The sequence below is a fragment of the Platalea leucorodia genome, assembly GCF_965183815.1.
Source record: "Platalea leucorodia genome assembly, chromosome: 9".
Classification (NCBI taxonomy): domain Eukaryota; kingdom Metazoa; phylum Chordata; class Aves; order Pelecaniformes; family Threskiornithidae; genus Platalea; species Platalea leucorodia.
The window spans coordinates 40,158,634-40,228,404 of record NC_138831.1 but is presented as its reverse complement, the minus strand read 5'-3'; the positions used below and the strand labels follow the sequence as shown (position 1 = coordinate 40,228,404).

Genomic DNA, 69,771 nt, shown 5'->3' with positions numbered 1-69,771 from the left:
TTTATTAAGAAACTGACAAGCTAGCAGAGACAAAAGCACTATGCTGCAGTACTGACGGGCTGATAGAACTATTAATGCCGTTCAATTATTAATGAAGTATTAACATTAGAACTCTCGAGATACAGCTATTTCACACCATGTTAGAAGCTAGACAAGATAATCTTTGCCCTTTCTGAGTGAGGTACTGAAAGACACCCCACACAAATTGCTAGTGAGAAGAAGTGGCTGCAATTCACTGAGGAACTGCTGTATGCAGGTTAAGCACTGGTGACAGCTTAGCATTATATAGCTTTCCGAAACCTTCAGTTCTATGCATTATTCAGATACTCGCCCAGTAGATAGCTCATGAAACTTAAACACATAGGAAGCCTGACGCTTCCATGTGAAGTTGTCTTTTGTTTCCACTAAGCTTGCTTTAACAGCCTGGCTAAGGCTCCTCCTGATGCCGAGACAGTGTGCCACAAGGAGCAAGCATAGCCACTTCTTAGACTAGCAGAAAGACAAATGGCAACAGGTATTAAGTACTTAAAGTAACAAGAATTACTTAATTCCAGCCAGCGTTATTTTAGTGCACCACGTGAAGTTATGAATCAGGCTGAGAACAGTTGTATCTGTAGCTCACCAGAAGCAGGTTAAGAGGTTCTTTCCTTATGGATTCTGAATTCTACAAGTTTCTCCAGTATTAAATATATGCTAAAGATATACGTACGATTCATTTAGCTTCATTTATTATACATAATAATAGAAAAAGCAACTCAGTCACTTTAATTTAATAATCCTGAGTCACATTCCTCTCGTGTGGTTTTTATTTGTTTTAAAGATAATATGAACCCCTTAGAACAAGCCTTCCTTCCAACTGTGGGAAGAAGCACTGGCAGAGAGAGCAACATACTTACTTTCCTCCAGTAGGCCTCTGATAAATACATGATCTTCTGAGGAGCCCCTGCACACTTCACTGGAGTGTTTGGAAAAGTGAAGATAGCATTTCCTTCCTTGAAATCTTGTAAAGCTTTCCATGTTTTCTCTACCGTATGAACTGAATAATTGGAACCTATTTTAGGGTGCTGAAAACCCTCAGGCAAGCCTTTGATCTAAGAAAATGAAATTAAAGTTTAAAGTACAGATGGCAAAAATTTTGTCATCATCATCAAGTATTAAATGCAGACTTGAGAAATAGCTATTTAAGAAGCCTCCAGCAAAAAGAAAACCCATACATACTTGCTAGTTGGCATTTTTGAAAATAAGCCTAGCAATCAAACAGATATTTCCATTAGATGATTTAGCAGATGATTTAGCAGATGTAACATTTACTGAAATGACTCTGGTCTGCAACATTTGTGGTGTAAGTGTTCAGTGCAGACCCAGACCCAAGTTTTTGTAGACTACTGCATGAAATTCAGAGTAAGAATATATAAAGTCACTGCCATATCATCATAAGTAAAAATCACGTTAAAAAAAAAAGGGGGGCATTATGAAAATTTAAGGCGAATGAAACTTTTCTGTAGTCAGCTGCAGATATCTGTATTTCCTAGGGTTATTTTAACTCAGCTGTCTCCAATAATTATTTCCCTGCTGCTACTACTATGCCTGAGCATCTACTTGTGAGAAAGGGAGTTGCCCCCATTTCAAAATAACGGATTGCAGAAATTCTGAGAAAAAAATGAGTCATGTTACATGCACTGCAATGTGTTTGGGACGTTACAGTCTACACCAGGAAGTATGCTGTTGGTGAAGACAAATAAGAGAAACCACCCCTATTTTTAAACTGGCCACTTTCGTTTTAAAGCCATATAAATCTGTTGCTACGAATTTCATTCACTACAGACTAATAGCAATTAACTGTATTACGCGGCTTCTACTGCTGAATACTGAATTTAGTTTTCTCAGGTTGTACCGCAGACATATGAAGACTGAGAGGGTCACTGAACACAATGCAATTCCTCATTCCACTGACCTAGTCACCAGAATTTATCTGGTGTGACTATAGTTAACTAAGACTAGCTCTTGCTTTATGTATGCCTTGAGTATCTCTTCGAATAGCTCCCAAATACATTATCAGGTACTACGTCATATTCAGGTCAAGTTAAAACCACTGGAGCCAAATCGCTCAAACATCTTGCCTTTGTGTTTTCCTCCTCCTACATATCGCTACGGTCATTCTTGCGCCATACAACGGTATTAACACTTTCCTCTGAGTGCCACTGTATAAAGTGTACAGGAAACTTAATAGATGAGAAGGGGCCCGGGGCCTATTTAAACACAAGCGTGGTAACTCAGCTGGTTCCTTTTAAAGTGCATCCTTTAAGAAAGGTGAGGATGGGTCAAATTTATTCTGCAGGACAGATTTTACTGATTGCTGTGTTTTCCTCACTTCTGTTTACATTAGAGATGCTCCAGACTACAGTCAACATACCTTATTATCTCATTATTACAGACTGCCTTGAAGTTCTAGATTTAACTTGCTGCCCTATCTGCCGATATTGCCAGAGAGATGCAAAAAAACTGTCTTAAAAGACCCTCCCAAGGGTAATTTGGGTTATTACATAGAGATCTGTGGAAGGAGTAAAGTCATTAGGCTGTCTTCTGTCTCTTTAATTCATATTAGCATTCAATATCTTGCAGTAAAAAAAAAAAGGTGTACTGAAAAGCCATTTACTTTAGTGAATCATAAGGGTGCGTGATGCCATTAAAACTAGTAAAAACACGATTACTGTAAAACAAATACCTTTTCGTAATGCAGACTAATCCCAAGGGCAATTATCAGATACTTGTAAGATATCTGTTGTGTAAGGGGGGGGAAAAAAAAAAAAAAAAAAGTATTTTAGACAAAACCCAAAACATTACCGCAAAGCAAATTTAAGTTATCTGACAGCAACAGAGTCGTAAGGGAAGGAGATATAGGGAGCATTAGCAAAGTAAATGTTAAACTATAAGAATAATTTATAGTTAAAACGCTAACTGCATTACAAGTTATACACACAGCCTTTGCTATACACACAGCCAAGTGTTTGGAGTAAAATATTCTATCTTTTGTGTTCACTTCACTATAAACAGAGAAAAGACTTATGATAATGATATTTTAAGTTGATGTTATTCTAACTTAGTTATCTACAACAATTTTTATTAGGAACAGATTTTAGGATCAAGTACTTCTCATAAGACTAAGTAGAATTTCCTGGCCTCCTAGATGCTGGAGGAAGGTCTCGCTCAACAGGCAGTTCCAAGGGGATCTGCAGGAGGTGGAGAGACAACTCATGACATTGAATAAGAGACTAAGAATAACTTTTTTTTTTTTTTTTTAACATTATTACCTTGATATCATTCTCCAGCCAGACGCAGTTCTTATCTGGATCCAATGCTGTAACTCGAGATTTGATCCACTCAACACCTTTAGGCATTACGCTTCCTGTTGGACGTGCAGAAGTTGCCAGCTGCTTTGCACCACCGCCAACCAGGGTCCACAGTGGCTGATAGTAATGAGTCTGAAAGAAGTGTTCAAATGGACATTTAAGAAGTGTTTAAAGGGACTTTAAGATGAAGGCACATCACCCCAAATAGGAAACAATGTGCTCTTAACATTGTATTATTCTTAACAAAAGAAGCTGTACAAATAACCACGAGTTTTGCATGACAAAGCTGGAGGGATGCGTGCATCTCTATCATCGAGCAAAAAATTTCACGCAAAGCCTTCTACAAGATGGTTAGTTGGCTTCCTCTCCACAGTTAAAAACGTATGAGGTTGAAGGAGGATGAGAATCGGACCAATCTGGTCATATATGTAAAACACTTATCTTTTCGATGCTTTTCATCCGAGGAAGACTTACCTTACTTGGCTCAACAACAGCCACATTTCCTGCCCCGACTTTCCTCTTCATCCGAGCACTCATGGTGATTCCACCAGTGCCTCCGCCCAACACAAGTACTTCATAATAATCCTTGGCAGCACACCTGGCTGCTGTATGTAAGCCGAAGGAGCTCATCTTCTGCATTCCTGGTTTCAGCAGCCATACACCAGGACGCAGGCAGGAACAGGAGGACACCACTCCAATTGCTGACATCTTTCAGTAAGTGGGAAGCTACAAGATAAGGAGAGGCACCAGTAACAATTACAGAAGGTAGAATTTTTATTTATTTATATGCCTGGATGAGCCTTCAAGGCAAGAATTATAACACTAAGCCTTTGTTGCAGCTAAACCACTAATTTGCAAATGGATTGTAATCAATTTGGGGGAGGGGGGGGGAAAGGTCAATCATGTCCTCTGCCAGGAAATTGAAATTTTATACGAGCAAATGAATTCTAACAAAGCATAAGAACATTTTCTGGTTATCGTGGCAGGAAAGTATATCTGATCCTACAGCACAGGTGATGCATATGCTGTAACTCCAGCTGTAATATTATAATCCTGAAAAGACGAGAGCCACAAAAAGGAACAAGAATGTGCTAGGTGTTGTAGAGCACTGAAATATTGAACAGGGTAGTTGTGTGAACATACTGAGTGCATTCCACTAACTGTAATACGTCAGCCAAACACATCATTACATTTGTATTTTAATGTTAGGATGTACCAGCGTACGCACACATCGGACATATCCCTTCTCGCTGCCTCTCGGGGGTGCGAGCCATTAGGGTAAGCACGCCAGGTTCTATGGTGTTTTGAGCAAGGGCATGTGTACTAGTCTATTCTTGCAGGAGAAGTAGTGAGCCCTAAGCTTGATAGGAAAACAAAGTTCAATGAAACAATAGTTTGCATCTTCCTAGATCTGGGACCTTTGAATATACCCAAAATACTTAGTTCCCTATCCACGGTCACCTCTTAGCTTTCACATCACCAAAGTGGCTGGAAACAAAGGTCAGAAACCCATACTTATCTTTGCTACAGCTGCACCCTGTCACCTGACAGGCGAGAGCCAGAACCCTAAAGCATGATATATCTTGTAGCACTGGATATGCAGCTGTGTTACCGAGAAGGCAGTCAAGGTTAACCCAGGGTTCCCTCCCTCTGCTAGAGTGAACAAGAGCTTTTCCTGTTCTAAATCCATTGTTTGCACACGCTGAATATCAGTTTTTAGCTTTTCAGTGATAAAACAGGTATAAACTCATTTTAATTAAGTTCCTTATTGTCACATTGTCAATAAAGAATGAGTAAGCATTATAGCCTGAAAAGCAACTTCTGACAAGACTCCCCTGCGTTCTATACCGGCTCCCCTTTGTTTAATTCCTTGAGTCATCAGGCAAGAATTCCAGCTTTTTCACTTATGAAAAGGGTAGAACTCATTTATGGTCCTTACGGACAGGAGTTTGAAAACTAAACTAGAAACCTCAAATATTTTAAAGAAAATCTTCCAACGTCAGCTTCGAAAATTCTCCACTATGCTAGATGGAGTTGAGCAATTCATTCTGCACCTTCATGTACTATCTTACCATCCCTCATCTCCACGTACCCTGAATTCTTTATGAAGTCCCATCATTAACCCCTACAGTACAATTAATTCGGGACACAGAGGGAAAATCTCAGACATTTCCACTGTAAAAACAATTATAATCATTTTGTTTTACAGAAAGTTTCCAAGATGCGGATATATTCTTCCCGTCCCTCTCCTCATTCAAAATAAATAAAAAACCCCAACTCTAGAATAAGTTAGTTTCACTTTAGAAGGCTGTTTATCATGTATCTAGTGCAGGCAGTTATTTAAAGATGTGGACAGACTGCTCAAGCAAGGGGAAGAAGTCGTTCTAGCCCTAGAAATAGAAGTTACCTGATGGAGGTGTATGCTGCTTTCTCGAAGTCAGAGAGAGAGGAAGAGTGAGTTTTGCAACTCCTGTTTGCGAGACAGTTTTAAGAGGGACATCCTGTTTCCGGAAGCTCACGAACAACAGATTGTGCTTTAAGTTTCATGGAACACACAGAAAAGGCACAGTGGCCTGCTGGCTGACAATACACGGCACTCATGTTTGTAATGCTAACTAAGGATTAATTATCCTCCCTGACCAAACAGATTTTGAAGTAAGCATGCTTATAAGCACACACAAGACGTACCTTAACTAACAGCAGTCTAATTGATGAGAATGCAGTATTACGTTGCTGTTAAGCTGTTTCAGAGTATACAGAAAGAAAGAATCTGAAGTGTCATTCGTAGACAGCTGTTTTAAAAAGAACCGCAAAATCCTTCATATTAAACTCCCAAGTTAGATGGCAGCTGTACAATTGAGTCAGTCAACAACACATCAGCCCTCTACTTTAGACACCGGAGATAAAAGAACAAGGGAATTACAGACTAAAACTGAAGGCAAAGGGGAAAATTCATAGTTAGCCTACTGAACTGAGCTGAAATTTTCAGCCTTTACAAGACCATTTTAAGACACAGCACACTTATCCCTCATCCTTTAAACTATGCACAACAAAACATGACCGTTGATATTCGCCTTATATAGCAAGAAATCACATTCCTAATGAAGATCCGTACACAAGTCTTAGAGCGCTGCCTAGAAAGGTAAAGCCTACAATACACTTCCCCACCTTAGCAGGGGCTCTGCTTAGCCCGAGGCAGTTCTGCTGTTTAAGATCAGTTCTGCCACCAGGAGAGGCAAGTCTGTTCTACAAATGCTTTCAAGACACGATGGTTTGTTACAGCGTTGGCAGCTTGCGTAACGCTCCTGCAGCACAACTCACCTAGCACCACGTAAGAATCAGGGCAATGTGACTCACAGTAAGTCCACAAAGCATGTCATTTCTACCAGGAGAGCTAGCATTTCAAAGGTTTGGGTTTTCTTCTTCCTTTTTTAAAAACAGACTTTTTTGTTTTAAACAGACAGCTTGAAGATAGCCAGTGACTGTCACACCTCCATCCATAAATCTCTTTTCCCTTTTACTGTAAGGCTATTTTTTTTCATGCTTTTAGAATAAGTCTGTTTAATTAATACTGAAAAAAAGCACTTTAAAAAAAATCACAGTTAAGACTGATCAGGAGAGCTCAGTATTATTTAGTGTTTGAATGCCATTAAGCAGCTTAAGGTAGTACAAGCATAAAAATAGTGACTTTTCAGTTAAAAGAAAAAAAAAAGGAAATAGAAAACACTTTTCCAGAGTTAGTGGCTTATATCCCTTTAAGTGATTGAGAAAACAAACCATAAGGAACTATCTTCATTAAGCTGTTCTTAAAAAACAAATGAATGACACTTCTACAAGCATCACGGAGGAAATAGTTACCAACTTTTTTTAAACTTTTCTTTAAAGAAGAACCTTGCTGAAAATAGGCTTATTGGGTGAATTACAATTTAATATTTTTGTGTATTTTAACCAATTCCAGTCTCTATGCAAGAAAATACCAGATTCAACAGAACAGGATAAGTGTTCCTCAGCCAGTTCTGTGCAGAACCCAAACCAGAGCAGCTAAAATCCACCTAACTGCATTCATTACACCTTTTGCCTACCATCCAGCCTATAAACAAGCTCAAAGTGCAGAAGTTATCTTTGGCTACAGCTCTCCATGTATTAATGGCCACAAGTAAACAAAATCAACCTCTATGCAATAAAGACATGGACAACAAGTCAGAAATGCAATGCTGGCAAATCACAAGAGAAGTGGTTAATTACAAGCAACCAAATTCAATCTCTTCTTGCACGCACTTATTGGGTCCGCTAGCTGATCTGACACGGAAGGCACTTTGTCACAATTAATTCTGCAGTATTACCTACGTAGAGGCGGTATCATAGAACGGGTACAACCTCAGGCCCCAGGGACATACGCAGAACACCAAGTGTTACAAGCCATTCTCTTGCCAGGTCTATAGATTCATATCCAGTAAATAAGCCTTGAGAGACACAACCAGCGCCTAGAACAAACATTTAACTGAAGCACGGCGCTGCATGCAGAGGCACTGAGGACAACTACAGTTTTTTCCTCTCTGGAGTCTCTCTTGTATGCTTAGCTCCCAAGACTGACTGCTTCACTGAGCCAGTTCACGAACCACCTATTGCAGGCACTCAGAACAAACCACGGTAGAAAAGTCTCACCAGCAAGAGTAAAGATCGTTGCAACTATCCCCTAAGCAGCTGGCCACAGATTAACGGTTTAAGTATGCCGCCGCCGCACAACCGCCCAGCAGCGCGGAGAGCTGCCCCGGCAGGCAGCGGTTCCCCCGGGCACAGCCCGGGGCCCGACACCTCGGGCTCCCGACGGGGGAGCTGCCGCCCGCCGGGCCCCGGCGCGCAGCTCCTGCGCTGCGGCCGCTGCCAAGCCGGGCGTCCCGAGGTACCGCGGGAGCAACCGGAGCCCTGGCAGGTGCCGCCTTTCGGTAGCTCCGGCTCCACACCCACCCGCGGGGAGCCGCGGCGCGGCGCCCGCGGCTACCGGGCCCGCAACGGTTCTGCGCGGCAACGGCGCTGGGGGCCGCGGAGGGCGCGCCAGGCCCCCGCCGCACCCCGCTTCTCCTCACCCATCCCCGGGCCAGGGACACCCGCTCCCGCAGGCGGCCCCAGGGCGGCCCCGAAGCAGGGCTGCTGCCGCGGCCGCCCTCACCGAGCCCCACCGCTGCCGGCGCGCAGCCCGAGGCCCGCAGGCTGCCCCGCCGGGCCCGGCCCGGCCCGCCCGCCCCCGGGCCGAGGGCCGCCTCCCTCTGCGGCCCGCCCGCCTCGGGGCCCCTCGCCAGGGCGAACGCGGGACCCCCGCTCCCGCGGGCAGGGCTGACCCCCTCGGCCCCGCTCGCCAGGCCGCCTCCCCGTCCTCCCGCCTCGGGCCAGGGCGGGCCGGGCGCCCCGAGCTGCGGCGCCCCGCACTTGCCTGCCTGTTGCGCCGACAGCGGAGCGCTGAGGAGAAGGGCGGGGGCAAGGACCGCGCCGCCGCCCCGCGCGCGGAGCGGGCCGGGTCCCGTCAGCGGGAGCGGCGGGGCGGAGCTGGGCGGCGCCGGGTGCCGCCGGGCCGGCGGGCAAAGGCCGGGCTCCGGCCGGGAGGGCAGGCGGGCCCGGCCCGGGGTGCGCAGCAGCGGCCGGTGGGCGCGGGCCCTGCTGGGCGCTGCGCCTCCGCCAAGGGCCGCGCCGGCCGGGCGGCTGAATTCGCCAGGTATCACTCAAAGTCTCTGTCTCACTTGAAGGTCCAAACCCGTTGCCGTAGCTGCCAGCGCTCGGGAGAAAGCGGAACAGACTTCAGCATCACAGCAGCTGTGCCTGGGGGTTTGTGTTAAACGTTTTTTCCTACGTGTCCTTCCGTCTTCAACCCAATTGCTTTTCCAGCTTGCCATCTCAAAAATCAGACTTAAGCCTGGAATCTCACCGTGTTAAGAAAATACATGAAATATTAGGAAACAAAAATAAACTATTGGAGTCCCAAGCTGAAGTCAGGGTGTAACTCACCTGGATGCACAGAGAAAGGGAATCCTTCCAGCTGAAGTACAAGCAGAGAGCAGGGCCGCCCGTCTCTTGTTTCTGTTCAGCTAACTGCAGCCCACTGCTGAGCCAAGCTTTGAAATGTTTTCCCCTAAAACTTTATAGGGCCCTCGATTTATGGCATGGAGACAGCATGAAGTAATAACAGCTGTTAATCCACTAAGTCATGTTTGTCAAGCCAAAAAAAAGTCAAGTGAAGATAAGGGCTGAGAGTATCATACAAAGTTACTTATGCCAACTCATACGCATCAAGCGACCAGTCGATCCAAGCCACGCGTCAGGCCATCTCCTTCTCAGGCTCAACCTTCCACTCTTGGCACAGAGTTCTGCACAGGTAAAATGGCTCAGCTGATACACAGTCAGTTGTGGAAAGCTATAAAGAATGGGGGAAATGCATTAAATGGGAAGATACCACAAGGCCGTTCCACCATCTGCATGTAATTCAGAAGCAGACAGGAATGAGGCATTCTGCAGGGCGTCAATTTGAAAAGCAGCACGTGTGTCAGTCCCCTGGGGCATCCAGGCGCACACGCTGCTATCGCATCCCGTGCTTCCGAACAAGAACAGTGTCTCTGTCCCAGCTCCACAGTCGTCATTCGTTCAGCACAAGTGCATTGCCAGTCCTCACGGCCAGCCAGGGGCAAACTGGCTAGTTCTCTTCGCTTGCTTGTGCCACTTGTCTTATGCTTTGTGTTACTTTGAGCTTATATGTGTAGAAAAGAAGCTTCAGCTGCTTTTCTCAACTCATGACTGAAGGCAAATAATCATAAAGTCAAGCCTGACAATTTACCTCTGTTCTCACAGACGTTCCCTGACGGGTACAAAGGTTCTTGGAGGCGAGGCCACAGCACTTAAGATCCAAATTAGAATGACTCATTTTGCCTGCTTGTAAAAACCCACACTATCATTCCCAGTCAGTGGCTGTTCTCACAAGAATACACCAAATAAGTCCAAGAAGCAGGTTTAGCCAAAAGATATCATGAACTTTGACAGGATACAAGTTACCCTTTCAAAGGAACTTCTCAGTATTGAGTAGCTCCATACACGTATGCAAGGTTTCTGTAACACTTTCCACAGCTATGTAGAACCAGCTACACCAGACTAAAATTTGTAAACATAATAAAAGTAAGAAAGCCCAAAGTTAAAAGGCTGCTGAAACAAACACATTTTTTCTCCCGTTGCTTGCATAAGACTTGGCACATCTAATACTAGCTCCACAGAAGATCGGCACAACATTATTCTACACAAAAGGACTGTCACATAAATAAACCCTCCCTCCCAATTTTAGTCTAATGCCTTCCCTTTTCTCACTTCTGAGCGCATCTGAAAACAAAGCCCTAATACATGTGCTTCTGTAAGTTTTGAAACAAACTTTAACTCCAATCCTAAATCTGGACCCCTGCCAGACTCCGATCTAAGCCCAGCTGCATATTTGGCTGGCACCAGCCTTGTAGTCCCACCTAGATCCACTTAGCATAGGTCACTCACTTCAGGCCAAAACCAAAATCACGACCGCTAGAGTAGCTGTAACCTAGTGACCACCCATACTTTGATATCTGAACTTCATCAGGTTACCTGTAAGCAGCAACCCTAAACCTTAATCTAGTGGTCCTTTTCTATAGACAGAAAAATAGCAAAACAATTAGATTTGAATTAAAAAAAAACCAAAACACTTACTAGATCAATAATTAATAATAAATAAATGGCCTCTGATGACAGTGCATTCCCATGTAAAGGCAAAGGCTCCTTCAAAGCTGCTGAACACCTACACTTTCATGGATTTTACTGGACAGAAAATGTACTGGAAGAAGACACAGAATCTTTAAAAATATGACACTGAGATTAGACGTCTTTGTTAATACATCAATACAAGAGACTTCTCTAAAGAGAAAAAAACCCCATGGTTTACAGTCAGATCTTTTAAAACACCCAAACTCCCCATTTTTCTAATTTCTAAGAACTTCTTGACTTCCTGTTCCCAGCTGCCCTGGTATAGTCACAGTACAGCCTTTTTTCACATTTTTTTTTTCTAAGAGGTTGATGCTCATTTCTGTCCACAAGAAAAGAAAGTTGGTTTGTTTTTTGGGTTTTTTTTAAGCATATATATTTAGGATTGTCTTTAAATATTAAAATATCTTGTTTATGCTCCCATGCATATTTCCCCACAGCCTTCTTATAGAGACGGTCTGCAATTTTAATAAAGAAATTACTTAAATGAATACCTTAACTTAGAACACATAAACCAAACGCGAAGAAACTACTCACCTGTAGCAGAGAGCCCTCCGGCAGCTGCAGGGAGTGCTGCCTAACTCTCCTGCAACAGCAAAGTCCAGGCAGGATGAGAGGGTGGAAGCTGCTGTGCGAGGGCTGGGTGCACACCGCCTGGCTGCACCCTTCCTCAGGACCCCTGGCGCCCCAGGGTGGCTGCGGGAGCGATGGGTCACCGGGCAACTGGGCTTTCCTGGAAGCCCTATTGCTTATACTGAGCCCTCCACAGGACAACACCTACACATCTGTCTAGGGTTAGACTGCAAGTTCTCCAGGATGGGGATTATTCTTCTGTGGAAAGTGCCCACCTGATAGTGAGCACAGTCTCAAATGAATTCTAGTAACACTGGGGGAGGTAGAAGAAAAGCAGTAATTTCCTCACATCATCTTTGATATTTTTTCTTGGAGATTTCTTCTTCTGGCATAGCTCTAAACCATAGCATCTGTAAGGCTAACAAAAAAGAAGCAGTAGTAAAAGCAAAACAAAGTAGAAGCAGAAGCAAAACAAAGTAAGAAATACAGTCTCATACATAGTTTACCAACATGACTTTTACCCAATTTTAAAGACTGGAAAACTTGCAACTTCGGTTGAGCACTAAAGGGCTGAAACATTGGTTTCAGGTAGTGGGGTGGCAAAAAGTTCATATTAACTGTTCTATGATTACTCTTGCAGGCTGTACTTACACAGGAGGATATTACATGAGTCCCAGGTGACAGAAGAAAAAAACTCCTGCTCATCAAGGCAATAAACTATATTGCTAATTTACAGGTACAGTGTTTGGCTGACCAGTACATGTACAGATGGTCTTGCTTTCACAGCGGTGCCGGGATGTATTTTCATTGCAACATATGAAACAAAATAGATCAGCCTTCTCTTTTGTGTTGCATCTCAGTGTGAATGACAGTGCAAAATGAATTACTTCTGTAAATCACTGTTTTAGAGACTATTGCCTTTGCATGTGTACAAATTTTGAAATTATTCTTTATCAAGCTTTAAATTATTTGCTTCATTAAGTTGCAAGTTTGTAAAAGCTGAATACATTTGTTGCAACTTTTCCATTTGCCAAGCAGGGTGTTTTATTTCCTTTCTTAAACCCCACGGCTTGACATCGTGGAGATAAACGGACAGATAGGAGCAAAACCAAGAAGGAAATACTGAGTTATCAGGTATTGCCAACATCTGTGCTTTAAAGCTACATGACATTTCACGAACAACACTTATATTATGGACTTGAGTTAGTCATAACCTCCCAGATCCACGGCTGCCAACAGTTACTGCCTGGAGGAAAAGCGTTAAAATTCTCCATGCCAGCACTGTTGTGACACTGTCAGGTACCAAAAATAGAGCTGTTCTTTCCATCAGTTTTAGCTCGATCATCTACATAGAGAATATTTGAGAAAACTAAATTTGTCACAGCATAAGAGTTCTTGGCTGTGCTGGTATCACAAGGGACTGGTTTGAAGACATACAACGGTGGTGGTGGGGATGTGACTGTCCAGTTTTGGTGCCTGTTTTTCTGCAAATCACTTTGCCAAGGACTGAGAAAAGTAAAGTAAGTACAAGCGTACTTCAGATTACTGGAAAGCAGTGATATTCATGCCAGACTCAACTGTTTACTTCAACTTAAGCTTATGCTTTGATTTAAAAATAAATAAATGAATTAATAAATAAAATAAAATAATCTTTGCCACCTTCACATACTGCTTTACTAAGAAACTTAGCGCATATTGTCTATTTTGCCTAGCATGAATAGCCATATTATTTAAGCTGCCATAATTTGTATTCTTACAGATTTACCTCACTAAGTGCAAGTCCTGCAAAATTTTTAGCAGTAATTTTAGTTACACGACTAATCCAAAGAACCAGTTAGATTTAATGAGGTTAAAAAAAAAAAAATTGATCCCTGCAAGGTGAGGCATTAAAGCATCAAGCTCAGACTTAAAGAACAGCCAGCAGTGTTGCAAAGCAAGCAGTAGGTGGCAGAAAGTGTCTACTGAAGCATAATTCAGAATAAATCAGCCAGAGAACTCTCTCAGATGCTGGAATCCCAACAGAACAGCTACAGAAACAACCTTTGCATTACTATTTATGCTATTATCACTTAGGTCACAGCATACAGAATAAAACCAGATAAATTATTCTGTAGCCATTTTCCAAGAAGAAACAAATATTTGTCTTCTGAACAGGGCAAAGCTACCGCCACCAGTGGAAAAGCCAGATTTCGCTGAATTAAAAATTGGCTCATGTAAAGCTGTACAGCTATAGGTGGGGGAACACAAATTAAGCATCCAGGTTAACAATAGCAAAGATAAAAGCATGGGAAACCAAGATTCCCCAGTTAGCAATGGTAATTCCTAAATTTGGAGCATCTTACAAAATAAAAATTCAAAGTGTTACTGCACAGTTGAGTGTCTTACTTCTGCTGCTATGACTTGCTAGTTTAAAAACAAGTACACTGAGTATAAAACAAACAGTACAAAAAAAACTTCTAAAGCTGTCATTTTATCTGGTTCTAAAAAAGATGCAGCTAGATCCGCCCCCACATATGGATGGAATAGAAAGTCAGTAAGAAAATGTCTAACACTACCACATTTATATACTTGATAAGTCATTTTTTATAAAATCAAGCAAGACTAAACGTATACAGTAATAGAATTACTCTACCTGTGCACATTAATGCAAGCGTACAAGTTTAGATGCCAGTATCGTTAAATTAATCCAATGTGGCATTTACTTTTTATGCAGTAAGACACAAGAGAAGCATTGAGAAGAACAATATCCTATGGAGATACAGAATTGTAGTTTTCACTGAAATAATTTAAGAGCTCATTAATTTAAAAAAAAAAAAAGTTACATAAACTGACAAAACTTCCCCCTATATATGTTAATTCATTCCCTCCCCCTTTATTACAGAAAGGTCATTAATTAAAATTAGTTCCCTATTCATACAAAAAACATGTTTTACTACAATTTTATGGGAAAAGTTATCCATTACATTTTTACATATGTGCACGCGATTCCTCAGGCAAGCACTGCAAGCTTTTATTCCTTTGATCAGAAATTATTCCAAAGAAACACTAAAATATGCAATTGCAAAAGCATCAATTTCTATGCTTAGAATTCTCTATTTTCAGTAGAAGTAGCCATGATTTTTGAAACAAAACAAAAAAACTCCCACAGTTCTTTGGGGGAAAAAAAAAAAATCTACAGTTCTTCACAGAAAGAGACCACAACTCGAAACACTAAACTGGATTCTAGATGAAGGAACACAAATCAAGAAATACCGCAGGAATTTAATCCCAATTTGGATACTGAGGCATCTAGTTTCATGTTATGCTTTAATAAGCACTGTTAAATTCCCAGAATCTAATTTTGAAATTACATTACAAAATAAAGTATTTAAACAATATTTAGTTATGTACATTCTGCTCCAAAAATGGACTGTGGAAATTCTTTACATTTCTCTTAGAAATACATACAAACCACAGCACAGGTCAACAATCCACTGGCAATTAACAGACACAAGTCACTTAAAGGAAAAACACCTGTGGAAACTTTTACTCCATTCCTGCTTCAGTGACAGCATTTCAGTGTCTCTTCAGACTGCTTTAGGTAGCTGGTTCTCCTAGCCCCAAAACATTATCCCAGTTTACCTTGCATGTTGGATGATTACTCATTAGAGTATGTCTTTCACAGAAAAAGATGACAAATATTAAGAACAGGAAATTAGGAGTTCAGAAGATTATAATACAGGAGAGTCCAGGCAGGTGTACCCTGTGTAAGTCATCTAAAATGGAAGAAAAAGTAAAATTGACTGTGCCCCTCTGATACCTTACCATACATATTTTATGGAAAACTTTACACAGCTTACCCTTCATCTTACTTCAAAACACGCCACTTACATTACTACTTAAAAAATAACACAGATATAAAATAACTAGTTTGTTAGGCTGTAGGAACAAATAGTTTAAAGCTCTTTTAGCAGTCCAGACAACATACACCAAGTGCTGCAAGAAAGCAATTACATTCAGAGAAATGGGTATCAACCTCTATTCCACATTTATCATCAGTATACACTAATAATCATCAATTTGGGTGAGGACAGCGTAACAAAAATTCTCCTACATAGCCCCAAAGTGCAAATGAATAATTTGTTAGAGAAAAAAAATTAAATGCAGTATTTTTTTCCTACAAGTAACTGAATTTCACAGGAAGTGGAAATTGTTTAGTTTTGGTTATGTTTTATTTTGTTACACAAAATGAAGAAACTACAACTTCTAATCCCACAGAAATCTGCTTAGACCACACAGTCTTCCTGTTGAACCATTACAGAAGCAACAGTTCCCTGGTTTGACTGAAATGCTTGTGGAAGCACAAGTTCATAAATCTTTGCATTGTGCACTCATCAACTTTGAGAATCTTTAGTGTTCTGCTTCCTCCTCCCCACCAATTCAGCCGGGAAATTATTCAGAAGTTACTTTAAAGCTGTTTTTAAAGTTACTTCATGACAAAAAAAAAAAAAAAAAAAAAAAAAGACTGCTGCAATAAAGTGAGCTTTCAGGCAAATACACTGGAAGTTTCTTCAGCTCGTTAGGGACGGACCAAACTAAGGCTGCACAAAAAGCCAGTATTTATGAACCAGGGCATCAAAAAGTGATCCCAACTGCCTGAACCAAAGCAGTTTCAGTGAAACAGGCGGCCACCGAAGTCTGGGGATGAGAACTGAACTTTAACTAGTATTCTGTATTTTGTCTGAAAAACAGGTATGCCAGTCACCAAATATCTATCAGAATTCTAAACACCAGAAGAACAGATGAACAAAAATTGATAGGTATTTAAAACTGTGACACCTAAGTTCTCCTATATACATATATAAATATTAAAAAAAAAAAATTTAACTTACGTTATAATAATATCAAACTGCATAGCATTACGAAAGAAGGCAACCTGAATGGCCGAAACGAAAAAATTTGAATGTTACCAATCCTATTATTACCATTCTGGAATTCATAATATCATAGAGTAGACTGTTGCTCGCAACAGCTATAGCCCAGTTTAAGCAAAGTCTGCCTTAGTTCCACAGAATGCAGACATGATTAATTTGGACAAGTTGTTGCATGCTCTGCTTTCATGTCCTCCTGGCAGGTTTTGCTGTTAACTGCTTCTCTCTTTCAAGTTCCTTCTCACGTTGCTGTTCTCGTTCTAGTTCTTCTTTCTGCCTCTTTTGTTGCAGCTTAAGTGCTCTTTTCTAAACAGAAAAGACAAGAAAATAATTGTAAGTTTTATAGATGTATTTAAGTTGGAGATACAAACAAAATCCCTCCCGTTCTCTTAACGTTATCTTCTCCAATCCACCCTGCTTATGATTGAGTGTTGCATAAACTGTTCGTTTTTTCTTCCTCCCTCCCACTTCCATCTTACTGTTCAGAAACGGTACGTCTGTGATCTACACAGGGAAAATACAAACTGGATTCCCTTCAGTCTCACTAAAAGTCACGCTTCGTGTATACCAGACAAGGTGCATACTGTGCAATTTATTGCCTCCAAGACAAAATCCCTTTTGTTGAACATACTGAAGGACTAATCTTACCAGAACGTAACCAGAGACTGCCGATATAGCATGAAGTCCATGAACTTATGCCACTGTTAATATTACATTAAATAGAAGGAGAAATTCTTACATTTATGACAATCTAGTTCTCATTAAAAAGGCACAGAAACTGAAACAGCAAAGAGAGCTAGTTGGAAGGGACTAGGTGAAGCAACAGAACAAAGCATGATTCTTATACCACCTAAAAACGATGATGACACTGAGATTTACTAGTAGTTCAGATGCATAAGTTGCTTGAGCACAAGTAGTGAAAGTTTAAAAACATACATGGTTTGGCACTACTGAAAACATCCATTCAAGAAAAGGACTGAAGATTCTATTTTAATCAGAATTTTCAGCATGCATCCAAAATAAGAGGTAGATATTTAATTACGTATTATTGACTTGTATGTTGGAAAGTAAAAACATTTATCCCACTCACTTTTAACTTTGATGTCTTCTCATGGAGCATCATCATTTCATTTCTAATATTCACTAACTTGTTGTGATAGTGTTTAGCTTCTGAAAACTTAAAAAACATAACAGTTAAAGCAGTGACTGTCAAGTTGGACTAGATGTTTTACAAAGCTACACAGCAAAACAGCACTCAAAAACATAGTGGTTACCTGAACAGTTTGGTAATGGATTAAATATCTTCAAGTTCACATATAAAGTTTACGTATTACATGTATTAATATATAAAATTACCATATCTCAACAGGTAACCCCAGTAATCTACTGAATTAAGATTCATTAAACAGAATAAAAATTTATGGTGCATTTTATGCACCATATATCAGTGTTTCATGCACCCTTCCTGCTAGTCTGGGGAGGTGCACAGAGCTCATGTACGACCCTGAGTCCTACCGAAAAATGGCACACGTTTGCTTTGGCTACTGGTTTTGAACAACTAGACTTACTACCACTGGCTGACTAAGCCTGCTCTTTCTTCCCAGTGCCCTTCCTATTTAAGGGAAATAGGCTGCTTCCACACCCCTTCCAGCAACAATTTGTCCCGAATATCTGAACTGGTTGGTTCTCTTCCTGTAGGCCATTGAGAACAAGGAAAATGTGCAAGATGCTACTAGTGCTTCAGCAAGAAAATCTATGCTTGTAGAGATTTAAGAAAGCATTAATAGTACTTACCAAAGCATTGATATCAAGAATGGAGTTACACTCTTTGAATTTTGAAATTTCTTGTTCTAGTGTTTCTAGTAATACCACTTGGTTCTGTCTGAAACAAAAAAAGATGCATAAAACCAAAGTAAAGCAGTGCATATGCTTTTCAACCAGCCCTTTAAATAAATACTACTTTTGATCATAACAATACAAACACATGCTTCCCAATATCAGATTCCTCTTATGCATTGCTAGGTGATTTCCATAAAGACATGAGTAAATGGTTTTAGAAAAATCCCAGCTGAGTACACATTTAGCTGGCATCATACAGCATGATAAGATACCCAGAATGAATATCTGAAAACCCTGAACAGGCAGGTTGCAGTGAGCAAACACCCCAGGTTGAACGAAGGGAAAAACAATTAGCTCTTGACTTTCCACTCAGTTGCCTCTGCGTCATGCTGCAGGACTAAGTTATTTCTGTATAGAACTTGTGTGGATCCTTGGTGCTTATTAAGGATCTTCCATCCCACACACATCAGCTAAAGTCTTTCCAGACACAGGCTGTCCTTGGCAGCAGCATAACCATATCATGCTTCACGAAGCCCAAACCAACGTACCCTGCAAAACCCGAGATGGCTCTCTGCAAAGCCCTTTCCCATATCTTTGCACCCACAGCAGATCCAGTCTGCACTTGAATATAAACTATTCCCAGTTATCAGTGAGATGCCAATGTGCAAAGAATTCCTATCTGTTTAGCTCCTTAATTATGTTTTCCAAGTGTATCTTTTGCAACACAGCTTAGAGACTGGACAACAAACAATATACCACACTACAAGCTGCCCTAAGTATGAACTGCATCTCTGCAAACAAAACAAATCTAGCTTCCAGCAGACTTTCCACTACAAAAGTGAACAAGTATTTAAGAAATCTGCATGTCTTCTGCTCTACCTGGCTTCGGGTATTTTAGTGTTCCAGCACTAGACATTCTTCAGTCAAAGTTCTGACAGGCTACACTGCAGCTTATACACCCCCCAGTACTCCCGCAAACCCCTTAACTATTCAGGGTGCTATAGTCAGAACACAGAAATGCTACAATAAACTATATTCCAGTTAAGGGTATCTAGAACATTGTATCAAAAAAAGTGGCAAAGTATGCACATACAAGAAGTCGGTTTTAAAAATTTGCTTACGTAAGTTCCTGCAGTGCTGATTTTGATCGCTGAAGATCAGGCAGATAATGAGAAATCAATCCTTCTGTTAGCTGCTCCACAGCTTTCTCATCTATTAAAGGCAGATCTTCTACTACTCCTTCATCTGGAGATGCATCACTAGGACCTACACCAAAGAACAGCAAGGTTGAATGTGACAGGTCAGCACGCACTTCAAGTTTCACCTAGAGCAACTCTATTTTCCTGTTTAAAAATTAAAAGCATTTCAACAGTGAAGTTATAATTCTTTGCACTTTATCAACCAAACCGTGCTTCCTTTTTCCTCTCCCTCTTTATCTTTCTCTTCTGCCCAGTCCTATATCATGAGCTTCCTGGTGAACAGTTTTATCTGAACACCAGCAGAACAGAAAGAGAGAAATAGAGTATTCCAAAGACATCTTCTAAAAACACCTCCAAGCACTCCAGTCTACTGAGGAAAAAGAGGGGCAGTATCAGTTGTTGTGGCTATGAATCAATAATACCTACACATTAACACACGCCCACCCTTCGCTTTCAAAGCTAGGGAATAAACCTAGGTCTACCAAATAAAGGTCTTAGCCTTTCACCCAAAACATATTAAGAGTTCATTAAAACACAACAGGCTGAACTTCAGAAGTTTGCAAGAGCTCGTTAACGGTTACTGCGAATTTCGCCGGGGCAGGCTATGATTCACCGGGTGCAGAGCTCTTGGAAGATAAAAATCTTTGATCTACGGGCCACACCGCATGGGAGAAAAGGACGACAGCGGCCGGCAGCCCGCTCCCGAGCGAGCCGAGCCGCAGGCCCTCTGACCGCCCGGCCCCGTCCCAGGGCGGCGCGGGCCGCCGCCGGGCAGGGAGCGCTGCCGCGGGCGCTCGGCTCTGACCGCGGCCGGGGGCAGCCGCCTTCGGGCGCGCCTCCGAGCCGGGCTGCCCCGGCCGCCGCCTCCGACGCCCCGCACCCGCCTCCCGCCCGGCCCGGGGCCCTCACCTACCCCGCGAGCGCCCGGGGCGGGCCGCCGCCGCCGCCCCCTCCTCAGGCCGCTGCGCGACGCTCATCGCTGCCGCTCCCCGCGGCGCCCCTCTCGCAGGGCAGGAGGCCGCCGGGGCCGCGGCCGGGGCTGCGGGGGGAGCAGGCGGGGGCGCAGGGCCCGGCCGGGCGGCGGGGGTCCGGCTGCCCTCACCGAGCGGGGCGGGGCGGCCCCACCGGCCCCGCGCCCCGCCGCCTCACCATAGAGTCTCCGCGGCGCGCTCCTGGCCAGAAGGGCCGCCGCAACGGATGCGGAGATGACGTAGCGATGACGTTAAGAGCCCGGCCGCTCGGCGGGGCGGCGGCGGCGGCGGCCTCGGGGTGCTGCTGCCCTCGTCTCCCCTCGGCGGGCTCGGGGCGGCCCAAAGAGGCGTGCGGGGGTGCCGGGGGAGCGGGGCTCACCCGCGGAAGCAAAGTTAAATTTGGCGTCACGTCGCCCTCGGGGCTGCCCGTGCCGCCGCAGCGACGCTGCTGTCGTCTCTGTGCGCGCTGCGCGGGCCCAAGGCGGGCAGCGCCCCCGCTGCGGGGCCGGGGGCCGGCGGGCGGCGCGGCGGGGCCGAGGGCTGCGGCGCCCCGGGGCGGGGGAGGCGGGGCGGAGCGGGCAGCGGTGGCTGGCGGCGCCCGGGCCGCGGCGGAGCGGTGGGGTGACGGAGGCAACGCTGGCAAGGAGCGATGCGGTCAGCAGTGACCGCAGCGTTCCCGTTCCCGGGGCAGAGCTGCTCGCAGGCAGGAGTACGCACGGACAATTCAGTGGGCTCTGCTTCCAACTAAAACCACTGCGGGGTGGTCTGTCTTAGGGACATACCTTCTCCTGTACCTAATAAATCTGTATTTTATTTTCCAGACATCATGCAGGTTATTCACTACTTTTAGCTTTTGCTCCTCAGGAAATAGAATTCTGACAGCTAGTTTTTGTGTCTATGTCTGTCTCTGTAACTCCCCCAACAGTCTGTAAGAGTAACAATAACTTGCAAGTATATGGGTTTTTTTTATGAAAAAAACACTTACATGGTATGCTAGGATTTATATTTTTGTTCTCTTCTATCTGTAAAGGTCTTTTCAGGAAAGGCAGACATAACTATGGAAAGAAACCGATGAAGGAACCAGTCAGAAAGTGTTTGAATGCAGTATTTCCACAAAATCCCAAAACTTCCAAGAAAAGCAGGTAGTCCCGCTAATGCTTTTCAGAAACACACCGAGGCAAAAAATGGACTTTGGAGATGATCTGTCATCCTTAAAATTGACATTTTTAACAACAAGATTGTTGCAACTTCATTTATATTTTTCTTCATATGTATATTCTAATTAACTGTTGATCGCAATTATGTCACTATTCTGTCATCAGATTAAAAACTTACCTGTTTTTCTTTCTTTTTCTGCCTTTGCTTTAAAAAAGAGGCATCAAAGGCCTGGTATGAAGCCAGATTGCAACTGCAGGAACTTGTCCATTCACTTCAACAGACTCAAATCAAAATCTCAGTTACAACTGGTTACCAATTTTACTTAAAGTTTCTTTCAGTGGGGAAAAAAAAGAAACTTCTTTTGAAAGTTTCACTGGGAAAGACTTCTCAGCTTCCAGATGGAATTTCTAGTACGAACAAGTGAGATAATCACTCTGAAATAGTCTCACTTGAGATGTGGGTGTTTTGGATTTGTGCTCCTGCTTTGCTTGTTCAGGCCCTCCCACGTCTTGCAGAAATAGACTAAGGATTGGAATATAAAATTGGTGCTTGTTTTTCTAGATAAGTTAAAATATTTATCAACCCAAATGCTCCAGAAAAGGGGACTGATAGAAAGCCTCTCTTGTTCCTTTTCCTCTACAAAATGTTCTCTGTTTCACAGTAACTATTTCCCAAGTGCATTACCAAGTTCATTATTCTGTGAAGTATTAGGTAAGGTTTTTTTGGAAGAGAAAAAGATGTTTGAAAAGGAAGTTAAGTGAACCCTATAATAAGGAACATAAACATTTGGTTAAACTAACAAAAAGCACAGTTACCTGCTGGTGTAAATATTTAATTTCAAGGAGTTGTGCAAAATCAGTACTAACAGTACCATTGCTATCTAAAAATAAGATACTACACAACAACAAACTCCATAACCCATGGAGCCATACAATGAATCAGCTTTAATTAATCAGAAAGAAAATCATGCTGAGGACACCTCTTTATAATTAGCTGAATTGGATTTATAGTCCCTACACAGCAACAGAGCTACCCAAAGGAGACTGTGAAGAACCTAGACTCTTTAGCTGATGGCTCTTCTACCCATCCATGGGCAACAACGTTTGTGAATCTGCGTTTAATATCCTCTCATGCTTCCTTTCTTTCTCTCCTGGTCTCCTACAGTCCTCTGTTGTTTTCCTGCACTTATTTGCTCCTCCTAATCCTACAGAAATTCAACACTACTCTCTCTCTCCAGATGCTTGTCCAAAGTTTGTACACAACTTTCTAGCTTTCTTGCTGAGGTCTTGCCCTCCCAGCAAGATTGCAGGCTCATACACTGGAAAGCTGTTAAATTTCAAACTACTGGCAAGACAAATGCCAGTAAGTAAACAAGACTACAAAGGGAGTACGGCCTCGGCTGTCATAATAAAGACGTGGAGTGTAACAGGCTGTTGCAAAAGGCTGTGTTCAACAGAGGTTCATCTTGGCAACGTATGACTTGGTTCTTGACTTGACAAAACTTCGGAAAATCTGGTAAAAAGCAAACCAGCAAGCCTTGGTGCACTGGTTTAGGGTGTTAAGTCGCCCCAGCTACTACCCCTCCTCAGTGCTAGAAGTCTGTCCCTGTAGGAGGAGCAGCAGAATGGAGCATGAGCCTGTTCTTCAATCCCCCAATGCAAAGCCCAACATTTTAAGACGGAGTTTTACAAGCAGTTGTTTTAGCAGCTCCTACCTGGCCAGTCCTTCATGCCTGTGTGCCCTGGCTCACTTGTGCTGGTACAAGTGGTGAAACACAAAGTGAGTGAAATCACCCAGAGGAGAACAAAACCATAGGAGCGGCTGAACTGGAACACAGCTGGGAGTGGTTCCCTAGGCAGCAAGGCTGGCTTAACAGGTTCCCAGCCTTGACTGCTCATTCCGACTCCCACACTGTTTGCTGCCCCCTCAGTTGTCATATGGGTGTCTATGCAAGTGGTGATCACAGCTGCAGTCTCAGTTACACGTACAAACATATTCCAGCCCCCTCCAATATGTATTTTTTGATTCTGGCCCATTTCAGGGACCCAGTTCATTGGCCCCAAAACAAGTGTGCTGATAATCCTGCTGGGGGAATTACAAGGTGGGTGTAAGGGCCGGGGACAGCACCTCTTTAGCCACCTGAGGAAGAATGACTTAAGATTACATGCTCAGGACAATGGCCACATTGTAAAGTGGCAAGGGAGCTCAGACGAAGCATAATACTGTTTATTTTTGGACATCATTACGGAGAACAACAATAAGCAATCTCCACCCAAGGCCAGTTTACCACGCAGGACTCCCCTCCCGCAGGGCCTGTTCCCAGAAGGGGCTCGCTCCGCGCCCCGCGGCGCCGCCCCGATGCCTGCCAGAATCTGCTATCAGCCCTTGGCCAGAAAGGGAGTGCCCCTCTCCAAAATCTAGCGGTTCTATACAACTCCCCGGTCTTTACTTGGTAACTTCCTTCGACCAGGTCAAACCCCAGGATGTGCACTTTCCCTCAGGCCGGCGTGTTTTTCCAGAAATATTTATGATTTAGGAAACTGACTGACGCAGTAACAAGGCTGGAAATTAGAAGAACATTTCTAGTAATCAGACCAGCGAGGAGGGGGAATAACCTCTCACAGAATTAATAAAGGCAAAAATCTAATGACTGTTAAGTTAGGGCATGGTTATGAAAGGAATTTTACGACAGCAGGGCCTCTGAGGTTTGTTTCTCCCTACATCCTTTAAGGAATGTTCAGAAAGGCGCTTGTGATTCCCTACAGCACGACGCTGCCCTGATGGGAGCTCCTGGAAACGGTGTGAAGAACTGCGCCTTTGGCAGGGAAAGAAAGGAAAAAAAGCTACACGATAGAAAACTTGTGGCTTTTTAAAATTTGAAGCCAGAGCATGGAACTATGCAGTTCAGGCTTCCAGTGTACGTGCAAGCAGCTGCTTGATCACATTTGATCAGCATCAACAGATCATATTTGGGTTTTACGGCTTTCACGGGTGGAAGCCTCTCCCCGGCACGCCGTTTATCCGCCGAACGCGAACGCGCGTGGGGACGGGGACGGCCCGTGGGGCTACCGGGAGGCAAGCGCGGCTGCCGCAAGGCCGGGCGACCCCGCCGCCCTGCGAGCTCCGCGCCGGGCCCCGCCGCCGCCGCGGTCAGTGCCGGGCGCGGCCAGGCGGCGGGAGCGGGGCTCGAACCCGCGGCCGCCCGGCGCAGGCGCAGTGGCGGCGGGGGCCGCGGCCGTCCGCGGGCGCGCAGGGGAGGCCGGCTCCCGTCCGCCGGCCCGGCCGCGCCGCGCCCGCTGCCGCCGCCCTCCGCGGGGCCGGCCCAGGGGCAGCGCCGGGCGCGGGAGCGCGCAGGGATTCGGGCCGAGGCGCGGCGGCGTCCGGAGCGCGGCGCTGATGGCTGTGACGCGCGGGGCGGCGGCGGCGGCGGCGGCGCCGCTCCCCCTGCGCCGGCGGGGAGGCGGCCCTGCGCCCGTGACGGCGGGCTGAGCGCGGCGGGAAGGCAGGCGCGGGGCTGCGGGGCGACGGCGCCCGCGGCGCCTCACGGCTCGGTGCCGGGCGCGGCGGCGGGGGCGCTGCGAGCGCCGGGGGGCGGCGGCGCGGCTCGGTGGCGCCGGGGCGCTCCGCGGCTGAGCCCCGCGCCGCGTTCCGGCCGGCCTGCGCAGGGCCCGGCGGGGCGATGTAGGGGCCATGCCCTGACGGGACGGCGAGCGGACGGGCGCCGCCTGCGAGGGGGCAGCTGCGGATCGGCCGCGGCCGGCGGGGTCCCCGGGCGCCGCCGCTATGGCTGGGCCCGGCCTCTGGGCGAGCATCAAGTCCCTGCTGCGGAGGAGCGAGGACCCCCTGTTCCTGAACGACTCCAGTGCCTTTGACTTCTCGGACGAGGCGGGGGACGAGGACTTCCCCCGGTTCAACAAGCTCCGCGTGGTGGTGTCGGACGACGCCTCGGAGGCGGCCCCGGAGCCGCCGGTGAACGGGGCGCCGCTGGGCCTGCCCGCCGACGACGACTCCCTGCTGGAGCGGGACCTCGCCCTGCGCGGCGGCCGGGCCGGGCGGCCGGACCCCTGCAGCGGCTGCAGCAGCCGGCGGGAGCGCTCCAAGCAGAGGAGGGTGAAGAAGCGGCTGACGCTCGCTGCCCTCCTCTACCTCCTCTTCATGACGGGGGAGCTCATAGGTGAGTCGGGGGCAGCTTTTTGCCCTCTCCCCGGCCCGGGCGCCTCGCAGGCTGCTACGGCGCTCCGGCCGTGGCTGTAAATATTTGCTAAGAGAAACCGTCTGTCATTTAGAGAGATCAGAGAGATCAGCTGCCAGTTCAGAGAGTGAGAAGGAGCAAAGTCCACCTGTATTTTCCATGCAAGAAAGAAAGAGGAATTTGCAGCTTCCCTTACCCGAATCTCATCAGTCCCCCCAAATGGCATAAAATACACACTTTTTTGGTATGTCTAATGGCTTTTTATTTCTCCTGTTTTGTAAGTTTGTAAGGTGTTTTTAGCAAGGGAGAAATTGCATTTTATTGCATACATAAACACAATAGGATGGATAATTTTATCCTCAGTATTTTTTAATTCCTGCCACAAGATCTCGCTGTGTTTGCAACAAGAGAAGAAGAGGGAAATACAGTTTTTAAGTGTGACATCTACCATAATAATAACAAAACTAGTCTTGGGGGGTATTTGTCCCTGTTCACCAGATACAGCAATACGCTCTGTTACTTACAACTGAAAAGACAAATCCTGAGCTATCAGTAACAATCCAGTGAAGAAGCCACTCTCTTGACGGCTTCCTGATGTCCTACTGTGCTCTGGACTAGCAGGTGCAAAATAATAGGTATTTCGATGCTTCCATTACAACACTTAAGAATACAAAGTAGTTTGATTAAATTCTTTGTGCTTTTTGTTTGTTAGTACTTGGCAGAAGTAAGTATGGTGGGTTTTTACCTGGAAGTTTGTTCCTACATAAGCATCTGATTGATTGTTTTTGGTTAGAAGAATGGATCTGGTGCCCAAGTTCAGCTTTGATTACTCCCTCATAGAGGCATGCTATCATTTGCTGTTCAGGTTGAAGAGACCCTGTGCATTACACAGCCGTCTCTACAAGTCAGTGTCAGTGCTTTATTTAATAGGCTGTAGTGGCATAGGCTTGAAATAAAATTAAATTTGAAGGTTCCTTGGATGCATAGATAAACTATTAAATGTTATGCCTCTGCCATTATCTAATAATTTTTGCAAAGCATAGTATTTATCTTTTAATCTCTGTTCACTTATCAATTTAATATCAGTGTCCTGTTACCATCTGTCTTTGGGATATGTCCATGCCATTTGGGGCAAATGTCTGCCTGGTGCTGCTCAGCCTCCTGAAGAATGCTTAAACTCTCTCATCCACTTTCCCCTGGTCTGAAGTAGTGGGGAGCGTTACGCAGTGCCAGGACGCTGATGTGTACGTTGAGCCAGGTCTCTCTAGCAGCTATTACAATTAGTTGCTTTTAAATTGCTTTCATTTTAACATACAAGTCTAAATCAGAGCTAATCAGATGAATTATTGGCCATAATTCACCAGGAAAAAAAAAAAATCAAGTCACAGAAGCTTTCTGGAAGTACAGAACAGAGATGCCTCAGGTCTGGTAACATGGGACCTACGTCTTCCTCCTCACCTATGCAAATTTGGTCAGCAACAACTGAAGATCTGATGTGTGCTTGTGTGAAGTGAGCTCGTGCTCTTGGATCGCTTGTCCTAGGACAGCTGTGACTTGTATCTTTAAGACAGAAACTTCTACAAGATGGATAGGGAGCAAAATCATTGCTTGAGTATAAATAATACAGTTTGTCCCATGTACATAGAAAAAAATGGCTAGGAGAAATGGTCCGTTTTTCAGAGAGAGACCAGAGTACTGACTGTATCTGCACCAGTTTTATTTGGGGCCTTATTTTAGGAACGTGGCTTAATGGAAAAAAGTGGTTTCGTCCCTCAACATCTCTCAGTGTGTGGTTAGTCATTAATAACGCTGCCACAATACATCAGCTCATCACGGTTAAGAGACTTTGCATCAAACCTGTTGCAGGGATCTGGTTGAATGCCTCCATTTGCCCCCTGGCTCCGTTTTTTTTTCTCTGGCTGAGATTTTGGTTCACCATGAACTGAGGTAAATTTGATAAGTGACATAGTGTTATATCTCAGACCTAGACATCCTTTAACATGAGAGTGATTTTTTTTGATTGTATTCATATCAGAGTTCTGATATACGCTGAATTTAGTTCATCTGAAGGCCCCCTTACTGAATAATATGTCTGAGCTGTTGGCAGCTTGATGCTGAAGTCACTAAGAGTGTATCTGTTGGGGGCTTTGGATCCAATTCATGCTATTGTAGACCTCTCCACAGCTAGTGCAGGGAGAGCTATAGAAATAATAGGTGTTGAGAGTAAAAATACTCTCATCACTGTCACATCATCTGTTGTTTCTCCCTTACAGCCAGGACTCCTGCAAGCTGAGCTCAGGGTGGCGGATTTGTCTGTACAAGGCATTAGTGCTGTAGTGTGGGCTCATCCTCCTTGGGTTTGTGTGTGCTATTACCAGCCCTGTTTCATTATTTGGGCACTGAGGCAGACAGCGCTAAGGGCCAGACCCATAAAATATTCAGGCATCCAGCTTCCACAGAGAGTAAGTAGAGGGCTTGGGTGTCTCTGTACTTTTGTGGCTCTTGACCTGAATGACTTGTCGTAGGGCAAGTCTTCGGCAGCAGAACGAGTAATTAAAGATGGAGCCCTCGAGCCCTGGGTCAGTGCCCTACCTGGTCCATTTATTTCCCTCCAGCCCTGTGTTGTGTTCTGTCTGGTTGGTTTCAAATTTTGGAACTTTTTGAATTGATCTGTAGCTCAGGTATTTGGGAAACTTTGTTTGATCATGTAGGACGTTTAACTGACTTCTTTCCATGATCTTTGACAGATTTGAGTTTCTGAGAAAAAGGCAGAAGACCCTATCAGACAATTAAATTGTTCAGTAAAAATCTTTCTGCTGTCTGTTACTGATGTCAAGATGAAGGAAAGCTCATTACCCCAGCCCACCTCAGTGTTGCTTAATTTGATGAACAGTCGTTGTAAAAGTCAGATAACAACTTACGCTTTGTGGGAACCATTTTGCATCAAGAAACAAAAAACATATTGCAAGTCCTAGTTAGCTTTTCTGACAAGGTTTTGATGTTTTCAGCTATGTTTAGAGATTTCTAATTGATCGTCCATGAGGAGGACTGCTGTCCTTCACGGGTCACTGAAAATAGTGGTGAGCCATCAAGCTGTCTATTTGTAAAGGTTATAGATGTCTTTTTTTCCAAGTTGCCAATCGTGTTTAAACAGCCCTTAAGCAGTAGCTTTAACCAAGCAATGAACCAATACATTTGGAAACAGAGCACCTTTGATTTCAGAATTTCATAAATCTCAATTATGTTTTCTTAATCCCCATGCTGCACTACGGTTAGCTTCAATACCTGAATTCCTTCTTTATAATTTTATTTTTAAAGTCTTTAAAAGTGAGAGACGAGCTGAAATAGAATTGACTCATCTTGGACTGAAGCGATTCTCAAAATTAATACACGAGAATTATCGTACATACTTTAAATGATCACACATGTAAATTACTGAATTGAATGTCCGTAGATACAAATTATTGTTTCTTCTGTGTTGACTATAAAAGAGGCTGAGTTGCACATTTCTAAGTCATATTTTTTAAAATTATGTGAGAACACAAACTAACTCAGAACAGAAAGGCATAACTCATTTTACTCAAAAAGCTGCTGCATTGCTAAATCTTAAAAACTCATTATTTTTGAGCTGTGATGGCCTTTGGAAAATTTCAGCCTCAGAAGAATTTGACTTAGGAACTTATGAACAACTGAAGAAGGGGGGATGGAGGAAAGGAACTGGTTGAAATGTGGGGTGTTTGGTAGTTACCCACAGTACAAGCAATACGGCAGTATCAGCCATGCTGCTTGTCTTTGGCTGGGAGGAGAGTGCAGCTCTGTCCGCAGGTGTGTACGTACTAACACCCACAGCCAGAGGCTTTATGACTAGTCTTGAAAGCAATCAGTCAGTTGTGAATTCCCCTTTGCTATTTCCTCATGGTCAGCCTCTTCACTAAGACAGTTTTAATTGTATACGAAGATACCTTTACTGGAAATGTTAGTTGGAGCCTCCAGCCTGCCACATGGCACACCAGCTGCATGCTTTGCTCAGTAGAGTTTAGAGGCTGAATGACAATCTCAAGGTAAAAAGAGAAACTAAATGAGAGGTGAGCTGACACGAAAGATGTGATCTTTTCTGAGAAAATGGGCTTACCTTCATGCATATGTAAGACAGCTCAGCCTGTCCTTGATTCCCCTTTGGATAAGGGATGCTTAAGAGAGAGGCGCATTGTTTAAATCTCTCACCCATCTAATAGTGGCGTTAGCAATTGAATTGGAACAAAGATATTAACCTTTGATTTGAGGTTGTTTGTCTCAATGCAGCTCATAATTCCGAGAAAAAAATTATGGTAATAAATAACAAAGAAAAACTCTGTGCAAGTGAAAGTAATTGTCTGCAATATATATTGGCAGAACTTACACACCCCTGCCAGGACAGGGAATAATGAAGGTTAGAAGATAATGTAATAAAAATAAAAAAGGGGCAGGGTAAATTTCCCTGCCATTGAGTCATTAGATTTCTGTCCCTGTTCTGTAATGTCAAAATGTTTAACAGATGTAGTTTAATGAAAGGATCGGCTGATTAAACATACATGCAATAATATATAGAGAAAAGAGACAAAACTATTTTGGGCCTGATCTTGCAAACTCTATGATGCAAGTAGTCTCTGTGAGAATAACAGCAGTGAATCCTTTCTATGTTACTCTTAATAGAAAGCACACTTTACTGCACTTGTAACTATGGTAGCTTTAAATTATAGCATGGCATTTTGATTGTAATGGCAAACCCCCCCGTTTAGTGATTATAAGAAGGGCTCTCATGCACTTAATGCACTGTTCTGAAAATCAATAACTGAGCTGTGCCAAGAGGATATTATCTAGAATCATTAATGTCATACGTCCTGACTTTTCCAACTTTTTTTTCAGGTGGATATGTTGCTAACAGTCTAGCAATTATGACGGATGCACTTCATATGTTAACTGACCTTAGCGGTATTATTTTGACCCTGCTTGCTCTCTGGCTGTCTGCAAAATCTCCCACAAAGAGGTTCACTTTTGGATTTCATCGCTTAGGTATGTAGATATCAGCTTTTGCCATTAACAGAGTATTTTAAGCAACAACTGTAAAGATCACCTAATTCTAGAAGAATAGGTAACTAGGAAGAAAGTAGCAATAAACCTGAAAGTTGCTTTACGTTTAACACCATGACTCTAACGTCCTTTCACTGGCCATTGTGGATCTATTACATAGATTGTATTGCCACAAGGGAATGGATAATAAAAAATAATTTTTAAAATTTTAAACCTCAGCCAAAAGTGAAGTTTGATGGCAGAGTTTCATTCACTGGGAGCAGGATGAGTCTCCCCATCTCTGTGGAACTAGGACTTAGCAGATTCAGAGTTAAATTCTGAATGGTTAATTCATCTTCCATCTCAAAGAGGAAGGTTGGGGAATTGGATACATGGTGACATTGTAAATATGACTTCCTACAAATGAACCATGGCCTAAAAAGTTTAAAAAGGGTTCAGAGGAGGGAAGCTGTTCCCAGCAAGATGAAGGGTGGATATGCAGCTGTGTTTCGCAGTCCATCCATAGTTACTGGGCTGTTGCATTAGGTCAGGCGCCTGTGCACCTTTGTGCTTTGGAATTGAGGCTGTTGAGCAAGGGAGGGACACATTCTTCGGTCACTTACTGCTGTACCACTGTTACTGCTTGTGTGACACACTGAGGAGCTTGTTGGTGCAGGAGCTGTACGTGTCGGTTAGTTGTTGTTCATCACAGACTATTGCCAGTGCCCAGGATTTACAAAGTCCCATTGACTTCAGTAGACTTATGACACTAGAAAAAGGTCCTATTCAATGTGAAAAATGACATCTTAATCCAGAACTAAAGACTTCCGTAGAGCATATTATCAGAGAGCTCTGCCCTGCCAGAAGCCATGTAAATCAGTATTCCTCTTGCACCACACAGAGCAGAGGTCAAAATGCCCCATGGTTTCCAAAACAGTAAGTAACTTAACCTCTGCCCATTTTAGGTGTCTGTAAAAAGAAGCATAAACAGAATTATGTACTAAACCTCAGAATGGTATTTTCAGGATTCATTACTCCATGTTTGGAAATGTAATGATGATAAAGGGTGTTTTCACGTGGTTGCTAGCTGGATATAATAATTCATAATATATAGCTGCAGGTCTTGTAGACATTTTACCAAAAGCTTCAACCTTTATTTTTCATGAAATAGATCATTTCTAGTGTCACAGTTTGCTACCTCTGCTCTATACATTCTATAGCATATATTTTTCAAGGAATTTCAGAGTCTTGTGTAGTCATTATTTGCAATTCTTATTTTGGCTGCTAGAACAGCAGTAGAATTCAACAACTCCATCACTCCTAGTCATTTGTCATCAGTTAGTCACTAATGCATGAATGCATAACTCTGTATGCTAGCAAAGATCTTTGGGGCTTTAGCAAGAAAGCATTAACAATGCCAGCATTTCCCATTACAAACTTTTCTTTCAAGAAGTTTTAATTTTGGAATAGGAGCTCCCCTAATACTGAAACCTGACCTTGCAGGTATGCCCCTGGCATTTGCTCATACTCTCCAGAAGGATGTTTGCTAGCATTTATACATACTTTAACCCTACTTAAAAATAATTTGAGTAGTTTATGTGTCTTGGTAACTTTTCTAAAACTAAATAGTACATACACTGATCATACCATGGCCTAGCTTAAAACAGGAGTTAATCTTAAGAAAAAGAAAACAAACTTATTTAACCATTAAAATCTTACTCAGTTCTGTAAATTTTACAGACTTTTCAATTAATTAATTTGAGGGCTCCATAGCACTTCGCAAACACAAATCCCTGAGGATTCCTGCCACGTCACTTTCTGTACCTTTTTTTTTTTTTTTTCCATTTTAGTGCCAAGAAAAATACTGGCCAGACTGATCCACTGGTGCTCCATGGGCCAGAACTGGCCCATAGAATTAGTCCATATTGCCCACCATCTTCTCCCTGGGCACCATCTTCTGCCTGGGAGAAGCTACAGGGAGCAGCTTCTCAGTTCTGCAGCAATTACTCCTTCTTTTCTGTTGCCCAGTGCCAGTAGGTGGTCAAACGCTAGAACAGGTTGCGGAGTCTCCACAGTTGGAAATACTCAAAACCCAACTGGATGCAGCCCTGGGCAACCTGCTGTAGCTGACCCTGCTTTGAGCAGGACTACACAGTTTGCAGGGGTGCCTTTCTACCGCAGCCATTCCGTGCGAGTAGCAGCAGTGCAGCTCTCTCTGTAGGAGGATGACTACAGCCTGGGGGTCAGGGGAAGGGTTTCTGTGGCTGCAGTGAGGAAGGGGAAGTGGGTAAAGGCCCTGCAAGAGACCCCCAAACCTTGACCTAGGCTCTGCAAGTACAGAAGATGGGATGGTTCAAAATTACTATACAAAGTTTGTTAGAAGTCACATTTGCGAAATTTATTTGCCTGATTTTAGGCACCCAATCTGAGCGCTGTGGCCTGAGGGCCCAGTTTCACACATCAGTGAATGCTGGCAATGGAGCAAAGCTGCTTCTAGAGTATATCCTCCCTGTAACACATTTTTCCAAATAACCTGTATGTAAGAAGCTTGTCAGCAATTAATATGAGCTCAACAATAGCTTGAATTTCATGAGAGAGATGTTAAAACATGACAGAATGTTAAAAATAGGGTACAGATTGAGCATCTGTCACAGAAAAAATGCGGAGCATTTGTTTAAAGCAGGGAATATGTGCAAGAACTATCTCATTGCTGACCTGCTTTGCATTAAGTTTTAAGATAATCTATATGTACAGTAAGCATGAAAACGTTCTAACGAACAGTGTTTCTGGTGCTCATTATTACTTTTGTTTGCAGAATGATGAATTTTCAATCTTGTTCCCATAAACATTGCATTGTAAAGACAACAGACCTATTAGTTGTTTAGTCAAATTCCAGAAGGAAATTAGCACTAGTTTTCATTTATTTGAATTCTCTTTGAATACGTAATATGTGTGCTCCATCTTCAGTTTTATTCCATTTTCAGTGGTGAAAAGGAAGCTGACAGATTCAGGAATGGGTTAGAAAAGTGAAGACAAAATAAGAGAAATTGCAGTCATGTCTAAGAAGGATTATATTCTTGAAGCCAAAAATAGTTCCGTTTCACCACCAAGTGGAGATACCTCCTTCTCAGCAAGACACTGAGCAGATTTAAGCATAGATATGGAACCTGGCATTTTTCCATTGCTGCAGAGACAATGTTAGTAATGACAGAATCAGTCAGTCCACTGAGACAGTGCTTAGTTCATTTCAGAAGAAGTGAAAGATCTCAGCACAAATCTACAATGCTGACATGACAATGACTCCGTGAAAGAAACTGCAAGGAAAACACTGGTTTCCGTTGCAGAAAACATGGAAACCACAATATGTTACTTCTCTGGTAAATGCTAATGTGCTAAGGCTTCACAAATTTTTTAAAAAGCATTCTGGAAAACCTTCTAAGCAATGTATTATTTTCTTTTAAGGCTGTTGCCCTGAATAATCTGCCTGCTTTGTACAGAACACTATCACTTGCATGGATATTTCCAGGATTTTTCATGTTGCTCTGAAATCATCTGAGATTGTGACAGTTGCCTTTCAGAGCCTTGTTACTGCCTGGTAATGCTGGTACTCATCCAGGCATTGACACGCTACTGAACAGCTGAATGCGTTGGTGTGAGTTTCTTCTCCCATAACGTTAAAAATTCAGTGGATGGATCAAGTGATTTTGGTGATATTAAAATGCTTATATAGCTGCATGTTTTTTACTGTAATAGTCAATAAATAAAATTAACGGTCCTGTGTTAGAAATGACACCTTCTGCAGTAACCAAAGTTGTACAATACACTGACAGATTCAAAGCAGAGGGAGAAGGGAGGCAATTCTCAGATCAGTATTCTTAGAGCTATGGTACAGCCAAGAGCAAAATCTTGCCCTTACTGGGGAAATAAATCAGGGCAGTATGTGTGGAACAAGGGGGAAGAACAACCATTACAGTTCCAAGTAAATTAATTCCAACTCTGATCTTTGAATTCACACAGGAGGGCTAAGATCCCAGTGATCCATCTGGCAGGTGACAGTAATGAGCATTATGCGTAATGATTACAGATTACTCGGGCATGGCTGCGGATTTCCATGCAATACAGTGGAGCCAGCATTAAGGTTTTCCCAGTGCTTTTTGTAAAGCCCTGTATTAAGTTGCTTATAACTGAGACATTCTTAACTGGGCCAGTGTTTTCTCTGTCAGGTATCTTGCCTTTTTTTTTTTTTTTTTTTAAGTTTCAGCTGCAACAGGGCAATCATTTTCAGAATATGAAACTAGAGGGTAGAAGTATGTTTATGTTAAAAGGAATGTAGTGACCCATTTGGAAGTACCTATATTCTTTATAGTAGGACCTTAAAACTGTAGTGTGGACTCATCCTTCTCAGGTTAATGTATGCTATTACCAGCCCAATTTCATGACTTGGGTACTGAGGCAGACAGCACTAAGGTCCAGACCCATAAAATATTCAGGCTGATTTACCTCACATCAGAACAGTGGGAACCTTGGAGAGAGCTCTAACCACTTTCCACAGATGTAAATGGCAGTGGGAGATGCAGGAAAATGGAATATTAAGAGTTTTTATTAACTTTCTAATTTTCTCTTTATGTAGATGTATGTGCCCTATTGAAAGTCGCTACTGATCAGATAAAATTTCCACACCAAAGTGTTGGTCATAACACTCTTACTTTTGTGAAATATGAGTATTTGGTAAACATTAGATAATGTTAAAACAGCGTATTACACCAATACAGAAACTTATATTAAGGAATCCTTCATAGCTGAAGTCTGTAACAAATAATGCATATGTACAAGAAGTTAGGAGTAATATGTCTGACAAGTTTGTACTGTTCAGTTTCTTAATCTTTTTATAATTTTCTCTTCATCCTAAATACAAAAGGATCTATAAAAGTAATTTCTAAATCCAGCTTAATACTGGGGACAGCTGAAGTCAAGCTTTCTCTTATTTGTAGGTAGGCTGGTGATGTTTGAGACCGCCTGTCTTCCTCTCCCCTGGACAGGGCCTTTGTCTGCGGTTTCTCAGGCGAAACTTCTGGGTTGTCTGAAGAAGTCACAGTCATCGCCCATGCAGAAGTTTTCAGAGAAAACGTAATTTGGGGATGTACTGACAGGGAAACATGAAGGAGTTGATTAGAACAAACTCCATTTGCTAATCCTATTTTACAAGTTTTATTTACCACGCAACTCGTTAGTTGTGCATTAGTGTTATAATACACATAAAATAGTTAAAATAGTTAAGGCTCTGTCCGCATTCTAATTTGGAAATAGAAATAGATCTGAGACTCACTTTTGTAATGTTGTTTCCTTTCTGTTTGCAGAAGTATTGTCAGCCATCATTAGTGTATTGCTGGTCTATATCCTTATGGCATTCCTCTTGTATGAAGCTGTTCAAAGAACTATCCATATGGACTATGAAATAAATGGCGATATCATGCTGATTACAGCAGCCGTTGGTGTTGCAGTTAACTTAATGTAAGATCTCCCTTTCTCTCCATTAACATTCATAAATGTATTTCTGAATAAGCTACTAATTCATTCATGGCCTGTAACTTTCTCATGGGATGTAATTTTGCTAGACCTCTTCATTTTCATTAATAAGACAAGAAATGATACTGAGTATTATTTTTTCAATTCTTTGGTTTAAAAGGAAAGAAAAAGAAAAAAGCAACAAAAAACCCCACCCACCAAACCCTCAAGCCTGTTTCTTGGAGTGTTTTTCTTCTTTCACTTTCAGAATGGGTTTTTTGCTGAATCAATCTGGACACCTTCACTCCCACTCCCATTCCCACCCTCACTCTCACGTACCTCAATCGAACTCTCCTAACACAGCCCACAGCAGTAGCCATGGACACAGCAGCCTTGCCGTGAGAGCAGCATTTGTACATGCCCTTGGGGACCTGGTACAAAGTATTGGTGTGCTCGTAGCTGCATATATCATACGCTTTAAGGTAAGGAATGGCTGCTCTTTGAGGCAGGGTGGATTTTCAACTCCGGTGATTAAATTAAAAAGGGACTTGTTTTTTTAAGTTATTAAAAAATACTGTGTGATATTCTATTATAAGCTTTGTATATTCTTGGAAAATAAGCAAAGACTATCTCTATTATATATTTTGTACCTATTCAAACAAAAAGAAATATTCATGAAAGTTGGAGCTAGAAGTAACTGCATTTTCTGAGACACATTTTTGTAAGTGAGCTTATTTTCATACATGCTTTAACACTTTGGAACCTCCCTTGCAGCCAGAGTACAAGATTGCTGATCCTATATGTACATATGTATTCTCCATACTGGTGGTTTTGACAACAGTTCGAATTCTGTGTGACACAGGAGTTATTATTCTGGAAGGTAAGACCTGTGCACATGTCAAATACCAGTGAGCACTGGCACTTTTTTGACATCATGATCACCGTCTCTAACAAAGTGGATTGTGTCTGGAGACCTGTTTATCCTTTAGTCTGTTGGTTCTTGATGGCTCGTCTAAGTTGCAGCAGTCTTTAGGTGTCTTTGTCCTCTGCAGTGAAATGTACAGAACTTTCTTGGGTGTCTGCAGTGGCTGTCAGCTAAACTAAGTGAACATTTACCCAGACTCAGTTCTACACTTTCACTTTAATTATTGTAAAGTTAAAGTGAATGTGAATGTGAATGCATGTAAAAGGAGGAAGCAAGCTTAGGCCAAATGGCTGGACAGGTGGTTCATGCCTCCCCTGTCTTCCCCTTTTCCACAAGCGCTGTTGTATTACTTGCGTGCTTCTACTGTTACCATAGGGGAAGATACAAGTAAAGAGTGGTGTAAAAAGGAAGAAGAAAAAAAAAGAAAGAAAAAGCTGAACAAAAGCTGAAGAATCTTATCTCATGGTGACTTAGAGGGAAAGATGCCAGCAACATTCTTTGTGTTATTATAGCTAACATGCCAACTCTTACTGCTTGATCTAGTACTTTTACCTTATGAAAGTGAAAATGTTAAGGATGGGAGAAAAATCCTAGGTTTTAGCTGTACCTTCCTAGCTGTCTCGTGAGCTATTATTGACTTAACTTTTATTATGTTACGAGGTTAAATCAAGGACCTAAAAATCTTCAATGTCAAGTGCTTTTGCTGTCACTTAGAAGGGAAAAAAAAATCCAACAAAATGGAAGCTTACCAAGAAGGCAATGCTAAAATTTGCTTAAGAAACCTCAATTAGCTCTGAGGCAATAGCTAAGATTTAGCTGAAGAAAACATAAGACAAACTAATCGTGTATCAGATTCCAGATGTTTGAGGTGTAGCCTAGGTATCCCAGTTGTCATAAAAATCTCCACATTAATGATGCTATTAGAAGTGATGATAGGTGAGCTTTATGTATTCTAGGGAATTTTTCCAGCTCAAATTCGGGGTCTCCAGAGAATGGACTTGCATTTATATTGGAGACTACTGCTACAACATCAGGGTCTTTGGAGTTGTATCAGCTTTCAGTATTCATTTTAACTTAAGTTTCATTGTTATACTAGGAATGCTAAATTAAAAACTTAAATTATTATCTAATACAAGCAATGATATTCTAGCTTTTAATATAGATTTATAAGGCAGCATGGAAGTCTATCAACAGCATGATGTGAGATACCAAAATTTAAGTCCATATTTCCTGGGAAAAAGCAAGCTGTAGAAATAATAACCAGGCAGTTAGCTAGTTATTTATCAGCTAAATAATTTTCTGTTAGTCTTCACTAGAAGGAAAATTTTGTCTAATATGAGACGACCCTAGACACTGAACTTTCAAAAGAGTTGGTACTGGAACTAACAATTTAAAAGACAGGCATCAGGTTCAGAGAGGAGTCATCCAAAAATTTGAAGAAATTTGAGAAGCAAGTGGCTGAACTCCTCATAGTATATATAATCAAACTTCATAAAACTGGAAGATCAGCAGTAAAAAGCTATGATAGAAACAGAACTATTCAGAAACAGAGTTTATTCAGTATTTTTGTACTAGTTTTTGAGCCCATGTTGATCATCTAAAATTTTGATTCTGCCCGTTGTACAGCTAAAGGGTGGAATAGGGAAGCTATAGAGGTGCTATAGCTGCTGAAAATACTATGATGTCCAGAAGGACTTGGTCAGTGCAATTACTGATTTGCCAAGATGCCATGCTATAAGACAAAAGTCATACGTGTTAACCACTACAGATGGATTACCATGGGCGTTTGAAAATGATACCAGTTACCTGAAGAGAGAAGTTTCAGGAGACAGTACGAGGCAGGCCCTAGCTTTTTTTTTTTTTTTTTTAGATTCTGACCTTAGAGTCTGGTCTAAGCAGTTACTAGGGGTTAGAAGCTGCAGTAAAGTTGGCTGCACAAGGACATTGCTCCAAAGGATCTAATGCTAGCTATTGCCAGAGAGCCGATTCTGGACAGGAGAAATTACATTTGAGACAACATTGTACAATTCCTCTACAACTTCTGTACCCATACTGAACTTAATATGCCAGTTTGCATATTCTTCTCTATCGATAACTTAGAAGTTACTAATCACTTCCAACAGCACAAATTACAAACTCGTTTGACATTGAGATCTGTCATGACATTTTAAAGGTCACTGAGAGTTTGCAGAAGACAGAATTAATTTTATCTCATGTTTGGTATCACAGGAGTTCCAAGGCATTTAAATGTGGATCGCATTAAGGAAGACTTGATGAAAATTGAAGATGTTTATTCTATAGAAGATTTAAATGTTTGGTCTCTCACTGCAGGAAAAACAACTGCCATAGTCCACTTGCAACTAGGTAAGCTGCTGTATAGCATAATTCTAAATTAAATCTAAGTGTAGGAAAAAAAACCACTTTATCTTCCTATTGTTATTTAAGTTGAACCAGGCAATATCATTCTGGGAAAAAATAATTTAACAACTATGGGTTTGTACAGCAAGGTATAGAATGCATTGGCCCAGAAAGACACAGTGTAAAAGAAAATGTGCAAAGAAAATATATTCATACTGAAATATCCAGTACAGATTCTTTGGGTAGGGATTAAAAAAATACAAAAAAGAAAAAGGATTTCTTCTCAGAAGTTCCCTTATTTTGTCCAGGGAAAGACAGGGTGAAGTTCTAATGTGGAACAATCTGACATATGAAAAATAAATATGTTTTGCCAAAACATGTTGATTTAGACATCTAACAGTACTACGGATATTAATTCTTAGTAAGAAAGCTCATTTTTTTGGGTGGGGGTGGAGAGTGGTACCTAACACACACAATTTTATCAAGATGTGTCTAGTTAGAGGATATAGACCTAAAGGTGTAAAATAATATATAGAGAGTACATAGTGACCACAGAACAATATTAAATTAATACATGAGTGTGAACAAAGATTATTCTAGGTGATAACACCGTGGAAACTTTAAGAACAGCTGGATTGTTCAGGTTTCTTGAGGAGTGAATTCTATTAATTATTTTCTTGGTCTTCTAGTTCCTGGTAGTTCATCTAAATGGGAGGAAGTTCAGTCCAAGGCCCGACAACTGCTGCTGAACACGTTTGGGATGTACAAGTGCTCTGTCCAGCTTCAGAGCTACAAACAGGAAATGAGCAAAACCTGCGCAAGTTGTCAGAGTTCCAGTGCCTAATTTCATATGTTTTGGGAACTGCTGCCTTATTCTTTATCTTGTAGTCAAAGACTGAGAGCAATAAATGCAAAGTGAAAATGATCAAATAGAAACCATTGATATGTGGATTTGTACCATGTAACATGCAGCGGGGAGAACTGGTGCTGCAAAAAGTGCAGTGGTTGCCCTACAGAACATGTATTTCACTCTCTCCCTTGTACCGGATTATTTAACTTCTTATGATTTTGAGACAAAGCTGTTTTCAGATTATTGTTTACAAACTGCAATGTGGCTCTGCAGATACCTCACAAATTACAGTCCAATATTGTCCTTTAGGAACTACGTACCACAAAATACCTGCACTCCAAATGGAGCATCAAGTATTCAGTATTTCAATTAAAGTCTCTAATGCTGATCATGCCAGGGTTCCATAATATCTCATGAGCCCTGAATTCATTATACACTATTTTTGCAATAGCAATTTTCATACAGTATCTTAAACTATAATGTACACAGTGCTAGTTGAATTCTTTTGGAAACTGTCTGTTGGAGACACTGCAAAATACAGAATTTACTGTACCCAGACCAGAAAGTTAGCTTTAATCTGGGCCTTTGGAGATCCAGACAAGAAGATCCTTGCCCAGACTTCTGGTATTTAACTAGAGACCCAACACTGGACCCAAAGTGTTCTAAGTGATCAGTTATCTTTAATGTATTTTAGAATAGGGTTTATACATTAGGAACAGGTTATTTATTTTACCAAGTTTTGACTTGTAAGATGAATTTATTATTAATAATCCTGAATGTCTAAACCAACATTTGATTCACATTAAAAGGCCAGTTGATTAGCATGCATTCTAATTATAATTAATAAATGTCCTGTAATTGATCATTTTTCCATGATTGTTTTGTTTTAAAAGAAAAATCAAATGATAGAAACGATGCTTGACATGGAGATACTCTCAAACGCAATCTGTAAACATGCAAAATACTCGCATCTTCTAACAGGAAAGTGGGGAGCAGAAGTTTTAGATATGTGCTATTCCCTCAGTGACAGATCTCTGACCTTTTCGTCTTTGCTTTGAGCAGAGTATGGCAGCATCCTGACTGGAAGGCCACTGCAATAGCAGTCCCTCACTACTTAGCTTTATGAATAAAGCAAAACCCAAGAAAGTTCAGTAATGTAATCGCGTTGGACAACAATATCCTAATATTGTGTTGGACAACAAAATCATAACAACCTACAGAGGTAGAAAGGCCTTTTCTTATTTACAGAGGGATGAGGCAATTTGAAAAGACTATTCATCCTCAAAGTCCACAAAGCTGAATTGCTTAGTCTCACGGTTCTGCAGAACTTCCACTGATGTCAAAAGTAGTTCTGTATGTGGATCAGAAAGGAAAATTTTTGCCCAGTAATGGATATTGTGATATTCAGCTGTGAATACTTAAGCTATTGTCTGTTTTGAAACTTGCTAGGGTTTCACATCTTCATCAGGCTGATTTATACCTGCAATTGGTGGTAACAATCTTGGCTTCTTTTCTCCCCTTTTTTTGAGGCAGGGGTCACATGATGAGTTTTGAGAGGTGAAAACTGACAGCACAGTATTAATTTGGACAAAGTGCACATAACACTGGATTATGTTTGTATCTGTTCTGGCAAGAAATGGGAACACGTGAGTACAGCATGGGAGCACATACAGCTCAGAGGCAAAGTAGCACTGTACTGGGGAAGTTAATGCTTCAACACAAACACTATCATTAATTAAGCCATATCACAGTTCATGAAAAATGTGCATCCCATCCTTACAAACTTACTGGAAAACAATACCACAAACAAACAACAGGTATTTTGCACATACTAATACTCAAATAGGTTTTAATTAAATTGGAATTTACAGTTGCTGTAATTAGAAGTTGAAGTACAGTAGACGTATTTGGAGTTTTTTTTTATTGTAATAATTTACTACACATTTGTCTAATTGAAGAAAAAAGAAATGTGTTGCTTTATTGTGGGTTTTATTAAATCAATGATTAAACTTCACATTGTTGTCTTATAAAATATTTATTTGTATTGCTGTCTCTTGTCATCATTTTGGATTCTTACAGCAGCTGGTTTTTGAAGTGTCTGAACACTCAACCTTAGCTCAGTTTGGAGATGCTATATATAGAATGAATTATGTCTCCCTCTTGAGTCGGAACAATTTAAGTCTTGTTATTTCCCGTGCAGTAATTGCACTTTAAAAAATATAAGCTGACAAAGCATGGTGAAGGAGCAACCATAAAACAACTGGCAAAACATTCTTGAAACCCTACCTTCACCCTTGAGGGGCCCTTGTTATCAAAGCCTATAGACTGGAAGGCGTTCAGAGAAAAAGCGACAGAAGATGAAATGAGAATCAAGAATAAAAGAATGAATGCATCCATCTCAGGGAGACCCTGAAGTGTACGTGCCCTGTTTTAAGCTCTAACTAAGCTCACATGGAGATTTATATCTGTGTGGTCTACCTCTAATCCTTTTCTTATTCTTTATAAATTATTCAGGGCACAGGTTGTCTGGCACTGGTATGTTTAATGTAAGAATCCAGTATTCTTCTGAATCTGCTATTAATCAACATCAAAAGGAATATGCATATTATCACTTATAATACTCCTAGTGATGGAATAAATGAGCACAACAGAACTATAAAAATAACCGAGTAGAAATAGGTAGTACGCTTACTTACAAGGATAGAGAAATATTCAGAAAATAACACTGGTTTGCAAATAAACTACCAGGAATTTATGACCTAATATACAATAACAGTACTCAGGAAGTGCAAGTGCCTATAAAAGAAGACAAGTTGTTTTTATAGACATTGCAAGGTCATTTTCACTACCAGCTTAGAGGAAAGGGGCCTTCATATAAATAAGAATCAGGTCTAACGTTTTTCCAAGCAGCTCTCCAGCACAGCCAGATTGTTTCATTTACACACTCTTACACTGCTCTTTTCCTTCTACAAAATCCTCTGCTTGAAATTAAAATGCATTTACTTATCGGGATTTCTCTCTCACCAAGAGACTCACAAGATTCGAGCCAGTTCCCACAAATAGTGTCCTTGCTTTCCAGAGCTGTGCTGCAATATTCTTGCTGACTGAACTGCTGAAATCCTGTGAAAATTCTGCCAGCTCTAACAGTCTACGTTGGGAAGAGATTTTTTCCTTTCTTAATCTGTGATTGTCAACCATCGTTTTCTGAAGCATGGATACAGCTTTGATGACAGCCTACTCATATGAGTCAATAAAGCATTTTTATATCGAGCAGACTGCAAACCCTTGCATCCCACTCTTCTATTCTGAAACCTTCTTATCCGAAGAAGAAAATTAACAGAAACGTACTCTATTTCAAAATGTTTTCCTTACTTAATTTTGTGAGGCTTTTTGTTTGTTTTGTTTTGTTTTGTTTTGTTTTTTAAATTGTGTTGACATTTAGTCCTTTCAATACCAGCAGAATTTCTTTCTACACCAGCAGAATTACCATTTAAAATATCATACCTGAATCTGGTCTTCGATTATTTTACTACTGTCCATTTCTGCTGTTTCTTGCAGAATCACTCCCACTTGGCAGAATGAGTAAGAAAAGCAGCTGGCTGGCATTTAGAAGTAGCTTTCTGACATAAAACCAAGACACCCACCAACTAATGAGTACTAAGTCTGTTGTTCAGGTATTTTGGCAGAATCTCATGAGGATGCTGCCCTGATGCTGCATAGAGCAGGGCTGTTAGGTATTATTTCTCTCCACAGATACTAAAAGAATATGATAAATGAAGATAGGCTGTTGGGTAATTAAACACGATATGTACTACAGTAGCTTCCTAGACTCCAATAATCTAGTCCATTTTCAGAGAAGAAGATCCCTTGAGATCTCAAGGGGAGGGGACAATCCACTGTAAATACCTGGCTCATTTCCCTCTATCCATCCAAAATGGCATTGCCAAGATCCTTTTTCTTGCTGGTTGCTCCAAGCACACTCAGTTGTTCCAGGAGTTAGCACACCTAGCTCAAACATCATGTTCCATCGGCACGTTGCATTATGCCACTGCTCTCTGCTTCTCTCACTCTGTTTTCTTGCAATGCTCTACCCTCCCCACAGCTTCACTAACAATGTCCAGCTTGCACCCTGTGCAGCTGCTGCTTACATGGTCACTAGGAGCTTCTCATGCAGCACTGGGTGTGAAACACCCACAAACGACTTGTAAGGCGTGTTCTATTCAAATACATGCGTGCCCAAAGTCCATTTCCTCTTTGATCTCTAGATGAAAAAAAAATCTTCTAGCCACCATGTTGCTAACTCACAAGGAAGACCTAATCTGAAAGCCTCTAGATTCTCTTTCTACCTTAAGACAAATAAAACAAGTTTCCTCCACCTTCCCCACCCTTAATCCCCTTTCAAGCCTCACCCCATCCTCCCCCTCTTTGTAACAAATCATGCTGGGTGCTAACCGACACTCTCTGTGCTCTGGAGCTGGCAAATCCCTTTTTGTTCTCCTCTCCTCATTCCATTTTCCATGGCTGGATGCTCTGGGGAGGACCATACATGCTCTTCCGTTCTGTGAAATACCTGACACAACTTTGGAAGCTGCTAGAATAAATACTGATCATTTACTGCTATCCAGCTACCACAGCAATCTGCTCTTAGAATGCCTGCGTACCTGCCTCCTGTGTTTACAGCTGTAAAAGAATGATATCCAAATCAGTATCGCTGCTATTTTATCTCTATTTTCCTTTTCTTCACTGTGTTCTGCTTTCTCTTCTCAGCATCACACAGTTTGAAAACTGCCAATGCTAAATGTACAAGACAAAATAACTTAATTGGTTTTGTTATAGTTATGAAGCATTTACACCTTTTATGGCATCAATTTCTTAGAAAAAATAATCCATTTCATAAACACAAGCATAATTTTATCCATATGATGACTGCTTTATGATTTCCTTACTATTATACCTGGTGAAAAGATAACTTGTTTTTCCAGGATTGTGACTAGCCAGTACATGAGGGTACATGAAACCAGTTAACGCTGTCTCTGTTTCACATTAAACTCAGTACTGATATATACAGGGATTTTTGATTCAGCTGATGAATACATAAAAGCAGCCAGATGGCAAGCAGACAAAAAATTTGCTTTTGTCTCAGGTGCACTGAGAACACCCAAGTCCCTGCACTCTGCCCATTTCTTTTTCCCAAAACACACACACAGAAATTATCTAATAAATCCCTAAATAAATTGATGAGATGTAGACATACGAAAATAGCTATTTAATTCTAGTAACTGGCCTTTTAAATTCAAATAGAATTTTTGAGAAAAACACCATAAACAAACATTTTCATAGTTAGGATGATGCTACGTATTTGAACCTCGCATACAATTACTCTTGATTTTTTTTTATAAATTTCATGTGTTCCTTTTTCCAAGCCCACTGTAAGAACAAGTCTGACACAAAACTGCACAGACACTCTCCCCTCTGAGCTGTCAACCTTCAAGGCCTTTCCCGAGTTTACCAGAAGATGGTGCACTAATCCCAGCTTTAATAAAAAGTTGCGCACTGAGTATAATTATTGAGACTTCTGTATGTCAAAGGAATATATTTTGTCGCAAATTTTTAAAATGTCTTGTTAGTAAGTAAAAAAACCAGTCTCTATTCTTCCTAAGGATTACACAGCAGATTTAACTTTATCATGGATGCAATAAAGAAAAGCACAAATGTAGCACGGATTTGCTAATCATTTACTGGGAAGGACTTGAGATACTTCTTAAAGGCATATACAGGTAAATACCATGGAGTACAATGCTCAAATGCCTCCCTCCAGTTCCAAATATGTAATAAAAAAATATATGAGTGGAAATTAATTGTGGCTATGGGTATCTGAAATGCAATTAGAACAAATTATATTCATTAATATAAACAATGTAAGTTACCGTGCAAGCCCTTTGTTTCTATGAAAATAAGTATTGCTTCTTCGGGGTGCTGAATTCACGTTTGCCGGACAACATACACTTGCATTTGAAACATCCTTGACTGTCTGCTTCTTTACAAAGTATCTGATGACACTTTCAATTGGAAAACATACACTGAGGGAAGCAATTTTGTTTCAAAATAGGCAGATACAATTACAAATGTAGAATATCATTGTGTTTACACTGCTGTAATTGCTAGTATAATGTTGTCTTTTGATCTAGTTCAACGGGCTTCACAGGCAGAAAATACAGATGACAGAGGCTGAGGAACTCGGAACCACAACTTCCTTCCAGTAAAGTCTTCTTTCATTTCTTCAAGCTATTAAGCAATTCTGTATTTTCTAAGCTTCTGCAGAAGACACACACCTTCAACTGGAAATGGAAATTGCCCAACCAGTTACACACACTGGTTTCTTTCTGCTTAGATATTTACTTTAAATATAACCTAGATGGAACAAATGATGATGGTTTTCAGGCAACCTAGCTGCCTGGACTTGCCACAGAGCAAAGGCCAAGTTGTATCTTAGAAAATTTAAAAGAAAGTAACTCTTTGCATATCAGAAGTTAAAGGGCCATGTGCAGTAAGCTGTAAATGAAGACATGTTTTAGATACACTCGCTTGTAGATAGCTATGCAGGATATCACATTATATTAGATCTATTAACTGTCTTTGTAAAGCAGCAATGAAAGCACACTCAGACTTACTACATTTGAAGTTTCTCTGGAGGAAGGATCGAGGGAAGAGGTAGTCCCTAATTTTAGCTGTCAGAGCTAGAAAGAAGCAGCTCACGGAGCAGGAGTAATAACAAAACTAAATCCTACTAATAGGCCCACCAACTGCTATGGCTAAGTAAGGGTATTCATATTGCAGGTTTTTTGTTTGCTTGGTTTTGGTTTTTTGGGTTTTTGGTTTTTTTTTTTTTTTGTTTGTTTTTTTTAAGAGTTCGTACTTTGTTGATGATACAAGGCGTGTTTGTGTACAAAAGAGGAAGGAGGAAAGAAAACAGATAAAGCCAGATCACGTGGGTACTGCAGATAACAACTGAAAACCATCAGACTCCATTACATTACCAGGCAGCCAACTATGGAGCATACTAGTATTTCTGGACCAAATTGTGGTGGTCACAAATGAAGTCAATACCAATTTTGTCTACAAATTGCAGCTTTAGTTGATCTGTTGTGCAGTTCAACTAGGATGCCTGATGATTGGTTTTACAGTAATTTTTACCCATCTAGCCCACACCACACCACATACATTCATTAATGATGCTAAGAAGGATTAAAAAAAAAAAAAGATTGGAGTGTTGCCTCCACCTCCCTTCTTCGTTGGGTTGCCATATTTTCTTTTATCCTTTTAGTGAAGAAGAAAAAAGTCCAATAGGTAAAGAGGTTCTCTTCGCTTTTGGTTTTCGTAACTCTGATTACACATTGCTTCAACAAATGCTCATCTCTAGCTACAGTAATACCTTTGTGCTTTAGTATTCCTTATTGAGGAATGTATGTCACATCTGTGGTACGGCCAAACAGACAACTGTGAGGATTTCTAAAAACAGATAAGAAGGTCAAACACTTTGGTTCTTTATTGAGTGAATCCATCTATGACTTTGGTGGTAATTTTGTTTATTTAAAGCACTCGCCCACAGAGGGTGTATACCTTGTGCTTTACAGCTATCAAGAAGTGATATACTCAACACATACCTCAAACAGAAACTCTCATTTACCACCCTGTTTTGCATACTACAAAAGCTTCCTCTTTGAACTAATACACACACAGGAGCTTGAGCAAAGACATGCCCAATTCTTAAATGTTTTTCTTTCTCTTAAGAAGAGAGAGAATTTTTAAAAAACACATACTAGTACATACACACAACCCCTACAAGTTTCGTTATATTAATTCCATGCCTCCCTGAAATCAGTATAAAAACATTCCCATAACTTCAAACTAGTTTTCTTTGACATCTACTTTGTATGACACAGTATTGTAAAATTAAAATTATGGCTAAGAGTTCAGCAATGAGGCAATGAACAGAACTGCAAGTCATTATGACTAGGATTTTGCTGTGTATTTCTGCTTTTGGGAGTAAGGTGGATACTGCAGCGTTTAAGTCAAATTCTGTTTTCTGACCATAGCATGTTTCATTCAAAGCACTTCACATGAGGAAAGGTAAACACAGTAAAGGCAGCAAAATGCTAACATGTCATTTAATAGTGGTAACAGCATTGGCAGCATAATGCTTACAGTCATTTAAAAAAATATTCAGGCTTTACTGAATTATAAAAGAAGTAATACAGCAGGAGGGAGAAATGCATCATTAAATGAAACATTCTTGACAGCTTTAATAGAAAAACAGCTTTCCCTTTGTTTTGATGTAGTGAATCAGTGATTTATTACAAGTAGATGACTTTGCTTTTCTTTGGCAAACTGATAAGATTTTCCTGTTACTACCAGGGATTACAACTTATCTGGATTTTCTGCATTTACTTCCTTGTTTCTGCAACAGCAGCATCAAGTCTGGTAAAGGATGGTGTTTATTAGTTATCTACCTCCTGCAAATACACTTATTTTAATTACAGAAATAACACACGACAGGAAATCAAGAATGAGAAAGTTTTGCTAAAGTTGAAAGCTTAAACACATTTATTTAGATTTAAGAAGTTTTTCAAACTTGTGTGGCTTTCTGACCTCTCAGCTCATCTGTTTGCATCCACAGCTACCCCCATTTGTCCTCTATACGTCACACAATGTGATGTTGTGTTGAAATAAACTGCATCTGTTAATGTATCACATTGCCCCTACACGAATTTTGCAATTAAAAATCCACGTATTCTACAATACTGAAACAGGAAGACAAAGAACTCCACTTCTTTGTTTGTTTCACAAACATTGTGCTGTTAACAACCCACGTAACAATCCAGTGGGGTGATAAAAGATGGGCATTCCTCGCTTACACCTCACAACATGCACCAGTCCTTTTCGAAGATGAAATATAGTTCTGTGCCAAAGGCCGATGAAGCACCCAAACCCACAGTCACTAGCAGTCCACCTATGGCCTACCAGAACAGATCGGTCTCACGCCAAATACCATACAAAAGAGTAAAATGATAGAAAGTGGCTTGAAAACCAAAGAGTTCTAGAGAACAGCTGTAACCCTAAAGCAGGACGGCAGGCAGCTCTGCCTTGTGACTGCATCATTTCATGTATGTTCCTTTAGACAACGCGGACTGGATTGCTACAGAGCTACACGTGTAACTTTCTAGAACACAGCGCAGGTGTACTAATAAATAGTATTAACAATAGAAATAAATTAGGCCAAGAAAATTGTAAGTTTTTCTGATGTGTTTGTTTTGGTGGGCGAGACAGACAGATTTGGCAAGAAGAAAAGACGTGTCAGCAAGGGAAAGAAGGAAGGAATCTCAGCAGAAAATAGGGAGGAGAGTGTGAGAGACAAAGTGAGTAATACCAGAGTCTAGTATAGCCCAGATCAATGTTTCAGGTTGAAGAGACCGGCTTTCGACTGCTTGACAACTGGTAAAACTGGAAGCACATTTATCTGAATTTTAACAGATGTTCACAAGCATTTTTTAAACCTTGTAGAAACAAGGTCACAAATATGACTAGCTTTATCTTAAAAATATTGCATCATGCAGTCTAAATTATTTATACAGAACACTTTTTAGGGAACACTACGCATGTGGTAAAATCTTGGCCAAGAGCAGCAGAAAGGGTATCGTCACCCAGGACAGGCGCCCACCGGCAAGCCCAGCCCCAAGGCACAGCTGGGGCAGGAGGCCCAGCACCACACGCGGCCCGACTCCGGCCCTGGCTGGCACCGGCCGCCGCGCACCCCGGCCGGTTCATCGGGAGCCACAAACCGCACCGGCGGAAGCCGGGACACCTGACTGACACCTGCCAGGCTACAGACAGGCGGCTGGAAGAGCAGAGGCCTGCTGTGAACGAGGGGGCCTTCAGCACCGCCTCAACGGGAGGGCCATGGCTGCGTCCCACAGCACCTGCGTGATGCGTTGGGCCAAACCTTGGAAGTCTTAAATGAAGAGAAAACCAACCCAAAACTTTTGTGCATGCTCCCATCACTAACAAATGAGGGCTTTTTGTTAAATTAATTTTCTAGACAGGCAGCATCAGCCAGTACGTGACCTGTACCCAAAAGTCCAAATTATTTCTAGGACTCTCACTTGCTAACACAGCTCCACACCAATTAAAGCTCTGTATCCCCTAACACCTCAGTTACCACTTTCTTTCGACTCCCTCTTTTGCCACACAGACAAATCCTTTACTTTACACACTGTTGAATGTCTAGGCAGCACACCACCACAGAAAGGGAGCTCAACTCCTCTAACCACACACCTGGAAATCAGACATTGACACAAAACCCGGAGTGGAGGTTTGCTTTGCTTCTACCTGTTTTTTTGGCAAGAGAGAAGCCTTCTCCCTGCTGCAATCGCCAGCGCTGCTGAAGGCTCGCAGGCTTTGGGCGGTTTCACAGGTGATCCGACAGCGATGCCCGGCGAGGCTCACCCTCCTCAGCTCCCGGGACGTGAGGGAGCAGCCTCCGCCAGCCTCCTCAGCGGCGGTCCGGGGGAAAACGGAGGTGAGGCCCTAAGAAAAGCCCCCCGCCCCCGCGGGCAGCCCAGCACCCCCTCCCACGAGAGGCTGCGGAGGGAGACGGCAGCGGCAGCAAAGCAGGGCGGCCACCCGGGCTCCCTCGCAGCCATGGGTGGCAGCAGGCAATGGGCGCAGACGGCCATGGGCAGCGGGGCACTGTGAATAACAGCTGCGGGGCGGCTTTTCACTCATAACGCCTTCATTTGCCACAGGCCCCGGGCTCTCCGTGTTGTATGAGGGGCCCTTAGAGGGACTTCACGTCCCCCGTGAGCCCTGCAGAAGGACACTACATCCCCATTAACAGCTCTGGCCAGAACATACACCTAACAAGGTTATCTAAAAGTAAAAGCTAATCTAAAAGTAAAAGCTAATTAAACCAAAACCCTTTGGCCATCAGGTCAAGGTACAGCATAAATAGGGTTGGTACAGCCTGCATGAAGTGTGCTGTAAAGGTGTGTGATCTCTGGTCGGGGCGAGGCACCGCAGGAGGACGGCTCTTTGGACTGGGTGTCTGCTCACTCTTTGGACTTCCTTTGAAGGGTGCAATTAGCAGCGATGGCCGTTTCATGATGGGAGATAGCTTTCAGCAAACAATCTGCCAGCTCTCTACTCACATCAGCACCTGAAGGTCAATAGTTACCTAGTCCAACTGCAGCACCCAGAGTCCACTTCCTCGTTAACACTTTTTTATTTCCATTTCAGTTACAATTTTAGGTGATCTCGTTATCGTGTGTGCTCCCTGTATGGCAGGGATGTGCTGTACAGCAAAAGCTTTGGACAGCGAATTATAACTGTGCTGAGTAGCGTGGCCATGTTTGTTTAATCTGAAAGCTTTTTTGGGAAATGTCCAACACCAAATAGTGGCCAGATCCAGTGAATCATTCCCATTACTCTTGTTTGTTTTCTACAGCTAGTCCTAGTGACACTAACCCTCTGCACCGAGTGAGACAGGTGACAACTGCAGGGTGAACCATTTCCTTTAATGATTGCATCAGGTCCCTCTGTAAGTTACTATTTTCTACAGAAACCACACGCACCAATGAAGTAACTAGATGGTACGGTACTGTACTAATAGCATCTTGCGGTACATAAATGCGGGGTGTAGGGGACATCAGACAGAGAAATGCTGACACCGGGACTATCAAATGCAAAGAAAGCCGAATGAAAAACTCAACACAGCTCTGGGGTAACTGCAGATTTTCTGTTGTTGTGGTTAAAGCCTTTAAGTACTATTGTAATAACAAAAATCAGTAATAAATTAATAATTGTGTGTATTCTGCAGAAAGCAACCTTCTATTCTCCCAGAAAACTATTTACAAATAGACTACTTATCAGCCACCTGCAGTTAAAAAAGCATGACCATAGATTCTAATGATGCATTTCTAATGGTGATTAGAACCATTAAAAACATTTCTAATGATTTCTAATCTATATTTGAAAACCTAACAAGCCAGTGAACATTTTAATTAAACTTTGTAATGAATATGAAAGTTGGAAGTGATATAGTTCCATGGAAAAGTACTAGACAGGGTGAGCAAAGATAGCGATTGTTTAAAGAAACCAAAACCAAAACCAAGAACAGAATGTAGTAGGAGACAAAATGGAGAGAACAAAATGGAGAGAAGGAAGAAAGTTGTTCAATTATTTCAACGGCCTCTAAATTGTCCATGGAATCAAAAGTCACGGGTTTGCATAACCTAGGACATGGAAGCCTTATTGTTCTCATAAAAGTCAGCTCATAAAAGTCAGCCAATTAAATCTTTACTGTCTTAACTCTGATGTTCGTAGAACAAGGAAATAATTTGTGTATTGCTTTATAGATTTATGGGGGGAGATACAGTAATTGCTCTTGGTGTGCTCTACTTACAAGAAAAAAAAACCTCATTTGTGCAGGAGAGAATATTTTTCGTGACAGTCTGAGAACATACAAAATTCTCCCAAGAACTTTAACAATACTCAATCTTTTTGAAGTGCAGAAAAATATTTTGATTTCTCACATTATGTGAAAATCCTCCCCACAAATCTATATTTTAAAAAAAAGCAGCTAACAAAGCAAAACATTCTATTACCTTTGCTGTTATGCTTCAGCACAGGATGAGAGAAGCAACAGCCTGTGACTGATGGCAGTCATACTGCTTAATGTGCTACTGGAAGACACCACTGAAAAGTAGTTAAGTACAAAAATTACATAAAAATGACTCACATTTATTTCCCTAATGTTGACAGATACTTAGGTCATAGTATTTACAGACCATACAAGTGATTTACTGAAGAACAAACTCATTTAATTCATGCATCAACTCAGAGCACAGCACTTTTTGTTTTGTGTGATACAGTCCAGTAAAAATACGGAAATACAGAATAACTTACAGAAGATGTTTTAAAATATTTCTCTGTTAAAAGATGCAAAACTTGTATCCCTCAGAGCACTGGATTTTTGTGGTTATATGCTATCGAATCATCTTGCAATGTCATTCCTTAAAATGAAAGCTAAGAATGTATTCTGAAGTCTTGTAGTTCCTCTCACTCTTAAACATAAATGCTGCTGAGTCATCCTTACTTGATAAACAAATATTTATGCTGCATCTGCACACAAGTATGGGATAAAATAATATTTTAACTTTTTTTTTTCCTCAGCATCAATAAATCTGAAGAAAACATAAAGCTTCTGAAGCCAAGCTACCTTAAAATTTGTGAGACAGCTTTACTAACTTAAGTTTTGCCTTTGCTGCAGCAGAGTAACCTAAAGCACTTCACTATTACTCACTTACAGGGACTTTTTCCCAATAGCAGTTGTTTCACTTTTGCTTTCTTCCTCACAGAAAGTTACATGCATTCTGAACATCCATTGTAAAAGAAACTGTATAATACATTGTGAAACTGCTCGGAAGGGACACATTCAGAAAATATACACAAAAGACTGTTCTACCATTGGATGCCTATATTGCCTCATTAATTTACTGGGGGTCTGCCCACTACATTCTTTCCCTGGCCAACCCATAAGGAAAAACACAGATGCTTAAAGAGGAACTGTCTCTTCATAGAGTCATTCCTAATTTTAAGATGTTATTTTCTCTTTGTTAAAGCAGATGTCTCTAATAGCGTGTATCTAGAAGTTTAAAACTATTGTTAACTGCACAGTACATTTGAGCTTGCATGTGAGCTACCTTGCACAAAAAAGAAGAAATGAAGATTATGTAATTAGTTTTGGATAATATAAGTTTCCAAATTCTAGTAACTTTTTCTAAATTTAAACACGAACAATATTTAAATACAACAGAAATTCTCTCATTTCCAGTTTCCTTTTAGCCATGCTTAATTCTTATGTTCTAACCCTGCAGTCTCAAATATACCCTTAAATAACCTATTGGACTCCTCAGTGGGTTAAAGTGAGCGCATGCGTAAGTTTTATTATTAGCAGTAGAACATTAGTTTTGACTTAAATTGTCATCACATCTAATGTAGAAAATGAATGCAAGTATACTTTATGACCACGTATGTTGCCATACAGACATCCTCTGGCTATGATGACTATTTCGTCCGTATACAGCATTGAAACACAGTATAGAAAGGGAACAGACCAGGAATCCCAATTTAGAAGGGCTTTTGGGTAATCTTCACTTATGGAATTTACATGGAATGTTGTAAAAACTTAACATGTTTTATTAAAAATATATAAAATTACAAAATCCACGTATTTTGAGAAAACCAAAATTCTACAAAAAGTGTGAAGGCTTTTTCCATCCATAATTACCACCTGAATATTCAACATTTGACATCAAATGCCTACTGAAAATGAATATTTGAGATAGATTTTTGGACTGTGTGGATGTTGTATGCCAACTTCTAAGGCAACATGAAACTCCTCATCCAGAGTCCAAAAAATGTAGGGAGACCCTAAAAATGTAGCAGAAGCATTTCCGCACACTGATTTCAGTAGTCAAGTTTGTGCAGAAGTGATTCCACTAGATTCATAGGGTACTTTTTTGAGGGAACAGAAACTTGTCACTTCGTAAGCTTTCTGACATTTTCCAGCTCTTCTATAGGTTTCCATTTCTGATGGATTGTTAATAGCTGGAAGAAAGTCAAAGGAAAAGATGAAAGAAATTAGCAAAATCCCAGTGAGCATTTATTCTACTCCCACCCCTCCCCATATCATACATCAACTTATCGGTGAAGAAGGATTTCTAGTAGCTTTACATTTTCCTTTCAGAAGTAAGCAAAAATAGCAACTGATGACATATTTAATAATTTGTTGAACAAAATCACTTGGATATTAAATAAGTAATAATGCCAGATAATTTTATTTTTCCTTATCCTAGATGCTCTACTAAACTAAGATTTATTTTTTTCCTTCAGGCTGCAGTACTCAAAAACATTCTTAGTCAATTTTGTAATTCAGGAACAAGGCAAGGGTAAACAGCATTTCCTCTATACTCCACATTTCCACTGTTATCAATGGAATTGAGTAAATGGATGGGGGCAGGGGGGAAGGGGGAAACACCAACCAGAAGTACACCATAAGTCCAGGATCAGACCTAGAATGTAATAGCTGCATCCCTTTCATTAAGTAATACAGGGAAGATACTTTACATAAAGTCATGAATTAAGCAGTTAGTTCCACTTTTAAATAGATGTATGTCAGCTTTACATTTGTTTCCTCATTAATATTTTGCTAGTTCTTACACATTTAAATAAAGTTATTAATTGTGTTGGAAATATATGCTATTTGTGCTGACTATATTATTTGTACAAATTACCTTCTGAGGCTTGGTAGGATCAACAGTTTCCCACGGTTCTGGATTGCCACTCTTGTTAATGCTTAAAGAGAAGATAAAGCAAAACAGGTACCATGTTTTAGGGTGTGATCTTGCACACATTTTTGTTATATGAGCAGTCTATCGTCAGTAGGACTATTCGTGTAAGTAAACAGTTCCCTGAAAGACAAGTTTACAGGTTTGGGCATTTCTGTTTTAAATTCTGGGTAGGAATTGGTGATGGCTTGCTTTACTTGTAGCTTCCAAAGCACCAAACAAGCCAACATTGTTCAAGTATAATGTGTTATCGTAAGGGAAGCAAGTTAAAAAATCAAAATGAATAAAGACACAGAGAAAAAGGAAGGGGATTCTTACCCTGACAGCTAAAATGCTTATTCCAATCACTTTAAAGTAAATATAAAAATTCCCAAAAGCTTAAAGAGTATAGGACCTAGCTCCAATTATTAGCCAAGCCATTAAAACATTAACATATTCCAAGTTCATATTATCAAATGCTGTTCTTTATATACAAGTCAACAGCCTGGTTGCAACGTATCTGCATGTCATCTATCTGATTATTTGAAATTCTTCATAAGAACACTTAAAACCTATTACACCTAAAGCAAAGAAGAAGTATAATCTATTAAATCAAAAGTTAGGAAATAATTTGGACTACACTCCAAATTTATTAATTTCTTCTGTATTTACAATCTGCAGATATCTTAGTCATTACTAGTAGTCTGGAACATGCACATGGATTTTTTTTTTTTTTTTTGGTGCAAAACATTATGGTCAAATACCTCTGTCGAACAGAGAAGGTTAGGGTAAACCCCAAGCAATAAGTATTTTGCTTACATCACATCGGATTTGCTGAACAGGGAATAGACACAAAAAGAGAGCGCCCCGACTGCTGCGAAGGACACTACTCCAACCAGGGGAATGAGCTGAAAGACATAAAATGGAGAAAAGCGTTTAAGAACTAGTGCCCTGGCTACGGAGCCGCGAATAGGGGGAGCGAGAGCGACAAGGAATCAAGGTGTGATTACCCGTTAAGGTATATTATCTCTATTACCATTCACACCGCCTCACTTTCAATGCGTGAATTTCAACTCGCACGCGCCCCTTGCTATCGCGATTTCCTCTACGAGGTGCTCGTTATTTAATGGCAAGCCCTGGGCACCTGCTTGAGCCAGCCGGCCTCCCCTCGCCGACGGGGGTTATCGCAGAACCACCGTCGCGGGCAAACTTACTTCTTTTTTTGCTTTTAGTATCTGGAGGAAGCTCGTGTTCATCCTCGCTGCGGCTGCGGACCTGGAACAAACGGTTCCCTGTTACCGCACCCCGCGCCGGGACCCCCCCGGCTGCGGGGACCCCCCCCCCCCGCCCCGGGCTGCGAGCGCTCGGCCCCGGGAGGGCGGGCGCGCCGCCTCCGTTACCTGGCGGAGCGGGGAAGGACCGGCAGCGCTGCCGAAGGCACCAGCGGGGGTGCAGCCCGCTCCCCGCCTTTTATCGGCCCGGCGGCGCCCCGGCGCGCAGGCGGGGCGGCCGCCGCCGCCCAGCGCCCCCGGCCCGCGCGCGGGGAGGGCGCCCCCTGGCGGCCGGCGCGGGGAGCCGCCCGCGGCAGAGCAGCGCCCCCCTGCGGCCGGCAGGCGCAGACGGGCGCGGCGCGCGCTCTTCCCGCAGCTCCTCCTCTCGCCGTTACCGCGTTACTCAGACCTCGCTTCTCCACCTCTCCTTTGCCTTCTTGTTTGTCCCGTTCTCCAGCCGGTTACCTAAAGAACAGCGTATCCAGGCAAACGCACAGGCAAGGCCTCGGCCTGCGTATAGTGACCAAAACAGGAGCACGAGTTCACTCTGTCCCCTTTTGCTGCAACAGAGGCTTAATCCTGGCCCAGGTTCCCACCACTCCACTGTGCTACGCATCTCCAATCGCTTCCCAACACCCCTATCTGAGAAAAACTCCTACCAGGGTGCGGCTGGAGGTGCGTGGTGCCAGCAGACTGCGCCTGTAAATCTGTTTCTCCCTTTCCCTCTTGCCCACAGGAAAGCGGTAAGAGGAAGGAGAGGTTGCCTTTACTGCATGCTCTGCCGGCTCCCTGCAGCACGGGGGGGACACGACAGGGCACGATTAGCTCTGTTGGTCCTTCTAGGGAGCGAGTACAGAAGTTAGGCAGCAGCATCTTTGAAATGAAGGAGCTGACAGCATTTTGCTGTCCTAACAACTTTCAGGTCTGGCAATTCTAAAGCAGCACTCTGAAGCACTGGAAAGGAAAACAGAGAGTTACCTTGAAGGTTCTCATACTTCATCTCCAGCACTCCTGCTAAGAAACCTTTGGGTGTGGGAAATTCAGTGGCACTGGCCTACTTGCTGCCAGCAATAAAGCAGCAGGGTGGTCCTTCCTTAGGAAATAGTGATCAAAGCCACTGAGCTGCAGGACAGTTGTCTGTATCTGAACCCTTTCCTAAGTTACAACGGTTTCTACTACTCCCCTTTGCCCTCCACAGTCGCTAACGGCCTTGGAACTTCTCACTGTCAACCACACTGCAGTGTCCCTGTTATGAGAAAGACACCTAGTGTCCCTGTTATGAGAAAGAAATACTTGTTAATGGGTTTGTAACTTAAGAACCTCAGCTGAAATAAGAAACTATCTTTGACAGTGGAGTATTTCATTCACAAGCATTTTCATGGGGAAAAGAAAAAAAATAATTAAAACCTTCCTACTCTGGTAAGTTAAAATGCACACTTACATACATGTAATAACAGTTTCCTTTGATATATCTGTGTATTTTAGAAGATGACCTACAAAAATATATTGACAAAGAATGGTTGGGTCAGGAAAAGAATTCTGCAGGAACTGTTACAAAGCAAATTCCCTTCTCTAAAGAAGAAATTATTATAGTTTGAACTGATTAAAAACTTACTTAGTAGCTTCTTAATCAATCCAAATGTTTGTACAGTAAGCAGTAACTGACCTAAAATTATTCCAAAATCCCCAGACTTCCAAACTTACAACAAGGTATTAACCACTAACAACCTCTTCACTGCCATGATATTTTGGAATCTGCTTGTAAGAAAGCAAGCCTGTAGATACGCCTATATAAAACACCTTACATTTTATACAGTATGGGACTTACTTCCTCCTACTTAACATTCTGAAAGCTTTTCTATTTTTTAAATATTCACTGTCCTTTGGAGACTTTACAGCACATTTTAAATTAAATAGTCTTATGCCAGTGTGTGTACTGAAAACTAGGAAATCTGCAGTAACACTAAGCTGTTCTACCGTGCTTTATCAAAGTATCTTAATTACTTGTTTCATCAGATGGAAACTTAGCCAAAGCAAACAAGATTTTAATTTATTGTCCGTTATTGAAATTACAGATTTTTCACAAGTGAAATTTTACTGTATTTCATACACACTGAAAACTACAGTCAGTACGGTATTAAAAAGCAGGAAAGATGTAAGCTGCTGCAAAGTCTTTGTAACAGATTTAAAAATACCTATGCCACATCACTCCGTTTTGATTCAAGAGGCTAATTCTTGATTATAAAATTTTTCATAAAATTCCAAGTCTTTTATGTTTAAGGATGGCTTTACAGTCCTCAATGATTTTACAAAATGCTCGTGTTTTACGGTAGTTGCTTCAAGTCCATTCTCTTGCAATGCCAACAAAGCAGCCTTTAAAAAGAAAAAAAGAAACAACTTGAAGTGCTCATCATGTTTTAAGTTGCAAAGAAGTTATTGTAAGTATTCTAAAATATTTTACATGAAGCCAAATTTTAGGTAAAGCATCTGAAACCAGCATTGTATAATTTATGGTTATTTAACAATGGATAAACATCAAATAAGATTACTATAACTTTTTCATTCACTTTTTTGTCTGGATTACACAATTGATCACTTATATTTTTGGAATGTCTTCCTAGTCTTCTCTCTTTTATATAGCTTATCTCAAATACTATGGATTTCTCTTCTCAATTTTTTTCTCTCTAGACTTGTCAGTAGGTGCTAATTTCAGCTAAAAATGCTGCAGTTGCTTGCAGTACACAGAATACAATTAATATAGATGTGAGCTTGGATTAGAAAGGGCCATGTGAAACAAATGGTAGTACAGTTCCTTAACTTTTAATAAATTATCACAGAAAGCCTTTACTCTTATTTGGCTTTTTTATTTAAAGAATTAACCCTTCTTCAGTTCTTCTGTTTTACTCATTCTCTTTATATTTTCACTACAAACTGTGAAAGAATCCGTACTACAGATGGCTTGGTAACATCTATGAGTTAGGTCTCTTCTTCATTGAAAGGTTTCATTTACAGTTTATTTCACAGATTAACCATGAATATTTCTTACCTCCTTGCACAGATTTTCAATATCAGCTCCAGAGAAGAGGTCTGTTAGGACTGCCACATCTTGTAATGACACATCAGGATCTAGTGGAATTTTTTCTGTGCAGATTTTCAAAATGGAAAGCCTTCCCTGTAAGTTGGTGCATATTTTATAAGAAAACAAACCAAACCAGTAATTAATCCCTCTCCAAAGCAGTAAAAAATCTGAAATCGGAACTAATGAAAATCCAAAAGAGTACCAAAAACAAAACTACATGTTTTTGGTGGAAGAGTGAATAAAATGTTATTAATGGGGATAACCGGAAGAGTAAGTATTAGCTCATATATTAATGCCTGTTATTCACAGTTACTCATTACTTCATGAAAACACAGTATTTTAGACTGAAATGTCCATATTTGGCCTGCTTTGGCTCAACTTTCTTTTTTGGAGAAGCTCAGGGCAAGTAGCTATACTACCCGTGGGAACAGGGCACAAGAATGATTTGAAGCAAGGACAGTCAGCTTGTTATGGTACTTCCTAAACTACAGCTTGATTTTGCAAATAGAGAATTATTCCAGATTTTGTCTATTTTCTATACACAATAGTATAACTACATACACCAGTTAAAATGTTACTGGTGTTTGAATTACAAATATAATTATCCCTTTTTAAACATCTTCATTGTACCTTGAGTTTGGTGACTAAACTTCAGTGAATCATCCATCAACTATTATATATATTATAGGAACATGCCCCCTTTGCTCTTAAAAGTATGCTGGCAATTCCTATCTCTCCATTTAAAGCCATGTATGGATTTGTAATACCTCACCTTCAGATCCGGAGGTGGAATATAGATCACTTTGTCTAGCCTTCCAGGACGTAATAAGGCATCATCCAACATATCTGGTCTATTTGTTGCAGCAACTACCATGAAATCTTTGTTCAAAGTTTCCTGATACTCTAGCTGAGTAAAATATGATATAAACAAATCGGTGTAACATGGTTAAGATAGATATTTTTGGAACAACTGGACAGCATTTACCATTCTTCCTATAAAGGAAGGGGAACATAAATACCTTCCTTTCCTCATCGCTTTGTCCTTGACATTGACCCTCAAGCTGTAGTTTGCTTCCTCTTCTTTCTGTGACTTTCAGCCCAATACCATCCAACTCATTGAGAAGAACAGAAAGAACCCGCTCGGAGACACCATGGCCCGTTCTGCAGTGTGACCGAGATCCCAAGATAGAATCAATCTCATCTAAGAATATTATTGCTGGAGTATTTGCTCTTGCTTGGCGAAAAACCTTTTTTTTTTTTTTGATTAATAAAGTAAAATGTTAATACATACATTCTATCAGGTAAGGTGAAAACATCTATTTACATATACTCCGTATTTTACTTACTTAACTTTAAAGAGACATTCATAAAGATTCACGAGAGCCATTCTGGCTTACGTTTACTATAGGCAAATTCTGCTTCTTATTTAAATTCTTAAGTGAACTGAAAACAAAAGGGTAGAAGACTTTCAAAGTTTAAAACTGGTATAATTTTAGGGCTGGATTCTCAGTTTATATAAATGTGAATCTGTAAGCCATTTCTATTTAATAATCAGATGAGAGCTTTAACTATCATCCTTTCAATAATAAAATTTAGGCCTAACTAATACTTTACAAAAACGAAGCAAAAATAAACTATAGACCTTACACAAATTAAAAACTGTACCTGAGACAAAATCTTCTCTGAATCTCCAACGTAAGGTGAGAAAAGGTCAGCACCACTTACAGAGAGAAAGGAACAGTGACAACTTGTGGCCACAGCCTTCACCAGCGTGGTTTTGGCACACCCTGATGGCCCATAGAGAAGAATACCCTTTGGATGAGACAGGCCCATCCTAGCAAACGCCTGAGGAAATTTCATAGGCCACTCAATACTCTGTCAATACATAAAAAAGGGATGAAATTCTTAGTAACGAAACCAGAGTTCACTGGCAATCAAAACTGCTGAGCATATTATTTCCTCTCCTTGGTACAAACATTAATTTGAAATCAGAGAATACTAATTTGGTCTTCCTTCACGTAATGCCCCTCTTAAAAGTTTCCTCTCAGTCTCAAACAGAACAAAAGCCAGTCCTTGAGAGATGATATGCAAAAGCCATCTCTGGCTACAAATTCAGGAACGGACAAATTATCTGGCTGCAAATAATATACTAATTTTCCCATGATATTACACTTGGTGGCGATACCTTGTGACTGGAAGATTTGTAACTCACAAACATTGTAATAACTTCATGTAGCATAAAAAAATGTCTAAATACAATTTATAATCAGGTAATTTGCAAGAGAATTCATTCCTATAATGCAGCATACAGAATACCTCGGAGGACACAGTTATTAGAAACTAGCTGTTTACCTAAATGTATTTTATGTGTTACCTGTTTTAACTTTAATTTCACATCTTCAAGACCACCAATTTGCTCCCAAGTGACAGGTTTACACTCTGTTAGTCCAAACGCACTTCGAAAAGAGGATGGTTGAATTTTTTTAAAAGCTTCTTGGAAATCTGCGATGTTTATCACCATTTCAGTTGAATCCTGGAGAAACCCAGATAAAGCACATTAACAGCATTTTCATGTAATAACTTATAATGCTTCAGTAGTATGCAAACCGTTTCACAAAAGGCCAAGTGCAACTAATAAAGAAGCAAATTCCTGCCCTAACAAGCTTAAACACTGCAGACACAAAGATGTAACACAAAGTAGAATATAATCTCTTCAATGGCAAGCTGTTATACAGGAAAAAATAATTTTAACAGAAATTAATGTTTTAGAGAATACTATTGTTTTTCCCTAAATTACAGCTCCATTACACGGTGATCTGCTAAATCAAATGGTTGCTAGCTTCAGGGTTACTACACACGAATTCCTAGATTCTGTTGAATACAAATAAAAATGTTCTAACATCCATTTTCACCACACACTGGAGAAAGTAAAGTACTTTATCTCAAATAGGCTAGAAAATACCATTATTAAACCACAGATGCAGTAACAGAACTAAGATGTATTTTACAAAGGAACTTGCAGTTCTCAAGGCAAATAGGCCATCTACTTATTCATTATTTTCATTCGTTCATCTATTTCTTTCTGGGATACGAGGCTCAAATTATTTTGTTTATTATTTTCAATATTTGTAAGGTATCTGGAGGAGATGGAAGTTGTAGAAATACGATGTGCTCTTCTCTCTACCCCTGAGTGAAGACAGAGGGTTCTACCCTTCTCTGTAGATGCTCTGAGTCTGGAAATGTTGCAGATCTGGCTTTAAACTTCTGCTCAGCCATTCCAGATGAAAAACCACAGGAAAGATACACCTCACAGTTCTTGTAATAGTCAGAATACATAGAAAGAATATTAAGAAACAGCAATTCTCTAATTCCATATCTATAATATTTAAGAAGTTATATTTCTGCACACTGGGCAGTTTTACACCTTGTGTCTATAACAATGTTATATCCAGCCATACAACCCAAATGATAATAGTTATTATCATCAGCCGTTATATATTTCTGTGTCAACCTAAACTTTAATTTGCAGTTATTATTAAGAACTAGAATTCTAAATCCCTGACAGCTTCAAAAGAGAGCTTTGGTGTTCATTATAGTTTAGTTTGCCAGAAACGACTAAAATCTCTGCTTCACGCAATCCTAAAAAGATGAGGATAAAAACTTCCGGCAAAGCTTTTCATCCAGAAAGGAGAAAACAGTCTTTTCAGGTGAGAACTGAAAGGACTAGCGAAATGGTGTATTTAGGTTTATAACACACTTGGTGTTTTTGAATATTTTAATTTGTGAGTTCTTCAACTTGTTGAGCTTTTCAAGTAAAGCCAAGTATTAATGAGGAAAGGGTGGTACATATTATTAATGACATTCTTCTTGACTAATTTGCAGCCATACCAAAGAGCTGTGGAACACAGCCTGCATAGCAGCTTCTCTGCAGAGTGCTGTAAGGTCAGCTCCAACGTACCCAGTTGTCATTTCTGCCAGTTTAACCAAATCAACGTCTGTAGAAATTGGCATACTAGATGTAAGCAACTGCAGGATAGATCTTCTTTGTGTAAGTGTTGGTGTCCCAATAATCACCTAAATCAAATATAATAAACAAAAAATTTAAGTAGATATTTTGCTATATTCCTCTTATTTTATAGACCTAGGCAAGCAAGTTTGTCCCTGCTTTATACTGCTTACTGAAGATTTATACATACTTACACTGCAACTAAAGAATTTTACAAGAAACTTATTAACAGCACTATACAAATGACAAATATTTAAAACAACCTTCATTTACACTTACTTTCCAAGTGAACAGTGTTTGTATAAACAGTTGTTCATAGGACACTGTCAGCTAGTGTCCATCAAGTCCTATTTTAAGGCAATTTCAACATAAGACATAACACTGGAATAATAATTTCCTTGCATCACGAGGTCTGAATTAGATTTATCCGAAAGAAAAAAAAAATTAATTAGACAAGCATTCATACGTTATTAAAAACCTGGTAAAATAGTGCCATAAAATATATCTCAATAATCTATAAATCCTGGAAAATAATCAAAATTATAATTGTGAAAGCATTAGAGAACTTGATCAAACTGGATGACCCTGGAGTGCATTTAGCCAGCAAAATAAACAATACAAGCAAAAGCATTGTGCGTTGCATAACTGCACATGCTCTTTTTTCTTTTGACCATTAGGTTAGCAGAAGTTTTCCATTTTCAAGTACTTGCAGCTCTCAGTTTCTGGAGTAAAATGTGCTCCCTACCTTACCCAAGCTGCAGCAATCTAAAGAAAGAAACAAGACACACATCTCAAGCCTGTAGAATCCCACTACTAAACATCAGTAGACATTAAAAAAACCCCAAAAACTTTACTAACTGCCTCCTGCTCCACCTCAAAAAAGAAAGAAAAAAAGAGAGCATATGAATAACAGGGTTTGCTTACCTCTCTGTCAAATCTGCCAGGTCTTCTCAGTGCAGGGTCTAAGGCCTCAGGCCTGTTTGTTGCTGCCATAATGACCATCTTACCCTCACTACCTACACCATCCAGTAGAGTTAGCAACTGAGCAACAACACGGTCTTCAGGAGCGTTGTTTGAACGTCCTCGCTTTGGGCATAAAGAGTCAACTTCATCGATAAAGAGAATGGTTGGGCCTTCATATGACATTTCTCTGCCCTTTTCAAAGATTCTTCGCAAATTCTCTTCACTTTCTCCTGGTCTTGAACCATAGAGGGCTGGGCCACTGATGCAAACCAGGTATGCACCCACTTCTTTTGCTACTGCCTTTACCATACGACTTTTCCCTACACCTGGGGGGCCTATTAAGAGCACCCCATTAGGGACAGAAAGCCCTAGCTTCTTAAAAGTTTTTGGGAAGCGGAAAGGCAGATCAATCATTTCTTTCAAAGACTTTCCCACATCATCTAGTCCTGCAATTGAAGCTTTTGCAGTGTCTTCTGATAAATGTCTGTACCATTCAAAAGTGATCACCTCCTTAATTTTTATGCTTGTTTGGGGGGTTATCAGTCCTGCTTCATCCGTCAAAGGGTCTACAGATAGTATTTCAATATACACCACGGGACTGTTGAGATTTGGGGCAACAGTAACAACATAATGAAGTGAAACATAAACATTTCTTAGCAGTTCCCTGATCGTCTCCTGCAACACTGCTCTGGGAGTCGACTTTTTCAGTGCAGAGCTCTTAAGGACGACTTTCACAGTCACCTTTTTTAACTGGCGATACGCCAGAAGCTCCAGCTGGCCGACATTCAGCGTCAGGCCCGTTAGGTCCCTCGCCGTCACACCTGCGGTTCTGCAGGTCAGATCAGCCTGCAGGTACCCGTCCGCCAAATCGCGCCTGGGCCACGCCGTGCACAAACAGCAGCCGGTCGGCAGAGCGATCCTCAGCGGGGCGCCGATCCTGGCTCCCAGGAAGGAGAGGGTGGCAGGCCCTAACCTGCACCTCTGGGTGCCTTCATCTCCCGGGTCCAGGAGGAGCAGCTTTAAGGCTGCCGCCTCCATCGCGGACTCGCGCGGCGTTCCCTCAGCGAGAGAGGGCAACAACCTCCCTCCTCTGCACGGCCCCGTCCAGCTCCTTACTCACCCCGCCTCGCCCTCCCGCGGGCCTCCCGCTCCGCCAGCGCCGGGCCGGGCCGGGCCGGGCCGGGCCGGGCCGCCCTACCGCGGCCAACCGCTGCTCCCAGCCCCGCGGCCAACCGCCCGGGCCGCCGCAGCGCCCGCGCAACGGCCGCGCCGCGCCGCGCCGCCTCCCCCGCGCAGGCGCCACGGCGGAGCAGGCGCAGCGGGAGCGAGCGGCCTCAGCGGGGCGGGACGCCGCCCGCCTTTCCCCTCCCTCGCGGCCCGGCCTCAGCCGCCGCTGAGGGCGTTTCTTTATGAAGGGCTGTCAAAGCGCTGCCGTGAGGTGAACGCGGTCTCCTAGGGACGGGCTGCCCCGCTGCGAGCCGTGTCTCGGCTTCCTGCACCCCCTTCCCACAGACGAAATGGATTGACCTCCCTCCACGCGGCTTGTTCTCCACAGAGCTGGGCTTGGCGGGGCTCGCTCTCCCGCATTTCGTCTCCCTCCTTTCGTCTCCTCAGCACCTCCTGCTTGTCAGGTTGGCGCTTGTTAGACACGTCGCCACAAGTTGGGCTTCCCCTCTCCCGTGTGCCCTGTCAGTGCTTCCCTTGGCTCGGGGTGGCACCGTTTCCACCGGCGGCTGGGGTTGAGGCAGCTGCAGGTGGTGGTTAGGAAAAACAAGCGGAGAGCCAAACAATTGACTTGAGAGGCTGCTGATGCAAGCAGATATTGTATACAAGGACACAGATATTATTCAACAATTGGTAAAACTGTAGTAGTATGTTGCTCTGACAAATGCTCGGTCAGCATTTAAGAAAAGTTAATTGTATGACTTTTTGGTCCACTGCCTTCTTAAGTTGTGCCATGAATTGTGCAGTACTTTTATAAAAACCTTCCAGGAGATCTGTCAGCATTGTGGGATACAAGATAAAATCATGATCCATAAAATCTAGTACGTGCGTAATTTTATTCTTGCAAGTAGCTTCATTGTAAGTAAAGTTAGGCATGTACTGAACACATACAGACTTCATTTGAGACCACAGGCGTACGAGAATTGGGATCTCAAATACACGACACCAGTCAGACGTAGTTATGTTCACAGAAAACGCAGAGAGGGTGGTTTACAGCACGAGTACGAACTGTCCAGCATGTATTTTGCAGGCCTCCGGAGGGGAAGCATAAGGAAATCTTTTTGATGGTGTCCTGCTTAATCACATCCCTTACTGAACCAAGGGCTGTGCACAGTATTTTAGTAAGCCATATGAACAAATGCAAGCTGTGCTAATAGAGTTAGTTCAGCTAATTTTAAAGGCTGAGTAGGAACTCAGAAGAAAGGTGTGGGACTGAGCAGTGTGAAAACCAGCAAGCCTTCTCGTTATGCCTAGTTATGTGCAAAAGGGCCTATGTTCTATTTCCTTTCAATTCATGACCAAATTTTCCTCTTTTCAGTATTTATTTTCTGTTCCTTTTCTCCTAGATATCTACTTAATGTTTCTTTTCATAGCACGCTTTTGTACTGTGCATGTATGCGAAAGCTTATATGGAATATGCTTATAAGGAATATGCAGACATATTAGGTATTTAGCGTGGGACAGAATACTGTCTGTTCAGAGAATGTACAGACAAAAGATTATAAGGAGCTTTCATTCCAAGAAGGAGAATGTGTTTTCAAGCCAATGTCTTATAAACACATTCTCTTGTTTTATTTCTTTCCCTCAAAGGTTCTCGTAAACATGAGTGCCCTCGAGTACATACTTGATTAAACAAAAAACATACTGTGTTTAAAATGGCAGATTTGTGTTTCAGAGTTCCAAACTGTAAGTGGTAGACCCTCTGCTTGGTTTTAAAAAGTTGTGTCTAGGAAAGAAAAGTATGGAAAAGTGCATATTTGAAATGAGCTCTGTGGTTTATATTCATATATAGTTGTTCTTTGTAACAGGCTTCTTGTAACATCTGGAAAATCTGATTTCTTATGAGAAGGAAAACACCTGCAAATCTAATCTTGAGTGACAAAGAATTCCAAATAATAGTTATTGGAATTATTGTTTTGAGCTTCTTTTGGCTTTAGTGAAGACAACTTTAGGTCTTCTTGCTGATTTTTTTAATGACAAATGCATGGAAAAGGTGCTTTGCAGTAATCCATCTATTTTTCCAATTTAAAATTTACTTTGATACAGATTTGCATAAATACAATTGGATAAGTAGCACAGCAACAGTCTCTTTTCCTTCTTGCCTTCTGTTTATCATAGTTCCACGGTCAGTTTAGACAGTAAAAGAGGGGGTTCCACCATTTATCAGCTTCATTATATAATTCCTGTCCTTCCTTTTAATAAGAAAAGCATCAGTATGGCAAAGATGACGAGCTTGTTTGGTGTAGTACTATTTTTTTTTTCTTGGTGAGTTAGTTAACTGGCAGTAAATCTTATGCCAGTGCAAATGTCAGTGCAAAGAATGGCTTGAAATGGGCAGCTGCAAGAGGAGGGAGGGCTGTGACCTCTTTTGGTGGCAGTTCCAGCTTGTGTCATCACATTGATTGTGGAAATGCAGGCGATGGTTTAGGGGAAAAACAAGACAAAGCCACCAGCCTGCTTGGCAGGTATCTACAAGTAATAATTTCTGAAATATGAATGGAATACTTCTTGTTTCACAAAAATGTGAAACAGGAATGAAGTACTAATTAATGAAACACAATAGTCTTACATAAGAATAGTTAATTTTACAGTGTTGATACACACTGCTAATATTTTTAGTTTTATTCTAGTTATCTATAAATTAGTTACTAAGTGTAAAACATACATATAACCATAACATGCTTGGTGTCCAACACAGAAACTATGCTATTGTTGCTTGACGTGCACATCTCAGTAGGTGAATTTTAACTTAAACTTCTTCAATTTTTAACTGTAGTATATTGTTGTAATACTGAGTATTTAACTTCAGTTCTTTTTAGTATAATGAACTGGAGCCCAAAAACCACTAATATGACTTTTTGAAAGTGCGCAGGATTTGCTTTTTTTGAGGAAACTGTGGGATCAAGACCTTATTTATATATTTTAATAGAAAACATTGCTAAGTGACATTGCTCTGCTTTGGAATGCATACCTTGTAATAGCCATGCTCCTGAATAATTTACAGACCCCAAAATTAAGAGTGACAAAACAGCAAAAAGGTGTTCCACCAAGAATCTAGTTTAAACTGTCAAAAAAATAAAAATAATGTTTTAAACAGTTTTCTTACCATTCACTAGATGGCAGCTGATCTTCAAGAATGGCTGTATTTCTCCTTTCAGATCTGATAATTTGAAGGGAGTAGTCATCAGTTCCTGGAGAAATCAAA

General features: G+C 41.5%; 5 protein-coding genes across 20 annotated transcripts in view; 1 reads left to right on the top strand and 4 right to left on the bottom strand.

The window, feature by feature from the left end:
• The window catches only part of SQOR (sulfide quinone oxidoreductase), a 15,567-nt gene extending 3,833 nt beyond the window's left edge, over positions 1–11,734 (bottom strand). For 2 of the 8 annotated variants that reach the window (XM_082322652.1, XM_082322659.1), the window contains exons 1-5: positions 9,351–9,437; positions 3,825–4,076; positions 3,312–3,482; positions 2,726–2,779; positions 897–1,091 (exon numbers count right to left, since the gene is read on the bottom strand). In XM_082322652.1, coding sequence (XP_082178778.1) covers positions 897–1,091; positions 2,726–2,779; positions 3,312–3,482; positions 3,825–4,058 — 654 coding nt within the window. In that variant the 5' untranslated portion in view covers positions 4,059–4,076; positions 9,351–9,437. The other 6 variants (XM_082322653.1, XM_082322657.1, XM_082322654.1 and 3 more) reach the window with 6 other exon arrangements.
• Positions 11,735–14,673: 2,939 nt separating this feature from the next.
• On the bottom strand, positions 14,674–20,760 carry BLOC1S6 (biogenesis of lysosomal organelles complex 1 subunit 6). The gene is made up of 5 exons (XM_082322664.1): positions 20,546–20,760; positions 19,555–19,699; positions 18,389–18,476; positions 17,685–17,771; positions 14,674–16,900 (listed from the first exon to the last, which is right to left on the bottom strand). Exons 1-5 carry the CDS (start codon positions 20,607–20,609, stop codon positions 16,781–16,783), a joined length of 504 nt encoding a protein of 167 aa, XP_082178790.1. The 5' UTR covers positions 20,610–20,760; the 3' UTR covers positions 14,674–16,780.
• A 4,572-nt stretch (positions 20,761–25,332) lies between these two features.
• SLC30A4 (solute carrier family 30 member 4) lies at positions 25,333–42,674 on the top strand. Of its 7 annotated transcripts, XM_082322660.1 has the most exons (7): positions 25,352–25,935; positions 30,859–31,005; positions 36,360–36,513; positions 36,776–36,989; positions 37,282–37,387; positions 39,662–39,796; positions 40,480–42,674. In XM_082322660.1, exons 1-7 carry the CDS (start codon positions 25,545–25,547, stop codon positions 40,632–40,634), a joined length of 1,302 nt encoding a protein of 433 aa, XP_082178786.1. In that variant the 5' UTR covers positions 25,352–25,544; the 3' UTR covers positions 40,635–42,674. The 7 variants fall into 7 exon arrangements, 4 of the variants coding, with proteins under 4 accessions (XP_082178787.1, XP_082178788.1, XP_082178789.1 ...); XR_014229296.1 differs by lacking the exons at positions 36,360–36,513; positions 36,776–36,989; positions 37,282–37,387; positions 39,662–39,796; positions 40,480–42,674 and adding exons at positions 33,987–34,379; positions 34,465–34,654; positions 35,994–36,083 and having other exon boundaries at positions 25,344–25,935; XR_014229294.1 differs by lacking the exons at positions 36,776–36,989; positions 37,282–37,387; positions 39,662–39,796; positions 40,480–42,674 and adding an exon at positions 35,998–36,129 and having other exon boundaries at positions 25,344–25,935; positions 36,360–36,372.
• A 12,090-nt stretch (positions 42,675–54,764) lies between these two features.
• Positions 54,765–57,549, bottom strand: LOC309595556 (normal mucosa of esophagus-specific gene 1 protein). 2 transcript variants are annotated; one of them, XM_082322665.1, is made up of 5 exons: positions 57,424–57,549; positions 57,238–57,298; positions 56,843–56,931; positions 55,991–56,051; positions 54,765–55,304 (listed from the first exon to the last, which is right to left on the bottom strand). In XM_082322665.1, the coding sequence occupies exons 2-5, from the start codon at positions 57,277–57,279 to the stop codon at positions 55,236–55,238; spliced, it is 261 nt and encodes an 86-aa protein (XP_082178791.1). In that variant the 5' UTR covers positions 57,280–57,298; positions 57,424–57,549; the 3' UTR covers positions 54,765–55,235. The 2 variants fall into 2 exon arrangements, with proteins under 2 accessions (XP_082178791.1, XP_082178792.1); XM_082322666.1 differs by lacking the exons at positions 57,238–57,298; positions 57,424–57,549 and adding an exon at positions 57,060–57,202.
• Positions 57,550–59,357: 1,808 nt separating this feature from the next.
• AFG2B (AFG2 AAA ATPase homolog B) lies at positions 59,358–66,555 on the bottom strand. Of its 2 annotated transcripts, XM_082321837.1 has the most exons (8): positions 65,304–66,555; positions 64,262–64,447; positions 62,748–62,906; positions 62,039–62,248; positions 61,393–61,620; positions 61,146–61,280; positions 60,341–60,466; positions 59,358–59,667 (listed from the first exon to the last, which is right to left on the bottom strand). In XM_082321837.1, exons 1-8 carry the CDS (start codon positions 66,378–66,380, stop codon positions 59,515–59,517), a joined length of 2,274 nt encoding a protein of 757 aa, XP_082177963.1. In that variant the 5' UTR covers positions 66,381–66,555; the 3' UTR covers positions 59,358–59,514. The 2 variants fall into 2 exon arrangements, 1 of the variants encoding a protein (XP_082177963.1); XR_014229197.1 differs by lacking the exon at positions 59,358–59,667 and having other exon boundaries at positions 61,146–61,276.
• Positions 66,556–69,771: the final 3,216 nt, after the last annotated feature.

Coding starts and splice junctions, on each gene's coding strand:
- BLOC1S6 (XM_082322664.1), bottom strand. CDS start 20,609: ATGAGCGTCGCGCAGCGGCCTGAGGAGGGGGCGGCGGCGGCGGCCCGC. Junction 19,700..20,545: donor CCGCCCCGGGCGCTCGCGGG/GTAGGTGAGGGC, acceptor TCTTTGGTGTAG/GTCCTAGTGATGCATCTCCA. Junction 16,901..17,684: donor AGAAGACATCAAAGTTAAAA/GTGAGTGGGATA, acceptor TTTTCTGTTTAG/AAAAGAGCACTTAAGCTGCA.
- SLC30A4 (XM_082322660.1), top strand. CDS start 25,545: ATGGCTGGGCCCGGCCTCTGGGCGAGCATCAAGTCCCTGCTGCGGAGG. Junction 25,936..30,858: donor CATGACGGGGGAGCTCATAG/GTGAGTCGGGGG, acceptor CTTTTTTTTCAG/GTGGATATGTTGCTAACAGT. Junction 36,990..37,281: donor CATATATCATACGCTTTAAG/GTAAGGAATGGC, acceptor CCTCCCTTGCAG/CCAGAGTACAAGATTGCTGA.
- LOC309595556 (XM_082322665.1), bottom strand. CDS start 57,279: ATGAACACGAGCTTCCTCCAGATACTAAAAGCAAAAAAAGAA. Junction 56,052..56,842: donor TTCAGCAAATCCGATGTGAT/GTAAGCAAAATA, acceptor CTTCTCTTTAAG/CATTAACAAGAGTGGCAATC. Junction 55,305..55,990: donor ATCCTACCAAGCCTCAGAAG/GTAATTTGTACA, acceptor ACTTTCTTCCAG/CTATTAACAATCCATCAGAA.
- AFG2B (XM_082321837.1), bottom strand. CDS start 66,380: ATGGAGGCGGCAGCCTTAAAGCTGCTCCTCCTGGACCCGGGAGATGAA. Junction 60,467..61,145: donor TTCCACCTCCGGATCTGAAG/GTGAGGTATTAC, acceptor ACCAACTTACAG/GGAAGGCTTTCCATTTTGAA. Junction 59,668..60,340: donor TTGAAAATCTGTGCAAGGAG/GTAAGAAATATT, acceptor TTCTTTTTAAAG/GCTGCTTTGTTGGCATTGCA.